The sequence below is a fragment of the Coregonus lavaretus genome (genome assembly GCF_964263955.1).
Source record: "Coregonus lavaretus genome assembly, contig: HAP1_SCAFFOLD_570, whole genome shotgun sequence".
Lineage (NCBI taxonomy): Eukaryota > Metazoa > Chordata > Actinopteri > Salmoniformes > Salmonidae > Coregonus > Coregonus lavaretus.
In genome coordinates, this window is record NW_028159672.1 from 14,264 (window position 1) to 86,352 (window position 72,089).

At 43.1% G+C, this 72,089-nt stretch overlaps 1 protein-coding gene across 2 annotated transcripts; it reads left to right on the plus strand.

Moving 5' to 3' along the window:
* The first annotated feature begins 18,352 nt into the window (after positions 1-18,352).
* On the plus strand, positions 18,353-51,298 carry LOC311122576 (uncharacterized protein). Of its 2 annotated transcripts, XM_084196917.1 has the most exons (28): positions 18,353-18,440; positions 18,717-18,810; positions 18,973-19,074; positions 19,156-19,272; positions 20,870-21,143; positions 21,350-21,495; positions 22,210-22,368; positions 24,148-24,421; positions 24,628-24,773; positions 25,655-25,813; positions 27,593-27,866; positions 28,095-28,240; positions 28,946-29,062; positions 36,043-36,316; positions 36,523-36,668; positions 37,557-37,673; positions 39,453-39,726; positions 39,930-40,075; positions 40,969-41,085; positions 42,865-43,138; positions 43,338-43,483; positions 44,225-44,383; positions 46,163-46,436; positions 46,667-46,812; positions 47,540-47,782; positions 48,043-48,185; positions 48,423-48,535; positions 48,627-51,298. In XM_084196917.1, exons 1-28 carry the CDS (start codon positions 18,438-18,440, stop codon positions 48,799-48,801), a joined length of 4,758 nt encoding a protein of 1,585 aa, XP_084053043.1. In that variant the 5' UTR covers positions 18,353-18,437; the 3' UTR covers positions 48,802-51,298. The 2 variants fall into 2 exon arrangements, with proteins under 2 accessions (XP_084053043.1, XP_084053044.1); XM_084196918.1 differs by lacking the exons at positions 46,163-46,436; positions 46,667-46,812; positions 47,540-47,782.
* The last annotated feature ends 20,791 nt before the right edge of the window (positions 51,299-72,089 follow it).

The window sequence follows — 72,089 nt, forward strand, 5'->3', positions numbered from 1 at the left end:
CTGCCCGGCAACCCACACAGCTCCCAGGCGGCCTCTTCAGTCACTCCTCAATCTTTTGAACTGATGCGAAGCCAGGACACTTCACTTGTAACTAACCTCAAGTAGAAACAATAATGTCATGCTATGTTTGAGTTGATCTCATCAGAAGCTCTATTTTCCCCTGCGCCCTGTTATTCATTTATCCATGTTGCACAAACAAATGCGAGTTGCGGTTGCTTTTTAAATTTTAAATTAAAAGGAACAACTAATGCTATTTGTTGAATAATAGGATTACAGCAATAAACTCAAATTCTCCCCTTTCTAGGAAACCACTGTTTGTTACCCCCTTGGCGGTTATTATTGGGAGAAAATCAGAGCTGTAAATAGTTTAAGGAAGTCCGGGTGGTAAGGAGGGGGACAGGGGGAGTAGATAGCTGACTAGTGGTGGCACATGAAGTTAGAGGTAGCCTAATACAGTCATTATTTAATATAAAGAAAATGCTGCCTATTATGTCATTAAAATGGCTGTGACTAAAACTAGACTAAAACTACATTACACATTGGTGGTGGACGCTTTGGGTATCTTGAAAAGTGTTATATACACAGAGTGTCCAAAACATTAAGGATACCTTCCTAATATTAAGTGCCCCCCCCCCCCCCCTTTTTGCCCTCACAACAACCTCAATTCAACGGGGCATGGACTCTACAAAGTTTCAAAAGCATTCCACAGGGATGCTGGCCCATGTTGACTCCAACGCTACCCACAGTTGTGTCAAGTTGGCTGGATGTCCTTTGGGTGGTGGACCATTCTTGATACACACGGGAAACTGGTGAGCATGAAAACCCCTGCAGTGTTGCAGTTCTTGACACAAACTGGTGCACCTACTACCATACCCTGTTCAAAGGCACTTAAATATGTTGTCTTGCCCATTCACCCTCTGAATGGCACACATACACAATCCATGTCTCAATTGTCTCAAGGCTTAAAAATCCTCCTTTAACCCGTCTCCTCCCCTTCATCTACACTGATTGAAGTGGATTTAAAAAAGTGACATCAATAAGGGATCATAGGTTTCACCTGGATTCACCTGGTCAGTCTATTTAAAGAAAAGGGCAGATGTTCTTAATCTCAAAGTAAAGAAGTCGTCGAATGTTTAGTGTTCTTTCAATGTTCAAATCATCCTGAATACACCTGACCTGTGATTTAAAAACCACTCTGGTCATAGGCCTAAAATATGTCAAAATACATAGAATTGCAGGAAAATGTGCTTTAAAACAGTAAAATCTTTCTGGGGGAGGAGGACCCCAATTACGATGGCAAATCCCACTCCAAGCTTTCTTCAAAAGTTGGCAGCCCTGTTTATTTAAGCAATAAGGCCTCAGGAGGTGTGGCCAATGTAACACATTTACTGGATTTGTTAAGGCTATGGTTCAACCCAGCACTCAGAGAAACCAACACGACAAAGGGAGTGGAAGAAACAAAAATGTTTTAATAAAAGTTCAAATTGTCTTAGTCCAAAAACAACTGAAGTAAAGGAACAGAGTGGGCTAGTCGGCTCCGGAGGAAGGAGAGGCTGAGGCAGGCAGGCAGGCAGGCAGGCAGGCAGGCAGACCGACCGGCAGGAAGGCAGGCAGGTTGGGAGGTATGTCCGAACTGAAGACAAAACAAACGACAGGTAAAGGAGAGTGGAGAGCCAGGCTGAAGACAAAGACAAAAAAACTTTACTGGTGAGCCAAGTTACCGCTCTGGTAAGAACAACGATCTGGCGCCGGTGGAGAGCCATGCCCAGGAATAAGTAGTGCAGGTTGATGAGAGAATAGGATGCAGCTGCGTAGGCAGGAATCACTGGAAACAACCCGCAGCTGCACAGGAGAGGCAGATCCTGAGCACGCCCCCTGCTCCACTCCAGACACACCCACATAAAGGGGACAAACACACACACAACAGAAAAAGAGGGGACAAAACAAGGAGGAAGGGAAACAGAAAAGGGAGAGACAAGCTGCCCACATAACAGTACCCCCCCCTCAATGGTCGCCACCTGGCGACCCACCAGGCCTGTCAGGGTTGTCGTGATGGAAGTCCGTGATCAGCTGAGGATCCAACACAAAACGCTTAGGGACCCAAGACCTCTCCTCTGGTCCATAACCTTCCCAATCGACTAGGTATTGGAGACCCCTACCCCGCCTCCGAGAGTCCAGGAGCCTACTGACGGTGTAGGCCGGATGGTCGTCCATGAGGCGAACAGGTGGAGGTGGATCAGCCGGCGGACACAAAAGGCTGGAGGACACAGGTTTCAGTTGGGAGACGTGGAAGGTAGGGTGTATCTTCATGGCTGAAGGCAACTTCAAACGAACCGCAGCGGGGTTAATGATGGATTCCACCACAAACGGACCCAGGTACCGAGGAGACAGCTTGCGTGATTTGGTACGAAGAGGTACGTTCTTAGATGACAGCCAAACCTCTTGACCAGGATGAAACACAGGTGCGGGAGTCCTGCTCCTATCCGCTGTTGTCTTGTTCCTGTCGGTGGTCCGAAGCAATGCTTCCCGAGCGTCGCTCCACACTCTCTGGCAGCGGCGGAGGTTCTCCTGAACCGAAGGAACAGCCAATTCCTTCTCCTGAGCAGGAAACAGAGGGGGTTGATAACCCATGGTAACCTCGAAGGGTGAAAGACCGGTGGCAGAGGCGGTGAGGGAGTTGTGGGCGTACTCTATCCAGGGCAGATGTTTAGCCCAGGATGATGGATGTTGAGCAGCCACACAACGAAGGGTTGCTTCGAGGTTTTGATTGGCTCTTTCTGTTTGACCGTTGGTCTGGGGATGAAACCCTGAGGACAGACTAACGGAAGCACCCAAAGCAGAACAGAAACCCTTCCAAACACGGGAAGTAAACTGTGGGCCTCTATCAGATACGATGTCCACAGGTATTCCATGGGGACGGAATACATGTTGGACTAGGAGGTCCGCTGTCTCACTGGCAGACGGTAATTTTGGTAATGCTATATAGTGGACAGATTTAGAGAATCTGTCCACAATGGTAAGTATAGTATCATTACCTTCAGACTTGGGTAGGCCGGTGACAAAATCCATGGCAATGTGGGACCAGGGACGGCTGGGAACTGGGAGGGGTAGCAGCAGCCCCGAAGGGGACTGATGGGAGGCTTTGCCCCGAGCACAGGTTGAACAGGCTGCCACAAAAGCCCGAACGTCAGTTTCCATTGAAGGCCACCAAAAATGTCTCCTAAGCAGCGTCAACGTGCGTCTCATCCCAGGGTGACCAGCAAAACGGGAGGTGTGAATCCACTGCAACACCTGAGACCGGACCGTCTCGGGAACAAAGAGTAGGTTGGGAGGACCATCACCCGGTCCCGGGTCCGTGGCAAGTGCAGTCTTCACAAGAGACTCGATCTCCCACTGAACAGCCGCCACGACGCATGAGGAAGGCAGGACTGCCTCAGGCTCGCTGGTCTCCGAAGGGTCAGCAAACTGGCGGGACAAAGCATCTGGTTTAACATTTCTTGACCCCGGTCTGTATGTAAGAATAAAGTTAAACCTACTAAAAAACAGGGCCCATCTGGCTTGGCGTGAGTTGAGTCTCTTAGTGGCTTGGATGTAAGCCAAGTTTTTGTGGTCAGTCCAGACCACAAACGGCAATTCAGCTCCATCCAGCCAGTGCCGCCATTCTTCCAGTGCAAGCTTGACCGCCAGCAGTTCCCGGTTTCCAACGTCGTAATTCCGTTCTGTGGGTGACAATTTCTTGGAGAAAAAAGCACAGGGGTGAAGCCTTTGGTCAGTGGGGGAGCGCTGGGAGAGGACTGCTCCCACACCTGAGTCCGACGCGTCCACCTCCACAACAAACTGCAGAGAGGTATTGGGGTGTATCAACACGGGGGAGGTGGAAAACAGTTCCTTCAAAACCCCTACCGCCTGCTCCGCCTCAGGGGACCACCGAAAAGGGACTTTAGGAGATGTGAGTCTTGTAAGGGGTGCCACCACTCTACTAAAACCCTTAATGAATCTACGGTAGAAGTTAGCAAAGCCCAAAAATCGTTGAAGTTGCTTACGGGTGGTGGGTGTGGGCCATTCCGTCACTGCCCGGATCTTCTCGGGGTCCGCCTTCACCTGCCCGCTCTCAATTATGAATCCAAGGAACGATGTAGACTGTTTGTGGAACTCACACTTCTCTGCCTTGACGTACAGCTTGTTCTCCAAGAGCCGTTGAAGGACTTGACGGACGTGTGACTCATGCTCCTCGGGTGACTTGGAAAAAACAAGAATATCATCCAGGTATACAAAGACAAAACGGTTCAAAAAATCCCTAAGAACATCGTTCACCATGGCTTGGAAAACCGCAGGGGCATTTGAAAGCCCAAAGGGCATGACCAAATACTCAAAATGTCCCAGTGGAGTGTTGAAAGCGGTTTTCCACTCATCTCCCTTTCGGATTCGGACAAGGTGATAAGCATTCCTGAGGTCGAGCTTGGAAAACACTGTGGCGCCATGCAGAGGTTCAAAAGCTGAGTTGATGAGTGGAAGGGGATACTTGTTTTTAACAGTTATGTTGTTTAAACCCCTGAAATCGATACAGGGGCGTAACGACTTGTCCTTCTTTTCCACGAAAAAGAAACCTGCACCCAAAGGAGACGACGAGGGACGGATTATGCCCGAGACCAGAGAATCACCAATGTACTGCTCCATTGCCTCTCTTTCCGGTCGGGACAGATTGTATAACCGACTAGAGGGCAAGGGAGCACCAGGGAGCAGTTCAATAGGGCAATCATAAGGCCTATGTGGTGGTAGAGACAGAGCCTTGTCCTTACTGAAAACCTCCGCTAAGTCATGGTATTCTTTGGGGACAGATGACAGATCAAGAGGAGCTGAGGGAGGAGTTGGGTTACACTTAGTGGGGGGAACCGCTGACCTCAGGCACTCGGAATGGCAGTTAGTGCTCCAACTGAGAATGGTGTGACGTGTCCAATCAATTTGTGGGTTGTGAAGAGCCAACCAGGGGAAGCCAAGGATTAGGGAGGTAGCTGAGCCAGACATAACTCTTAGCTGAATGCTTTCACAATGATTGCCAGAAATCACTAGGGAAACGGGGGTGGTTTGATGAGTTATCTCCGCGAGGAGGCGCCCATCAAGGGCTGTGACCCGGATGGGGGTAGGTAGTGGCTCCATGGGGATACGAGCTTGTGTAACGAACTGGTGGCTAATAAAGTTATCTTCTGCACCTGAGTCTATGAGAGCTGAGAGTGGCAGGGAATGACTCTGGAAACGTAAGGTTACAGGTACTTGTAATCGGGGAATGATGGGTTCAGGATCTAACTCTGGGCTCGCAAGTAGACCCACCGTTACGAGCGAGCCTTGTCTTTTGGCCGCTTAGGGCATGTAGCCAGAATGTGTGTGGCGTCTCCACAGCACAGGCACTCACCCGCCTGGAGGCGCCGTTGCCGCTCAGCTGGAGGTAGTCGAGCTCGACCCACTTGCATAGGTTCCTCCTCTGTGCTCGGGATGGAATCAGGAACAAGAAGCTGCCGACTCCGGAGAGGCGAGACTCGAGTGGTTGAAGGCTGGGGAACTCGTCCTCCTAGATGTGGCCGATCGCCTCTCTCCCGACGCCTCTCCCGCAACCGATTGTCTAGCTTGATGGACAGGGAAACGAGAGAATGTAAATCATGTGGCTCATCACGAGCAGCCAGTTCATCCTTAATGGCTTCATTCAAACCGTTTAGAAATGCTCCTTGAAGTGCCACATTGTTCCACTTGGAGTCCGCTGCCAACGTCCAGAACTCAATAGAGTACTCTGCCACACTGTTAGAACCCTGCCTCAAATTAAAAAGTATCTTGGAGGAATTACCCACATGGTCAGGATGGTCAAAAACAGTCTTCAATTTAGCAGAGAAATCAGCAAAAGTCAATCCAGTCAAAGTTTGATCTGAGCACACAGCCTCAGCCCAAACCAGAGCTTTCCCTCTTAACAGCCCCAGAACATAATGTACCTTAGATGAATCAGTAGAAAACGACAGTGGTCTCTGCCGAAAAATCAAGTCACACTGAAGCAAAAATCCCCGGCACTTGTCCAATTCTCCATTGAACGGTTCAGGCGACGTGACAGGGGGTTCCCGACGGAACGAAGCCTGCCTAGTGTCCGAGGAAACAACTTGGGGTGCATCAAACTGGGGGTCAGAGAGAGATGGAGAACTGATAACAGACAATTTAGAGACGTGTGTAGTTAACTGAGTCACCTGGTTCAGCAGTTGATGATTATCTTCCACAAGAGTCCGAATCAACTGGTCATGCTGTCCTAGCAACGTTCCTTGAGCCTGGATAGCTTGTTGGAAGCTGTCTTTGTTTGCCCCGTGCTGTTTCTCTGTTGGGTCCATGGCCAGATCGTTCTGTTAAGGCTATGGTTCAACCCAGCACTCAGAGAAACCAACACGACAAAGGGAGTGGAAGAAACAAAAATGTTTTAATAAAAGTTCAAATTGTCTTAGTCCAAAAACAACTGAAGTAAAGGAACAGAGTGGGCTAGTCGGCTCCGGAGGAAGGAGAGGCTGAGGCAGGCAGGCAGGCAGGCAGGCAGGCAGGCAGGCAGACCGACCGGCAGGAAGGCAGGCAGGTTGGGAGGTATGTCCGAACTGAAGACAAAACAAACGACAGGTAAAGGAGAGTGGAGAGCCAGGCTGAAGACAAAGACAAAAAAACTTTACTGGTGAGCCAAGTTACCGCTCTGGTAAGAACAACGATCTGGCGCCGGTGGAGAGCCATGCCCAGGAATAAGTAGTGCAGGTTGATGAGAGAATAGGATGCAGCTGCGTAGGCAGGAATCACTGGAAACAACCCGCAGCTGCACAGGAGAGGCAGATCCTGAGCACGCCCCCTGCTCCACTCCAGACACACCCACATAAAGGGGACAAACACACACACAACAGAAAAAGAGGGGACAAAACAAGGAGGAAGGGAAACAGAAAAGGGAGAGACAAGCTGCCCACATAACAGGATTGGTTGAACAGTGCAGAAGAGAACCTCCCCCAACAGTTTTTTTTTCTCTTGTCAAGACCAGTATGTAGGGGATCTAGTTTCAGACGTTTCTTTTACACCTGCTGTGTTAGGTTACATCCCAGCAAAACCTTCAGAGGACAGTTGACTACTCACAAAAAGTGTGTTTCTTAAAAATATATATATATATTTGTGACCATATTTTTCTCCCCAATTTCATGATATCCAATTGGTAGTTACAATCTTGTCTCATCCCTGCAACTCCCCAATGGGCTCGGGAGAGGCCAAGGTCCGAAACATGACCCGACATGCCGCGCTGCTTCTTAAGACACTGCTCGTTTAACCCGGAAGTCAGCTGCACCAATGTGTCGGAGGAAACACTGTTCGACTGACGACCGAAGTCAGCTTGCAGGCGCCCGGCCTGCCACAAAGGAGTCACTAGAGCACGATGAGCCAAGGGAAGCCCCCCGGCCAAACCCTCCTCTAACCCGGACGACGCTAGGCCAATTGTGCACTGCCCTATGGGGCTCCCGTTCAGGTCCGGCTGTGACACAGCCTGGGTCAAACCCCAGGCTATAGTGGTGTCTCAGCAATGTAATGCAGTCCTTAGAGTTACACAAGTAAGTAATAAAAAATAAATAGATGTATTTGACTGAATGATAATTTCGTCAAACTTGTGAGGCTCTCCTCATTAGTTGGTCATTCAACATATTTGCTGCTAATTTTTTCAATTCCGTTTTAAAAGTCTCGCTTCCTAACTGTTCCACATTCCCTGAGACCAACCAGAAAAGATTTTCATAAAACAGCAGGAGGCAAAAGAGAAGTGAAGGGTTCAGCAAAATGAGAAGACTGCATAGCCACGGGAAGTAGGGGTGCTGAGGGCACCCCCTGAAAAATCAGAATAAAAAACATTTATATATATATTTTTTAATGAACAGAAAATGTACTTTTTTGTTCTTTACTAGTCCTGTATTAGCAGACAGATACACGCTACCGGTCAAAAGTTTTAGAACACCTACTCATTCAAGGGTTTTTCTTTATTTTGACTATTTTCTACATTGTAGAATAATAGTGAAGATATCAAAACGATGAAATAACACATATGGAATCATGTAGTAACCAAAAAAGTGTTAAATAAATCAAAATATATTTTATATTTGAGATTGGAACGCTTTTCCAACAGTCTTGAAGGAGTTCCCACATATGCTGAGCACTTGTTGGCTGCTTTTCCTTCACTCTGTGGTCCGACTCATCCCAAACCATCTCAATTTGGTTAAGGTCGGGGGATTGTGGAGGCCAGGTCATCTGATGCAGCACTCCATCACTCTCCTTCTTGGTAAAATATCCCTTACACAGCCTGGAGGTGTGTTGGGTCATTGTCCTGTTGAAAAACAAATGATAGTCCCACTAAGCCCAAACCAGATGGGATGGCGTATCGCTGCAGAATGCTGTGGTAGCCATGCTGGTTAAGTGTGCCTTGAATTCGAAATAAATCACAGACAGTGTCACCAGCAAAGCACCCCCACACCATAACACCTCCTCCTCCATGCTTTACGGTGGGAAATACACATGCAGAGATCATACGTTCACCCACACCGCATCTCACAAAGACATGGCGGTTGGAACCAAAACTCTCAAATTTGGACTCCAGACCAAAGGACATATTTCCACCGGTCTAATGACCATTGCTCATGTTTCTTGGCCCAAGCGAGTCTCTTCTTCTTATTGGTGTCCTTTAGTAGGGGTTTCTTTGAAGCAATTCGATCATGAAGGCCTGATTCACAAAGTCTCCTCTGAAATGTTGATGCTGTTACTTGAACTCTGTGAAGCATTTATTTGGGTTGCAATTTCTGAGGCTGGTAACTCTAATGAACTTATCCTCTGCAGCAGAGATAACTTTGGGTCTTCCATTCCTGTGGCGGTCCTCATGAGAACCAGTTTCATTATAGGCTTGATGGTTTTTGCGACTGCACTTGAAGAAACTTTCAAAGTTCTTGAAATGTTCCATATTGACTGACCTTCATGTCTTGTAATGATGGACTGTCGTTTCTCTTTGCTTATTTGAGCTGTTCTTGCCATAATATGGACTTGGCCTTTTACCAAATAGGGCTATCTTCTGTATACCCCCCTACCCTGTCACAACACAACTGATTGGCTCAAACACATTAAGAAGGAAATAAATTCCACAAATTAACTTTTAAGAAGCCACACCTGTTAATTGAAATGCATTCCAGGTGACTACCTCATGAAGCTGGTTGAGTGAATGCCAAGAGTGTGCAAAGCCGTCATCAAGGCAAAGGGTGGCTATTTGAAGAATCTCAAATATAAAATATATTTGATTTGTTTAACACTTTTTTGGTTACTACATGATTCCATATGTGTTATTTCATAGTTTTGATGTCTTCACTATTATTCTACAATGTAGAAAATAGTCAAAATAAAGAAAAACCCTTGAATGAGTAGGTGTTCTAAAACTGTTGACCGGTAGTGTAGCCTTCTGTAGCTCAGGCCCTAAAAAGTTTACAGCGCCACAATATATCTCATTTTATTGCATAAATCGTGCATGTATTGGATTGCAACGCTGGAGCAATAAAATAATCAAAAATGTTGGCTGTGACACAATGTTAAATGGAGGAGAAGGCTAAAACGTGGTCAGAAGCAGATCAAAATAGCAGGTGAAAGGAGTTGGACTGCTGTCATTCAAGGTCCTTTATTTACCCTGTTCATAATGAGCACGGGACGGTTGCATTTTAGCCTCTGCTCAGATGGATGAAGCCAGCGGTGAACACATGCAACATACAGACACCACGGATCTTACTTGCAGTGGTGTAATGTAATTTTTTTTTAGGTGAGGGAGTGAAAAAAAAAAAAATGTAAATGATGTCATAATTTCATCAGTCAAAGTTTGTACCGACAGATGTAGCCTACTGAATAGCCTATCATTACAGGGCTCATTACAACGCATCCTCCAATTGCAACATCTGCCTATACCCACTCATAGGCCTATTCTCTCAAGAAACATTTTCTATTTTTATATGTGGTTCTGTTATGTAAAATAATAATTAATCATTATGTGAGACATTGATTCAGTTCTGATCTTCACTTTACTAAACAAGCACCATTGTGAGAAGTGATAATCTTCTATTTGTAATAATCATAATAAATGATTACATTTACATTACATTTTAGTCATTTAGCAGACGCTCTTATCCAGAGCGACTTACAGGAGCAATTAGGGTTAAGTGCCTTGCTCAAGGGCACATCGACAGATTTTTCACCTAGTTGGCTCGGGGATTAGAACCAGCAACCTTTCGGTTACTGGCACAACGCTCTTACCCACTAAGCCACCTGCCGCCCCGATGACGAGTAGGACTATTAGGCGTAGGCAACGGATCTTGATGAGCGTTGTTTTAAATGATTGGAGCGCCCTTCATGGTTCTAAAATGACAGTGCTAAATAAACTTTGATTTGATTAGCTTGAACACATGGTTACAATATACCCTATTTACAAAATATAAGAAAACAGAGGGGCGAACTATCAATTCATATAACTTATTTGCATAGATTTAATCATCAAATCAATGGACCAAGTAGTGAACATAAATCATTACTACATATAATTGCAGGACATTCAAGCTTTTGGTGTGGTGTATTCATGCATCTCCTAAATGCACCTAAATGCATTATTACCTCCAACTTGGTCCAATTCACATTTCCAATTTCCCACCCTGACAAAGCCTAGCAAGCTAGAATGGGCCCTGCGTCTCAACCACTAGCCAATATAAGCTAAATATCCTAAGCAGGGCTACTGCAACTTACAGAGAGGCTCAGGCTCTTGGGCTTTGCTGTGGCCACATGTCGTTCTGTGTTCCACTGCACAAGAGCAGGTCGGTGGAGTTTTATGAACATCAAGTCAGACACGGCGAATTTAGATTTTTCAATGTTCTGAAGTTGCCAAGCCTCCAACAGGTCTCCGCAGTGCACACATGTACAGTTCTTCATCATTCGCCAGAGAGAAGACAGGGAAGAAAGCACCATTCACCTACCTCCAGGCTGCCGTAGCCTACATATTTATTTCGTTTGTCACTCCATTGTTCTTCGTGGAATTTTTTGTGGTAATTAAACATCATTGATTTAGAATTGACCAGAATTAATTTTCTGTGTATTCTCAAATTCAAAAAAGTGCTGGAGTGCTGCTCCCTCGTGCTCCGCCAGCACTACACACCTGCTTACTTGTGAAGCGAAGGCAGCTGCACTGCACTATTTTATCAATAAAAAATGTTATTTGGGGGGGAAATGTTTTTGTCACAAAAGTAGTGCATTGGTCCTTTAATAGTCCTGTATTAGCAGACCAATATAGCCTTCTTTAGTGCTGCCAACCCCCCCCCCCCCCCCCCCCCCCCCGCAGCACCCCCACCCCCAAACTACTTCCGGCAGCTATGGAAGACTGTAAAGAGTATAGGTCTCTACTAGAAGCTGTACATGTCATAATCATATTACCCATAGAATGCAGTTACAGTAACGTGTCGATAGCGACAAATGATAACTTTTCAGACACAAAAAAAAAAAGTGCCACATCAGAAGCCTCTGCACCTTTTCAGTAGAATTCTGCTCTGGTATAGAAGGTATAGAATGTTCTGTATTGTTTCCATGGCAACAATAAACGTTGCTGATTGAAGTACTGCAATGTTGTTTTTATGCTGTTTTTTTTTTTTATGGTAGGGTAGCTAGATGTGTTTTCTTTAATATACTTTTTTTTAGGAGAGAGTGGTCTGCAAGCAGCCAGCTCAAGATTATTTGATTGACAGTTCTGGTCGCCATAATAATGGACTTTCTTCCCACTTCAGAAGTGGCATTCCTTTACAGACAAATACAATGCCATTCAGTGGCGCTTCTAAACTTTCTCCAGAGTAGGTTTCGTGTCGGCATTTAAAAAGCCATAGTGTTCCCTTACAGACAAACAAGCCATAGCTGTGGGCTTTCAAAGCACCACATCATCACTGTCAGAAGAAAACCTGGTAACTCCAAATGTGGTGTTTCAAAGGTTTTGATATGAATCAATATTATTGGTTGCCCTTTACTTCTGTATGAACGTTTTACGGCCCCTTGACCAATTAAATGTATTCAAAATAGCTTTTCATCAAAACTCTTAAGCCTGTTGGCTCTCAAAGCAGTCCGTCAAACCCCATATCTCCACCAAGGCTCACATCTTCACTTTTCTGAGGAGATTTTGGTTCATGTTTGTGGGGCAGTTGCCAGATGTGATCAGAGGTAAATTGCACTTTAATTACTTTCTGCCGTAGTAATATTATATCTTTCTGGAGTAAGACAAATATTTCTCAGATATAAAACTACTGTTGATATTGTGTTTTGAGGGAGAGTGCAAATGAAATGGCTAGGTAGCTACTAAATACATTTGGCTAACCCAATCCATTGTCATTGAATCTTGGATATGAAAGAGCATACCTTTTACCTATAGTGCTAGCTAAATGTAAATTGTTGTTATGAAAATGGCAATGCTGAAGTACTGAAATCGATGAACATTCTACACTGCCACTGAATGATTTAGCAAATGCATTTTCAATTGTTGTATTGATATTGTTTCTCTTATTTGAAATGTTTAAGACAACAGGCATCAAATAGCAGAGCAGACAACAGCAGAGCAGAGAACTACCAAACAGGGGTCAGCAGAGCAGTGCACTACAGGAGGGTGAACAACAGAGCAGGGAGCTACAGGAGGGTCAACAGCAGAGCAGGGAGCTACAGGAAGGTCAACAACAGAGCAGGGAGCTACAGGAAGGTCAACAGCAGAGCAGGGAGCATGCTAGAGTGGCTAATGCTACTTCCCGATGTTGCTGTACGCAACATCCGGGACTAGCAATCCTAGGTATTAGCCACTCTAGCATGGTGATGGAAAATGGTGTTTCATAAAGAAAGTACGCATATTTCCCCCGTTTCTTCCCACCTTCTCGCTATTAAATCGAGTTAAGGAGGAAATTGACGCCTTTGCAGCCTGAATGAAGAATTGTTAATGTACGAACCGGTCCACGGGGACAGGAGTGTATAGCCGGCTGCATATAATGCCTTTGGACGATAAGATGAAAGGACTCAATATCGCCATCTGCTGACCCTTTGGGCTAGCTACAGCCCCGAGTGTGCGCCTGGACTTTTGGGAATAAACAAAGTGAGTTATTCAACTGCAATTGCAACGATTGATTGTGTAAAGTACATAAAATTGTGTCTTAGTTAATCATTAGTATGCGTACACACTTTATATAAATGATTCAAATGATTAACCTTTCATGCTTATCAGTTAATGGAGAATTAATGCAGAAATGTCAATGTGTTCAATGATGCAGACTCGGACCGTTCTAATCAATGATTAAACAAACCTATAATGTGTGCAAAACTCTATTATAACTGTATTTTGTTGTTGTTGTTGTAAATAGCAATTATTTGGTGACGTGTGAATATCTGACCTAAAATGTAGTCCGGTTGTTGGCCATGAGTTCTTTTCACTTCCTGAAAAGTTGCCTTTTTTTGGGTTGTCTAGGTCTCAATTGAAAGGAAAAATCAAAAACCAGCAAACACTAGGCCCTTCATGGACTGTGTTTGACACCCCTGGTCTAAGATAAAAGAGGAATTAGCTGACAAGGCCATATGAGCGGGCCCTAAAGCTCAGAATAGGGTAATGAAAGGACAAGTTAAGACAGAGGGAAAGAAAGGAACAGATTGTGAACCAAAAGTTCGACCTAAGCACAATTTAGAAGGAGTAAGTCTAAGAAAAGAGATTTTTGATGATCTTGACTTCCAAACTGACGAAATAGCCCAACTGCAAGAAGGGTAGGCAGGATGCACATTGACCAAGCTGTTGAGAAAAAACAGAAGGGGAAGTATCTTGTTTTTGTATAACCTGTGACCGCACACACACACATACACAAACACACACACACACATACACAAACACACGCGCACATGCGTTGCATTACAACACTCACAATATTTGCATACGGCCCATCCACTGTACAGTGCATCAATAACCTGTCAGCATTATATCCTCCAATCAAATAACAATACTGGTATGACGGCCAAGGGAGAAGTCTTTTAGGGCCTCCCCTGTTTCAAAGTTGATAAAAATGGTGTGATAGCTTACTGAGGAATTAGAAGGAATGCGTTTCCATACGCTGAAGAAAGCTGTACTGATGTCAAGCTGCTAATAAAAGTATTGCTGTCCTAAAGAAGTTCAGTTCAAAATGTACATACATAGAGAACCCAGATTGAAAGATACCACCCCTAATGCCTAGCCTGGAATGCAAATTGACAATTGCTCAGTTTCACTATTATTGAAGTGAAACAAGTAAAACGGTACTATATTCAGAGTGGATCCCAGGCTGCCTAATGATGTATAGTATAGTATTAGCCAGAACTTATTTTCACAATTTCACTAATATTGTCAAAATCAATAAATCATAGCACATTTTATGGGCTCATTCAATATATTTTACCTGATTAAGTAGAATCCTGTATTAGAAAAATTATGTTAAAAGTACCATTTATATTCCTAGAACATAGGTTGAAAATGATACTGTTGCTGCTTCCTGTTGTCATAGATTTTGGATTTATAGCCAAATGTCAAAATACCCGTTTTAAATGTCCAAATTCATAATCAATATTCTGAAATAAGTCTTGATATTTTGAAGACCAAGACATAAAAATGTGTTATACACACGTGTCTCACTTGTGTTCAGATAACTTGCATTTTGCTAAATTAGCACCTTAGAAACTGCTCACTCATCAACATTTACCAAGCGGCCACTCCAGACTGAAATGGATTAGCTTGTTCTACTGTATCCAATAGCGTGCGCAGATTAATCACTCACATCGATATTGTATGGAAATCAATAGAATTTGACAATTCGCTGCCGCTACAGGTGCCAGTTGTGCACTTCTAAGAGACAAACCACAACGAACTTGGGTAAACTACATATGCCTGTCGATACATGAGAACCTGTAGTAGCCATTTATCAACGAGTGGTTAAGAGCGTTGGGCCAGCAACAAAAAAGTCGCTGGTTCAAATCCCTGAGCCGACTATGTGAAACACCTTGAGCAAGGCACTTAACCCTAATTGCTCCTGTAAGTTGATCTGTATAAGAGCGTCTGCTAAATTACTCAAATGCAAATTATGTGTAGGCCTAACAACGTGCGCAATGATGTGCCAAATATTACATTTAGTGCATAGCCTAAGCATTAGAAGAAGCCGCCTCAATATTTGCAGCCATGGGTGATCATTTCTCTCTAGGAGCTTATATGTCGTCAGTATCTAATGTTAAGGTAAGATTATAATTGAGAAAGCTGATCCGAGAGCAGCGCTGCCTTTCTTTCAATCTTAATCAGTATCACCACATGCTCTAACGATGTGCACTTATTGAAAGTTCTCCCGACGTGGTGTTTTTGGGGGAAAAGCATTCGAAGTTCTTCGGCTGTTATTAGAAACGATGCATCGTAAGCTTAAGTTCCATCGCTATGGGAAACCGGGCCCTGGCTATTACTTCATAGACATGGCTATTTGCATTTATGCAAAACGTATGGATTCTCCCTTTAAAGAGGGGAGGGGGGGTGAATATCAACAGCTGCTTCACATTAAACACATACCAGTTCCTGGAAGTGACTCTCAAAGTATGGAATAAGAGTGAGCATTTGGAAAGAAAATCCCCCCAAAATCCGGGGGAGTACCCCCAGACCCCCCTCCAGTTTTTTGCTTGTTGATGGCTACTTCCCACTAAGGGAAGTAGCCATCAACCAGCCTTATTTTTTTGGTGCGGTCCAGACTGGCCTTGATTTCATCGTCCATGGGACGGGACTCTAAAAACACTGCAACGAAAAAGTCGCAGTTGTATCAAAGTGGCGTGTTTTTTTTAGGGAATCTCATCCCCAGATGTAGATTTTTGGTTCGGTCCGGACCAAATCTGAACCAATCGTAGACGTCTATGTTTCGGTTTAGATTTGGTCCGGTCCCCGTTCCATGTAATCGATCTATTCCAGAGCTAGCACAACTGATTCAACTGGTCAACTCATCCTCGAGCTCCCGAATCTCACCTAGCTGTTGTAAGATGAATGAACTGACTGTAAGAGCATCTGCTAAATGACTAAAATGTTAAAATAGAGCAAAGCAGTGTGCAGTACATAACAGTACAATAAATTAAAAGTAGAGAAAGTATTTTCTACATTCATTCAGAACAGAAAATTAACCTGATTCCAACGTCCGAAAAGATGTACTTTCAATATCCGGAAAATGCGTATTTTCAACATCCGGAAAATACGTATTTTAAACTACCTGAAAATACGTATTTTCACCATTCATTCAGAATCTAAAATGAACCTAACTTCAACATCTGGAAAATACGTAATTTTGCTTACTGGGTTCAGACTTTTGGGATCACACTGAAAAGTAACTTGACATTGTTGATCAGTCAGTGCAAATTTGGATAAAAATGGCACAAAGAACATTGCATTGACAGAGGAGGGAGTGTACTGAATTAATGCATCATAAGGTAAGGGATGGAATTTCTTCTGGATACTCGAACAGCAATGTGTCTGTCTTGTGTGTTGATCTAGCTAATTAGCTAGCTAGGTAGCATGTGTACACTCATTGCAATGCACAGACGATATTTAATATTTAAATCCATGTATTTGTTTGTGGCCAGTGGCTTTTATAACGAGAGCGCCCCAATTTTCCCTTGCCATAAGAGTTTGAAAATGACAACTGCTTTCTAAGTCTTGCGACCGATATGCGTATATGATAAAATCAACGGTAGCAAACTGTGGGAAATTATTCTCTTATATTTTAGATGTGCTGTTAGCTTAATAAGAAAGCATTAATGATTAAACATAATAGGTTTGTGCTGTACTGATATAGACTGTTTAACATAACAAGCTGTGATTCATGTGAGGAGCTGTTAGGGAGTAGGGGGAGATAAGACTTGTGTCTCACACAGACACAAACACTGCCTCTTTGTTAGAACGCCCAAGGACATGTGTTCTGCTACAAACTGTGTCTATGGGTGCTGACTCGGGACAAGCTGCAGATAACAACTTATGCCTGGCAACAGTGAAGCGCCAAAGGGCTGTTACAAGCCTGTGCGCCAACGATAGGCTGAGTAAGTCTAAACCACGCTCAGTCTCTACTCTGATAGGCCAGCAGGGAGCAGGAACTATCTCTGTCAGAGTATTTTAAAGAAGAACTTATAACAATGAACCAGTTCTCTGTATGCCCTGCGTGGTATTTCAGTGGACCCGTATATACGAACATCATATCCATATTACCATTGAAGTGTTTTGCATTAATTAAAATCCTAGTCTATTTTAGAAGACGTGTATTGACCTCTTTTTGTTCCAATACCAGATTTGAATTGACGCAAATTAACAAAATCAAAGACATTAATCTGTTTAAAGCAATCGATTTAGTGTCATCTTGAGTATAAACTTTTATATTAACATCACCAATCTGAGGAATAATGATGAGTACTGTAACTTCACTCAATTGATTGAGGTGAAAATGGGAGCTTGTGTGTCCACATTAGGGAAATTGGCGGATTTTAAAATAATTTAATAAGGCAAAAATAATTCCATTTTGGATGATAGTTTATGTTCCCACTCACATTTAAACATTCAAACATTCAAACATTTAGAGAGTTTATAAAACGCTCTCAGGCATCATTTAACTGGTAACTCCAGAGTAGAGCTTCCATAGTCTGCCTGAACGTTTGACGTCCCTAATAGTATAGTTATCTTTACAATTCAAATGGTAAAAGGGACCCATGCCTGTCACTGTTATATGAGAGACTCACTGTCTCCTAATCTAAATGCTGCAACAGTGACAAGGCATTCAACGTGAGAGAGAAGGACTGAGGCAAAATAAAGCCTAATTGCTCAACTGACTGGGTTTCTAATGAGAACATGACATGAGACCTAGGGGGGGGGGGGGGGATGGAAATGTTCTATAGCAACAATATAAACAATGTGCTGCATGTCCTAAAAAATTAGACAATTTAATACTGTTAGTGTTTCGCAGTTTGGTGAAAGTCTTTCTATTCTAAATACATGAGTAATGTACTATAGAGCAAGTGTGGATAATCCCAGCAGAATCTTAGAAATACCTTTTCTCCTACGTGGGTTTACAAGTTTATCAACTTTCAAAGCAGCATAATGTTCCCATTTTTTGAACTTTATTAATAAACTGTAAAAAAAAAAAATATATATATATATATATTTTTTTTTTGGGGGAGGGATTTTTGACGTGTTGAGTCACGTGTTGTAATCAGACTTTAGCCTAGTCAAATATTGTAACATGGCAAATAAGCCATTGAGTCATTGTCACCAGCTCAAACCACCGCTCCATTTTACTTACATGCACACCAGTGCAACATATTTGGATTAATCCATTTAACTGTGACGGACCATGGTAAGAATGTTTTTTCATTACCTTTGTTATTTTGTATTCATATTCTAATGTGACACTGGGGATCTGAGAAATGTACTGTTTATGTGTGCTTATTTGGCATACTATTATACAGTATTTGACAATTTTTTTGTCTCAAGTGTTTTTAAATGACAAGCTTTAGTACATAGTGAACATGTACAACCATCATATTTTCTGAATGTAGACCTAAAGCAGTGCAAGGTACATACACAGTACTTGAGCATATATGTAAAGATAACTGAGGAAATCTATACACAGAGAGAGGAAAATGCCTCCAGCACAATGAATATCTTGGATATTGATGACGACATGTACGTCAAGTCCAGAACAAGAGATGGCTTTCAATATTCAGGTATCAACGCACACAAACACACACACACACACACAGTGTCAGTGTTTGAGTCTCATGGGGGTGGGGTTGTGTTGAAAGCTAATAATGCATTTCTGTGATATAAAATTAAATTAAACAATAAATGTTGGTGCAAAGATTGTATGAAAATATCTTGTGATTCAGTATATTTTCAGTGGTGGAAGAGAACATTCGGAGTTGCTGCATTGTGTCTTGGATTGTTGTGTATTCTCCTACTGGCTGGGATCATAGGCCTGTGTGTACACTGTAAGTTTAGTGTGTTTTTACTGAAGCATTCTTAATAATCAGTGACATAATCATTGATTAATATTTTAACTGTTCCCTTAGTCACTGGTCAGCATTACTGTGACGAAAGAGACCAGTTACAGACCAGCTACAACAACCTGACTAAAGAGAGAGACCAGCTACAGAGGGAGACAGAAATGCTGAACAACAAGATCAAAGGTACAATTTAACCCACACTTCAATAGAATTCATGCTTTGTTTTTGATGTAACTTCACTAGAAAGTAATTTTCAATGAAGAACAATTGTGTGACTTCCTTCCGCTCTTTAAAAGTATGTTTGTGGTAGTTGAAGTTTAAAACATTTTACTTAAGTGAAGCAGTGAAATATAGTCAAAGTTAAATATATTAAAATATCTGGTCTTATTACTTTGATAGACTATTATATCAACCTTATTACTTTGGAGTGTGGGGCAGTTAGATTACATCTTTCATCACAAATAACTACATTCCAAATAATACACTTTTACTTATAAAGAATTATAAATATTTTTGGCTATTATTTGGGGAGAGAAATATGATGTTGCTTAGTGGAAGTAGTTTAAACGTTTGTTAGTGGAAGAATTGAGGCCGGTGTAGTGGAGGGAGTGACTGCTCGTTAAATAGTTGATAGTAGCCTTTTGCGGGAGACTAGGTAGTAGTAGTAAGTAGCCCAGAAGAACTAGTAGCAGTACATTGCAAAAGTAACAGTGAATGTTTTAGATAGGTAGGCCATGGGTCGCTATTGTAGTTTGGTTAGTGAGTGTAGGTTTTGTTATAGTGGGTTAGTTTAGTGGGTAGGGGTTAGTTGTGTGACATAATCAGTCTTATGTGCTCCCGCAGTGCTATAACTTGATTGGTAGACTATATTTCTGTTCTGATTTCAGATTTCATATGCTCTAAGTTTTTGTCCAAGTTGTTGGGAAAGTGGTCAACATTTCAAATGTTTGTAAAAGTTAAGAGAAAGCAGTTGATGTGGTTACTAAAACAGCAGTATCTCAAGATACAGGTACGCTACCATTTGCTACAGTACCTGTAGACTTACAGTCATTTGACTAACGCTAGTTAGCATTGGCTCGCGAAACTACCTCCAACTTCCTTCTGGACGCAGAGACATAAAACTGGTTTCCATGAGTTCATCTGACTCTGGGGAAGTAGAAAAAGGGCTTCATTCCCTTAAACAGTGTCAGAGGAGTAGCTTTCTAAAGAATAATGAGTCAGACATATTTAAAGTGAAACTATTGCTGTCGCAAGCCACAATATTTAGGGTAACATCTTAAGGACTCAATGCCAACGATTCACCATTTCCAAATCGTTATAAATTATAACTATTAAAAGTAGCATAAATTAGCATAAAATCACCCCCAACGGTAGTAGTAACTCTTGAACCCTTCAAGCTACAGACACCAAATCAATGATCACGTGTTCAGGATATAAATCAATCAATCACTCAATGAATCAACCTACTTTTTCAATAATAACCAGTCACTACCATTACTACTGCAGTCACTATCACTACTATAACTTATTTCACAACCATAAATACAAGCTAGCAAGCAAACACATTTAAATTAGGAAATGTACTTTTTCAAGTTTCTGTGTTCTCAGTTTGTCCTGAGGTAGCCTCCTCTACCTCCTTGGTGTCAGCTGGTGAAGTATTCAGAGGGCCCTCAGTCAATAGGGCCCTAGTCTTCAAAAAGTCCTGTCAACCACAGGCTACGCTTACAACAATCAAACAGGTACTTTCTGTATTCAAACATTCTTCTCTATGTCCGTGTAGTAAATTTGGCGTTGAATGGCGTGGCCGCTCAGTCATCACTGTATGGGAATCGCGAAGCTTACGATGCCATTGATGGGAAAAAAAGCACACACTATGGATCCTGCACTCACACTCAGAAAGACAGCAACCCGTGGTGGAGAGTGGACCTGCTGGATGTGTACAGAGTAACAGCGGTCACCCTCACCAACAGAGGAGACTGCTGTCCTGAGAGGCTTGATGGTGCTGAGATCCGCATCGGTAACTCACTGGAGGACAACGGCATCAACAACCCCAGGTGACACATATAGACGTCTGTACATTTTTATGTCCTGTCTTGAAGGTATTCCGATACATTGGTCTTCATCCATGCTTCTGTAGCTATTCTGTGGCTATATATATTTAACAGAGTCAGAATCTGTATGGTACATTGTAGAGCGTCTTAATTCACTCTCATTACATCATCTCTTTCTCTCTCCATCTTTCTGACTCTCTCTCTCTCAGATGTGTCGTCATCTCCCACATCCCAGCAGGAGAGGCCCATACCTTCCAGTGTAATGAGATGGAGGGTCGATACGTCGTTGTGGTCATCCCCGGCAGGTCGGAATGGCTCACTCTGTGTGAGTTGGAAGTATATGGTACTCCTGCAGGTAATCATCTGTAACTGTCTTCACTGTTCGCATTCATCATCAAGTCAGGTTTACATTACTTTTATACACTGAGTGTACAGAACATTAAGAACACCTGCTCTTTCCATGACATAGACTGACCAGGTGAATCCAGGTGAAAGCCATGATCCCTTATTTGATGTCACGTGTTAAATCCACTTCAATCAGTGTAGTTGAAAGGGAAGAGACAGGTTACAGAAGGATTGTTAAGCCTTCAGACAATTGAGACATGGATTGTGTATGTGTGACATTCAGAGGGTGAATGGGCAAGACAAAATATGTAAGTGCCTTTGAAAGGGGTATGGTATTAGGTGCCAGGCACACCGATTTGTTTCAAGAACTGCAACGCTGCTGGGTTTATCACGCTCAATAGTTTCCCGTGTGTATCAAGAATGGTCCACCATCCAAAGGACATCCAGCCAACTTGACACAACAGTGGGAAACATTGTAGTCAACATGGGCCAGCATCCCTGTGGGACCTTGTAGAGTCCATGCTCCGAGGAATTGAAGCTGTCCAGAGGGGAGAAGGGAGTTGGGGGGGGGGGGGGGGGTTGTGGGTTCGATTCCCACGGGGGGGCCAGTATGAAAAAATAAAAAATAATGTATGCACTCACTAACTGTAAGTCGCTCTGGATAAGAGCGTCTGCTAAATGACTAAAATGTAATCTTTGATTAACTGTTTTACTGTTCCATTAGTCACTGGTCAGCATTCCTGTGCAGAGAGAGACCAGCTACAGACCAGCTACAACAACCTGACTAAAGAGAGAGACCAGCTACAGACCAGCTACAACAACCTGTCTAAAGAGAGAGACCAGCTACAGAGGGAGACAGAAAGGCTGAACAACAAAATCAAAGGTAACATTTCAATTCACTGTACTATTGGAAAGGACTGTCTGTATCACATAATATGCATGTGACAATTCTATATTATTTTAAGTAAATGTCATAACTTTTTTGTTCATTAGTTAATTTGAATCTTTCAATAGAATTTCAATTTTTGTTCCCTTACATGTTGTATTTCTACTGACTCTGTAACTAGAAAGTAATTTTCCATGCTAAAAAATTGTGTGACTTGCTTCCGCTCTTTAAAAGTATGTTTGTGGTAGTTGAAGTTTAAAACATTTTACTTAAGTGAAGCAGTGAAATATAGTCAAAGTTAAATATATTAAAATATCTGGTCTTATTACTTTGATAGACTATTATATCAACCTTATTACTTTGGAGTGTGGGGCAGTTAGATTACATCTTTCATCGCTAATAACTACATTCCGAATAATACACTTTTACTTATAAAGAATTATAAATATTTTTGGCTATTATTTGGGGAGAGAAATATGATGTTGCTTAGTGGAAGTAGTTTAAACGTTTGTTAGTGGAAGAATTGAGGCCGGTGTAGTGGAGGGAGTGACTGCTTGATAAATAGTTGATAGTAGCCTTTTGCGGGAGACTAGGTAGTAGTAGTAAGTAGCCCAGAAGAACTAGTAGCAGTACATTGCAAAAGCAATAGTGAATGTTTTAGACAGGTAGGCCATGGGTCGCTATTGTAGTTTGGTTAGTGAGTGTAGGTTTTGTTATAGTGGGTTAGTTTAGTGGGTAGGGGTTAGTTGTGTGACATAATCAGTCTTATGTGCTCCCGCAGTGCTATAACTTGATTGGTAGAATATATTTCTGTTCTGATTTCAGATTTCATATGCTCTAAGTTTTTGTCCAAGTTGTTGGGAAAGTGGTCAACATTTCAAATGTTTGTAAAAGTTAAGAGAAAGCAGTTGATGTGGTTACTAAAACAGCAGTATCTCAAGGTACAGGTACGCTAGCATTTGCTACAGTACCTGTAGACTTACAGTCATTTGACTAACGCTAGTTAGCATTGGCTCGCGAAACTACCTCCAACTTCCTTCTGGACGCAGAGACATAAAACTAGTTTCCATGAGTTCATCTGACTCTGGGGAAGTAGAAAAAGGGCTTCATTCCCTTAAACAGTGTCAGAGGAGTAGCTTTCTAAAGAATAATGAGTCAGACATATTTAAAGTGAAACTATTGCTGTCGCAAGCCACAATAATTAGCATAACATTTTAAGGACTCAATGCCAACGATACACATTTTAAATGCTACTGCACTTTAACCATTCCAGCTACAAATATAAAAACAACTTAAAACATTTCCAAATCTTTATAAATTATAACTATTTAAAGTTGCAAACATTTACATGAAAACACCCCCAACAGTATTAGTAACTATTGAACCCTTCAAGCTACAGACACCAAATCAATTACCACGTGTTCAGGATATAAATCAATCAATCACTCAATTAATCAACATACTTTTTCAATTATAACCATTCACTACCATTACTACTGCAGTCACTATCACTACTATAACTTATTTCACAACCATAAATACAAGCTAGCAAGCACACACATTTAAATTAGGAAATGTACTTTTTCTAGTTTCTGTGTTCTCAGTTTGTCCTGAGGTAGCCTCCTCTACCTCCTTGGTGTCAGCTGGTGAAGTATTCAGAGGACCCTCAGTCAATAGGGCCCTAGTCTTCAAGAAGTCCTGTCAACCACAGGCTACGCTTACAACAATCAAACGGGTACTTTCTGTATTCAAACATTCTTCTCTATGTCCGTGTAGTAAATTTGGCGTTGAATGGCGTGGCCGCTCAGTCATCACTGTATGAGAATCACGAAGCTTACGAAGCCATTGATGGGAAAAAAAGCACACACCATGGATCCTGCACTCACACTCAGAAAGACAGCAACCCGTGGTGGAGAGTGGACCTGCTGGATGTGTACAGAGTAACAGCGGTCACCCTCACCAACAGAGGAGACTGCTGTCCTGAGAGGCTTGATGGTGCTGAGATCCGCATCGGTAACTCACTGGAGGACAACGGCATCAACAACCCCAGGTGACACATATAGACGTCTGTACATTTTTATGTCCTGTCTTGAAGGTATTCCGATACATTGGTCTTCATCCATGCTTCTGTAGCTATTCTGTGGCTATATATATTTAACAGAGTCAGAATCTGTATGGTACATTGTAGAGCGTCTTAATTCACTCTCATTACATCATCTCTTTCTCTCTCCATCTTTCTGACTCTCTCTCTCTCAGATGTGTCGTCATCTCCCACATCCCAGCAGGAGAGGCCCATACCTTCCAGTGTAATGAGATGGAGGGTCGATACGTCGTTGTGGTCATCCCCGGCAGGTCGGAATGGCTCACTCTGTGTGAGTTGGAAGTATATGGTACTCCTGCAGGTAATCATCTGTAACTGTCTTCACTGTTCGCATTCATCATCAAGTCAGGTTTACATTACTTTTATACACTGAGTGTACAGAACATTAAGAACACCTGCTCTTTCCATGACATAGACTGACCAGGTGAATCCAGGTGAAAGCCATGATCCCTTATTTGATGTCACGTGTTAAATCCACTTCAATCAGTGTAGTTGAAAGGGAAGAGACAGGTTACAGAAGGATTGTTAAGCCTTCAGACAATTGAGACATGGATTGTGTATGTGTGACATTCAGAGTGTGAATGGGCAAGACAAAATATGTAAGTGCCTTTGAAAGGGGTATGGTATTAGGTGCCAGGCACACCGATTTGTTTCAAGAACTGCGACGCTGCTGGGTTTATCACGCTCAATAGTTTCCCGTGTGTATCAAGAATGGTCCACCATCCAAAGGACATCCAGCCAACTTGACACAACAGTGGGAAACATTGTAGTCAACATGGGCCAGCATCCCTGTGGGACCTTGTAGAGTCCATGCTCCGAGGAATTGAAGCTGTCCTGAGGGGAGAAGGGAGTTGGGGGGTGGGGGGGTGCAACTCAGTATTAATGTCCTGATGTTTTGTTCACTCACTGTATATTAGAACATAGATGGTCTGGAGGTATAACTTCTGTTTTACTGTGTTGTTTTTACTGAAGCATTCTAAATCATCGTAGTCCCGTGTAGCTCAGTTGGTAGAGCATGGCGTTTGCAACGCCAGGGTTGTGGGTTCGATTCCCACGGGGGGGCCAGTATGAAAAAAAATAAAAATAATGTATGCACTCACTAACTGTAAGTCGCTCTGGATAAGAGCGTCTGCTAAATGACTAAAATGTAATCTTTGATTAACTTTTTTACTGTTCCATTAGTCACTGGTCAGCATTCCTGTGCAGAGAGAGACCAGCTACAGACCAGCTACAACAACCTGACTAAAGAGAGAGACCAGCTACAGACCAGCTACAACACCCTGTCTAAAGAGAGAGACCAGCTACAGAGGGAGATAGAAAGGCTGAACAACAAAATCAAAGGTAACATTTCAATTCACTGTACTATTGGAAAGGACTGTCTGTATCACATAATATGCATGTGACAATTCTATATTATTTTAAGTAAATGTCATAACTTTTTTGTTCATTAGTTAATTTGAATCTTTCAATAGAATTTCCATTTTTGTTCCCTTACATGTTGTATTTCTACTGACTCTGTAACTAGAAAGTAATTTTCCATGCTAAAAAATTGTGTGACTTGCTTCCGCTCTTTAAAAGTATGTTTGTGGTAGTTGAAGTTTAAAACATTTTACTTAAGTGAAGCAGTGAAATATAGTCAAAGTTAAATATATTAAAATATCTGGTCTTATTACTTTGATAGACTATTATATCAACCTTATTACTTTGGAGTGTGGGGCAGTTAGATTACATCTTTCATCGCTAATAACTACATTCCGAATAATACACTTTTACTTATAAAGAATTATAAATATTTTTGGCTATTATTTGGGGAGAGAAATATGATGTTGCTTAGTGGAAGTAGTTTAAACATTTGTTAGTGGAAGAATTGAGGCCGGTGTAGTGGAGGGAGTGACTGCTCGATAAATAGTTGATAGTAGCCTTTTGCGGGAGACTAGGTAGTAGTAGTAAGTAGCCCAGAAGAACTAGTAGCAGTACATTGCAAAAGTAATATTGAATGTTTTAGATAGGTAGGCCATGGGTCGCTATTGTAGTTTGGTTAGTGAGTGTAGGTTTTGTTATAGTGGGTTAGTTTAGTGGGTAGGGGTTAGTTGTGTGACATAATCAGTCTTATGTGCTCCCGCAGTGCTATAACTTGATTGGTCAAATATATTTCTGTTCTGATTTCAGATTTCATATGCTCTAAGTTTTTGTCCAAGTTGTTGGGAAAGTGGTCAACATTTCAAATGTTTGTAAAAGTTAAGAGAAAGCAGTTAATGTTGTTACTAAAACAGCAGTATCTCACGGTACAGGTACGCTAGCATTTGCTACAGTACCTGTAGACTTACAGTCATTTGACTAACGCTAGTTAGCATTGGCTCGCGAAACTACCTCCAACTTCCTTCTGGACGCAGAGACATAAAACTGGTTTCCATGAGTTCATCTGACTCTGGGGAAGTAGAAAAAGGGCTTCATTCCCTTAAACAGTGTCAGAGGAGTAGCGTTCTAAAGAATAATGAGTCAGACATATTTAAAGTGAAACTATTGCTGTCGCAAGCCACAAAAATTAGCATAACATTTTAAGGACTCAATGCCAACGATACACATTTTAAATGCTACTGCACTTTAACCATTCCAGCTACAAATATAAAAACAAATTAAAACATTTCCAAATCTTTATAAATTATAACTATTTAAAGTTGCAAACATTTACATGAAAACACCCCCAACAGTATTAGTAACTCTTGAACACTTCAAGCTACAGACACCAAATCAATGATCACGTGTTCAGGATATAAATCAATCAATCACTCAATGAATCAACCTACTTTTTCAATAATAACCAGTCACTACCATTACTACTGCAGTCACTATCACTACTATAACTTATTTCACAACCATAAATACAAGCTAGCAAGCACACACATTTAAATTAGGAAATGTACTTTTTCTAGTTTCTGTGTTCTCAGTTTGTCCTGAGGTAGCCTCCTCTACCTCCTTGGTGTCAGCTGGTGAAGTATTCAGAGGGCCCTCAGTCAATAGGGCCCTAGTCTTCAAAAAGTCCTGTCAACCACAGGCTACGCTTACAACAATCAAACGGGTACTTTCTGTATTCAAACATTCTTCTCTATGTCTGTGTAGTAAATTTGGCGTTGAATGGCGTGGCCGCTCAGTCATCACTGTATGAGAATCACGAAGCTTACGAAGCCATTGATGGGAAAAAAAGCACACACCATGGATCCTGCACTCACACTCAGAAAGACAGCAACCCGTGGTGGAGAGTGGACCTGCTGGATGTGTACAGAGTAACAGCGGTCACCCTCACCAACAGAGGAGACTGCTGTCCTGAGAGGCTTGATGGTGCTGAGATCCGCATCGGTAACTCACTGGAGGACAACGGCATCAACAACCCCAGGTGACACATATAGACGTCTGTACATTTTTATGTCCTGTCTTGAAGGTATTCCGATACATTGGTCTTCATCCATGCTTCTGTAGCTATTCTGTGGCTGTATATTTAACAGAGTCAGAATCTGTATGGTACATTGTAGAGCGTCTTAATTCACTCTCATTACATCATCTCTTTCTCTCTCCCTCTTTCTCTCCATATCTCTCTCTCCATCTTTCTGACTCTCTCTCTCAGATGTGTCGTCATCTCCCACATCCCAGCAGGAGAGGCCCATACCTTCCAGTGTAATGAGATGGAGGGTCGATACGTCGTTGTGGTCATCCCCGGCAGGTCGGAATGGCTCACTCTGTGTGAGTTGGAAGTATATGGTACTCCTGCAGGTAATCATCTGTAACTGTCTTCACTGTTCGCATTCATCATCAAGTCAGGTTTACATTACTTTTATACACTGAGTGTACAGAACATTAAGAACACCTGCTCTTTCCATGACAGACTGACCAGGTGAATCCAGGTGAAAGCCATGATCCCTTATCTGATGTCACGTGTTAAATCCACTTCAATCAGTGTAGTTGAAAGGGAAGAGACAGGTTACAGAAGGATTGTTAAGCCTTCAGACAATTGAGACATGGATTGTGTATGTGTGACATTCAGAGGGTGAATGGGCAAGACAAAATATGTAAGTGCCTTTGAAAGGGGTATGGTATTAGGTGCCAGGCACACCGATTTGTTTCAAGAACTGCAACGCTGCTGGGTTTATCACGCTCAATAGTTTCCCGTGTGTATCAAGAATGGTCCACCATCCAAAGGACATCCAGCCAACTTGACACAACAGTGGGAAACATTGGAGTCAACATGGGCCAGCATCCCTGTGGGACCTTGTAGAGTCCATGCTCCGAGGAATTGAAGCTGTCCAGAGGGGAGAAGGGAGTTGGGGGGGGGGTTGTGGGTTCGATTCCCACGGGGGGGCCAGTATGAAAAAAATTAAAATAATGTATGCACTCACTAACTGTAAGTCGCTCTGGATAAGAGCGTCTGCTAAATGACTAAAATGTAATCTTTGATTAACTTTTTTACTGTTCCATTAGTCACTGGTCAGCATTCCTGTGCAGAGAGAGACCACCTACAGACCAGCTACAACAACCTGACTAAAGAGAGAGACCAGCTACAGAGGGAGATAGAAAGGCTGAACAACAAAATCAAAGGTAACATTTCAATTCACTGTACTATTGGAAAGGACTGTCTGTATCACATAATATGCATGTGACAATTCTATATTATTTTAAGTAAATGTCATAACTTTTTTGTTCATTAGTTAATTTGAATCTTTCAATAGAATTTCCATTTTTGTTCCCTTACATGTTGTATTTCTACTGACTCTGTAACTAGAAAGTAATTTTCCATGCTAAAAAATTGTGTGACTTGCTTCCGCTCTTTAAAAGTATGTTTGTGGTAGTTGAAGTTCAAAACATTTTACTTAAGTGAAGCAGTGAAATATAGTCAAAGTTAAATATATTAAAATATCTGGTCTTATTACTTTGATAGACTATTATATCAACCTTATTACTGTCAGAATGGTGTGTGTAGATGAGTGGAAGGAATCAAGCGCAGGAACCAGGATGACTTCAACCGTCTTTTTAGTAACGTTCAAACACGTGAACAAAATAGTCGCCAACCCAACCGGGTGGCGCAAAACAATTACGCACAAACACAGTGCGAAAATACACAAGAAAAGCGCACGCAGTGCGAACTCTCGGGACAAGCAACAACGAGAGAAATGTAACCATACAGAGGCAGTCTGACAATAAACAATCACGCATAACACCTGACCCAAACAAACGAAACTAAATAGGGAACATCATCAAACACAAACAAGGGACAGGTGTTACAAAGAGACAAAACCAAACGAACAAGAAACATAGAACGGTGGCAGCTAGTACTCCGGAGACGACGACCGCCGAAGCCTGCCCGAACAAGGAAGAGGAGCAGCCTCGGCCGAAACCGTGACAGTACCCCCCCCTTGAAGCGCGGCTCCAGCCGTGCGCCGACCCGGGGCTCGGGGACGACCCGGACGACGCGGAGCAGGGCGCGCAGGATGACCCCGATGGAACTCGGTCAGCAGGGACTGGTCCAATATGTCCCTCCTTGGCACCCAGCACCGCTCCTCCGGACCGTACCCCTCCCACTCCACGAGATATTGAAGACCCCCCATCCGGCGTCTCGAATCAAGGATGGACCTCACGGTGTACGCCGGAGCCCCCTCGATGTCCAACGGGGGTGGAGGAGTCTCCTCAATCTCAAAGTCCTGGAGTGGACCAGCTACCACCGGCCTGAGGAGAGACACATGGAACGAGGGGTTAATATTCTTGTAATCAATAGGTAGTTCTAACCTGTAACTCACCTCGTTCAATCTCCTCAGGACTTTAAAGGGCCCCACAAACCGCCGACCCAGCTTCCGGCAGGGCAGGCGGAGGGGCAGGTTTCTGGTTGAGAGCCAGACTCGATCTCCAGGTGCGTACACTGGCCCCTCACTGCGGTGTAGGTCGGCGCTCGTCTTCTGTCGACGTATGGCACGCTGCAGATGGACGTGTGCAGCGTCCCACGTCTCCTCCGAGCGCCGCACCCACTCATCCACAGCGGGGGCCTCGATCTGGCTCTCATGCCATGGTGCCAGAACCGGCTGGTACCCTAATACACACTGAACAGGGGTTAGTTGGGTGGAGGAGTGGCGAAGAGAGTTCTGTGCCATCTCGGCCCAGGGCACATATCTCGCCCACTCCTCCGGCCGGCCCTGACAGTATGACCTCAGAAACCTACCCACATCCTGGTTCACACGTTCAACCTGCCCATTACTCTCCGGGTGGTAACCCGAGGTAAGGCTTACCGAAACCCCCAACCGTTCCATAAATGCTCTCCACACTCTGGAGGTGAACTGGGGGCCTCGGTCAGACACTATATCCTCGGGTACCCCGTAATGCCGGAAGACATGGGTGAACAGAGCCTCTGCGGTCTGTAGGGCAGTGGGTAGACCCGGCATGGGAAGGAGACGACAGGCCTTCGAGAACCGATCCACAACGACCAGGATGGTAGTATTCCCCTGTGAGGGGGGAAGGTCGGTAACAAAATCCACCGAGAGGTGGGACCAGGGTCGTTGTGGAATAGGCAGGGGTTGTAACTTACCCCTGGGCAAATGTCTGGGCGCCTTACACTGGGCACACACCGAACAGGAGGAGACATAAATCCTCACATCCCTAGCTAACGTTGGCCACCAGTACTTCGTGCTAAGGCAGTGCACTGTCCGGCCGATACCCGGATGGCCAGAGGAGGGGGACGTATGAGCCCAACAAATGAGGCGATCGCGTACCTCGAGCGGAACGTACGTCCGACCCACTGGACACTGTGGAGGACTCGGGTCGGTGCGTAACGCCCGCTCGATCTCGCCATCAACCTCCCACACCACCGGTGCAACCAGACAAGACTCTGGTAGTATGGGCGTGGGCTCAACGGACCTCTCCTCCGCGTCATACCGCCGAGACAGAGCATCTGCCTTCCCGTTCTGGGACCCAGGGATGTATGTGATCTTAAACACAAACCGGGCTAGAAACATAGTCCAGCGGGCCTGGCGAGGATTCAGTCTCCTAGCTGCCCGGATGTACTCCAGGTTACGATGGTCAGTTAGAATGAGGAAAGGGTGTTGAGCCCCCTCGAGCCAATGCCGCCACACCTTTAGGGCCTGTACCACGGCTAACAGCTCCCTGTCTCCTACGTCATAATTCCGCTCCGCCGGACTGAGCTTCTTTGAATAAAACGCACAGGGACGGAGTTTAGGTGGAGTGCCAGAACGCTGGGAAAGAACGGCCCCTATCCCGGCCTCTGACGCGTCCACCTCTACCTGGAACGGTAAAGAGGGATCCGGATGCGCCAACACCGGCGCCGAGGTAAACAGGTCCTTCAGTCTCCCAAATGCCCTGTCCGCCTCAGCTGACCACCGCAAGCGCACCGGACCCCCCTTTAACAGAGACGTTATGGGAGCTGCCACCTGTCCAAAACCCCGGATAAACCTCCGGTAATAATTCGCAAAACCCAAGAACCGTTGCACCTCCTTCACAGTGGTTGGGGTCTGCCAATTACGCACAGCTGACACCCGGTCTACCTCCATCTTCACCCCTGACGCAGACAACTGGTAACCCAGAAAGGAGACCGACTTCTGAAAAAACAGACATTTCTCTGCCTTGACATATAGGTCATGCTCCAACAGCCTCCTCAATACTCGGCGCACCAGGGCTACATGCTCTGCACGGGTAGGACTGTACACCAGAATGTCGTCGATGTACACAACTACTCCCTGTCCCTGCATGTCCCGGAAAATCTCATCGACGAAGGATTGGAAGACTGAGGGAGCATTCATTAACCCATATGGCATGACTAGATACTCGTAGTGTCCGGAAGTCATGCTAAACGCTGTCTTCCATTCATCGCCCTCTCTAATGCGCACCAAGTTATATGCGCTCCTGAGATCCAATTTTGTAAAGAACTGCGCACCGTGCAGTGACTCCGTCATAGTCGCAATCAGAGGAAGTGGATAGCTGTACTTCACTGTGATCTGATTGAGACCGCGGTAATCAATACACGGGCGCAGACCTCCATCCTTTTTCTTCACAAAAAAGAAACTCGAGGAAGCGGGTGAAGTGGAGGCCCGTATGTATCCCTGTCTAAGAGACTCAGCGATGTACGTCTCCATTGCCTTTCTCTCCTCTTGAGACAAGGGATACACATGGCTCCGCGGGAGAGCTGCTCCTGACTGGAGATCTATCGCACAATCCCCCCGTCTATGAGGCGGCAGCTGCGCCGCCCTAGTCTTACTAAACGCCAGTTTCAAATCCTCATACTCGGGGGGAATATGCAGTGCTGTCATTAGATTCGGACTTTCCACCGAGGTCGCCCCTATGGAAACACCCAGACACCGCCCCTCACACTGGGCAGACCACCCTTTAAGAGCTTTCTCTCGCCACATAATAGTAGGGTCATGGGTCATCAACCAGGGAAGACCCAGCACTACCGGATACGCAGGAGAGTCAATCAGATAGAGCTGAATTATCTCCTCATGACCCTCCTGCGCCATCATCTGAAGGGGTGCTGTGACCTCCCTAATCAACCCAGACCCTAACGGACGGCTATCTAGGGCATGAACGGGAAAAGGCTTATCAACTGGAAGGAGGGGAATCCCTAACTCTATACAGAACTGGCGATCTACAAAATTCCCAGCTGCGCCTGAATCTACCAGCGCCTTATGCTGGGAACGAGGTGCAACCTGTGGAAAACAAACAGGCAAGGTTAGGTGCACGACAGAAAGCTCTGGGTAAGTAGGGCGCCTACTCACCTGGGGGGACCCCCCAATGCGTGACCTGCCTTCTCCCTCACCGGGGGACCCTCCCCAACACCTAGCCGCGGTGTGCCCTCCACGGCCACAGTTAGTGCAGGGACCGGGCCCCCTCGGGTTCCTACTCCTCCGTTCCCTAGCGCCAGCACCCCCGAGCTCCATAGGGCTCGGCTCGGAGGTGCTGGAGAGTGGAATGGGCGAACCCCCCCCGGGGCGTCCACGGGTGGCGAGCAGGGTATCCAGCCGAATGGCCATGTCGACAAGCTGGTCAAAGGTCAACGAGGTGTCCCTGCACGCCAACTCTCGCTGGACGTCCTCCCGGAGGCTGCAGCGGAAGTGGTCGATATGGGCCCGCTCATTCCACCCTGCATCGGCCGCTAGGGTCCGGAACTCCAATGCAAAGTCCTGGGCGCTCCTCATCCCCTGTCGGAGGTAGAACAGACGCTCCCCCGCCGCCTTCCCCTCTGGTGGATGGTCAAACACAGCACGGAAGCGGCGGGAGAACTCCGCATAGTTAGTGGTAGCGGCGTCCATTCTCCTCCATTCAGCGTTGGCCCACTCCAACGCCTTGCCGGTGAGACAGGAGATGAGGGCTGAGACGCTCTCGTGTCCCGAGGGCGCCGGGTGTACGGTGGCGAGGTAGAGCTCCACTTGCAGCAGGAACCCTTGACACCCGGCAGTGGAGCCGTCGTACGCCCTCGGGAGCGAGAGCCGAATCCCACTGGGTTCCGGAGATGAGGCAGGAGGACTGACCGATGGGGATGGTTCGGTTCGTGGGGGCGTGGGTACCCCGCTGGTCTCCCATCGGTGAAGAGTGTTCATCACCCCCTCCAGGGCATGACAGACCTGGTTAATACGATCCTCCTGTCCACGAAGACGGTCCTCCATCCCGGCTGTTGGCGCGGTCGCTCCTGCTGATTCCATGGATGGATGCGTGATTCTGTCAGAATGGTGTGTGTAGATGAGTGGAAGGAATCAAGCGCAGGAACCAGGATGACTTCAACCGTCTTTTTAGTAACGTTCAAACACGTGAACAAAATAGTCGCCAACCCAACCGGGTGGCGCAAAACAATTACGCACAAACACAGTGCGAAAATACACAAGAAAAGCGCACGCAGTGCGAACTCTCGGGACAAGCAACAACGAGAGAAATGTAACCATACAGAGGCAGTCTGACAATAAACAATCACGCATAACACCTGACCCAAACAAACGAAACTAAATAGGGAACATCATCAAACACAAACAAGGGACAGGTGTTACAAAGAGACAAAACCAAACGAACAAGAAACATAGAACGGTGGCAGCTAGTACTCCGGAGACGACGACCGCCGAAGCCTGCCCGAACAAGGAAGAGGAGCAGCCTCGGCCGAAACCGTGACAATTACTTTGGAGTGTGGGGCAGTTAGATTACATCTTTCATCGCTAATAACTACATTCCGAATAATACACTTTTACTTATAAAGAATTATAAATATTTTTGGCTATTATTTGGGGAGAGAAATATGATGTTGCTTAGTGGAAGTAGTTTAAACGTTTGTTAGTGGAAGAATTGAGGCCGGTGTAGTGGAGGGAGTGACTGCTCGATAAATAGTTGATAGTAGCCTTTTGCGGGAGACTAGGTAGTAGTAGTAAGTAGCCCAGAAGAACTAGTAGCAGTACATTGCAAAAGTAATATTGAATGTTTTAGATAGGTAGGCCATGGGTCGCTATTGTAGTTTGGTTAGTGAGTGTAGGTTTTGTTATAGTGGGTTAGTTTAGTGGGTAGGGGTTAGTTGTGTGACATAATCAGTCTTATGTGCTCCCGCAGTGCTATAACTTGATTGGTCAAATATATTTCTGTTCTGATTTCAGATTTCATATGCTCTAAGTTTTTGTCCAAGTTGTTGGGAAAGTGGTCAACATTTCAAATGTTTGTAAAAGTTAAGAGAAAGCAGTTAATGTTGTTACTAAAACAGCAGTATCTCACGGTACAGGTACGCTAGCATTTGCTACAGTACCTGTAGACTTACAGTCATTTGACTAACGCTAGTTAGCATTGGCTCGCGAAACTACCTCCAACTTCCTTCTGGACGCAGAGACATAAAACTGGTTTCCATGAGTTCATCTGACTCTGGGGAAGTAGAAAAAGGGCTTCATTCCCTTAAACAGTGTCAGAGGAGTAGCGTTCTAAAGAATAATGAGTCAGACATATTTAAAGTGAAACTATTGCTGTCGCAAGCCACAAAAATTAGCATAACATTTTAAGGACTCAATGCCAACGATACACATTTTAAATGCTACTGCACTTTAACCATTCCAGCTACAAATATAAAAACAACTTAAAACATTTCCAAATCTTTATAAATTATAACTATTTAAAGTTGCAAACATTTACATGAAAACACCCCCAACAGTATTAGTAACTCTTGAACACTTCAAGCTACAGACACCAAATCAATGATCACGTGTTCAGGATATAAATCAATCAATCACTCAATGAATCAACCTACTTTTTCAATAATAACCAGTCACTACCATTACTACTGCAGTCACTATCACTACTATAACTTATTTCACAACCATAAATACAAGCTAGCAAGCACACACATTTAAATTAGGAAATGTACTTTTTCTAGTTTCTGTGTTCTCAGTTTGTCCTGAGGTAGCCTCCTCTACCTCCTTGGTGTCAGCTGGTGAAGTATTCAGAGGGCCCTCAGTCAATAGGGCCCTAGTCTTCAAAAAGTCCTGTCAACCACAGGCTACGCTTACAACAATCAAACGGGTACTTTCTGTATTCAAACATTCTTCTCTATGTCCGTGTAGTAAATTTGGCGTTGAATGGCGTGGCCGCTCAGTCATCACTGTATGAGAATCACGAAGCTTACGAAGCCATTGATGGGAAAAAAAGCACACACCATGGATCCTGCACTCACACTCAGAAAGACAGCAACCCGTGGTGGAGAGTGGACCTGCTGGATGTGTACAGAGTAACAGCGGTCACCCTCACCAACAGAGGAGACTGCTGTCCTGAGAGGCTTGATGGTGCTGAGATCCGCATCGGTAACTCACTGGAGGACAACGGCATCAACAACCCCAGGTGACACATATAGACGTCTGTACATTTTTATGTCCTGTCTTGAAGGTATTCCGATACATTGGTCTTCATCCATGCTTCTGTAGCTATTCTGTGGCTATATATATTTAACAGAGTCAGAATCTGTATGGTACATTGTAGAGCGTCTTAATTCACTCTCATTACATCATCTCTTTCTCTCTCCATCTTTCTGACTCTCTCTCTCTCAGATGTGTCGTCATCTCCCACATCCCAGCAGGAGAGGCCCATACCTTCCAGTGTAATGAGATGGAGGGTCGATACGTCGTTGTGGTCATCCCCGGCAGGTCGGAATGGCTCACTCTGTGTGAGTTGGAAGTATATGGTACTCCTGCAGGTAATCATCTGTAACTGTCTTCACTGTTCGCATTCATCATCAAGTCAGGTTTACATTACTTTTATACACTGAGTGTACAGAACATTAAGAACACCTGCTCTTTCCATGACATAGACTGACCAGGTGAATCCAGGTGAAAGCCATGGTCCTTTATTTGATGGCACGTGTTAAATCCACTTCAATCAGTGTAGTTGAAAGGGAAGAGACAGGTTACAGAAGGATTGTTAAGCCTTCAGACAATTGAGACATGGATTGTGTATGTGTGACATTCAGAGTGTGAATGGGCAAGACAAAATATGTAAGTGCCTTTGAAAGGGGTATGGTATTAGGTGCCAGGCACACCGATTTGTTTCAAGAACTGCGACGCTGCTGGGTTTATCACGCTCAATAGTTTCCCGTGTGTATCAAGAATGGTCCACCATCCAAAGGACATCCAGCCAACTTGACACAACAGTGGGAAACATTGTAGTCAACATGGGCCAGCATCCCTGTGGGACCTTGTAGAGTCCATGCTCCGAGGAATTGAAGCTGTCCTGAGGGGAGAAGGGAGTTGGGGGGTGGGGGGGTGCAACTCAGTATTAAGAAGGTGTTCCTGATGTTTTGTTCACTCACTGTATATTAGAACATAGATGGTCTGGAGGTATAACTTCTGTTTTACTGTGTTGTTTTTACTGAAGCATTCTAAATCATCGTAGTCCCGTGTAGCTCAGTTGGTAGAGCATGGCGTTTGCAACGCCAGGGTTGTGGGTTCGATTCCCACACGGGGGGGCCAGTATGAAAAAAATTAAAATAATGTATGCACTCACTAACTGTAAGTCGCTCTGGATAAGAGCGTCTGCTAAATGACTAAAATGTAATCTTTTATTAACTGTTTTACTGTTCCATTAGTCACTGGTCAGCATTCCTGTGCAGAGAGAGACCACCTACAGACCAGCTACAACAACCTGACTAAAGAGAGAGACCAGCTACAGAGGGAGATAGAAAGGCTGAACAACAAAATCAAAGGTAACATTTCAATTCACTGTACTATTGGAAAGGACTGTCTGTATCACATAATATGCATGTGACAATTCTATATTATTTTAAGTAAATGTCATAACTTTTTTGTTCATTAGTTAATTTGAATCTTTCAATAGAATTTCCATTTTTGTTCCCTTACATGTTGTATTTCTACTGACTCTGTAACTAGAAAGTAATTTTCCATGCTAAAAAATTGTGTGACTTGCTTCCGCTCTTTAAAAGTATGTTTGTGGTAGTTGAAGTTTAAAACATTTTACTTAAGTGAAGCAGTGAAATATAGTCAAAGTTAAATATATTAAAATATCTGGTCTTATTACTTTGATAGACTATTATATCAACCTTAATACTTTGGAGTGTGGGGCAGTTAGATTACATCTTTCATCGCTAATAACTACATTCCGAATAATACACTTTTACTTATAAAGAATTATAAATATTTTTGGCTATTATTTGGGGAGAGAAATATGATGTTGCTTAGTGGAAGTAGTTTAAACGTTTGTTAGTGGAAGAATTGAGGCCGGTGTAGTGGAGGGAGTGACTGCTCGATAAATAGTTGATAGTAGCCTTTTGCGGGAGACTAGGTAGTAGTAGTAAGTAGCCCAGAAGAACTAGTAGCAGTACATTGCAAAAGTAATATTGAATGTTTTAGATAGGTAGGCCATGGGTCGCTATTGTAGTTTGGTTAGTGAGTGTAGGTTTTGTTATAGTGGGTTAGTTTAGTGGGTAGGGGTTAGTTGTGTGACATAATCAGTCTTATGTGCTCCCGCAGTGCTATAACTTGATTGGTCAAATATATTTCTGTTCTGATTTCAGATTTCATATGCTCTAAGTTTTTGTCCAAGTTGTTGGGAAAGTGGTCAACATTTCAAATGTTTGTAAAAGTTAAGAGAAAGCAGTTAATGTTGTTACTAAAACAGCAGTATCTCACGGTACAGGTACGCTAGCATTTGCTACAGTACCTGTAGACTTACAGTCATTTGACTAACGCTAGTTAGCATTGGCTCGCGAAACTACCTCCAACTTCCTTCTGGACGCAGAGACATAAAACTGGTTTCCATGAGTTCATCTGACTCTGGGGAAGTAGAAAAAGGGCTTCATTCCCTTAAACAGTGTCAGAGGAGTAGCGTTCTAAAGAATAATGAGTCAGACATATTTAAAGTGAAACTATTGCTGTCGCAAGCCACAAAAATTAGCATAACATTTTAAGGACTCAATGCCAACGATACACATTTTAAATGCTACTGCACTTTAACCATTCCAGCTACAAATATAAAAACAACTTAAAACATTTCCAAATCTTTATAAATTATAACTATTTAAAGTTGCAAACATTTACATGAAAACACCCCCAACAGTATTAGTAACTCTTGAACACTTCAAGCTACAGACACCAAATCAATGATCACGTGTTCAGGATATAAATCAATCAATCACTCAATGAATCAACCTACTTTTTCAATAATAACCAGTCACTACCATTACTACTGCAGTCACTATCACTACTATAACTTATTTCACAACCATAAATACAAGCTAGCAAGCACACACATTTAAATTAGGAAATGTACTTTTTCTAGTTTCTGTGTTCTCAGTTTGTCCTGAGGTAGCCTCCTCTACCTCCTTGGTGTCAGCTGGTGAAGTATTCAGAGGGCCCTCAGTCAATAGGGCCCTAGTCTTCAAAAAGTCCTGTCAACCACAGGCTACGCTTACAACAATCAAACGGGTACTTTCTGTATTCAAACATTCTTCTCTATGTCTGTGTAGTAAATTTGGCGTTGAATGGCGTGGCCGCTCAGTCATCACTGTATGAGAATCACGAAGCTTACGAAGCCATTGATGGGAAAAAAAGCACACACCATGGATCCTGCACTCACACTCAGAAAGACAGCAACCCGTGGTGGAGAGTGGACCTGCTGGATGTGTACAGAGTAACAGCGGTCACCCTCACCAACAGAGGAGACTGCTGTCCTGAGAGGCTTGATGGTGCTGAGATCCGCATCGGTAACTCACTGGAGGACAACGGCATCAACAACCCCAGGTGACACATATAGACGTCTGTACATTTTTATGTCCTGTCTTGAAGGTATTCCGATACATTGGTCTTCATCCATGCTTCTGTAGCTATTCTGTGGCTATATATATTTAACAGAGTCAGAATCTGTATGGTACATTGTAGAGCGTCTTAATTCACTCTCATTACATCTCTTTCTCTCTCCATCTTTCTGACTCTCTCTCTCTCAGATGTGTCGTCATCTCCCACATCCCAGCAGGAGAGGCCCATACCTTCCAGTGTAATGAGATGGAGGGTCGATACGTCGTTGTGGTCATCCCCGGCAGGTCGGAATGGCTCACTCTGTGTGAGTTGGAAGTATATGGTACTCCTGCAGGTAATCATCTGTAACTGTCTTCACTGTTCGCATTCATCATCAAGTCAGGTTTACATTACTTTTATACACTGAGTGTACAGAACATTAAGAACACCTGCTCTTTCCATGACATAGACTGACCAGGTGAATCCAGGTGAAAGCCATGGTCCTTTATTTGATGGCACGTGTTAAATCCACTTCAATCAGTGTAGTTGAAAGGGAAGAGACAGGTTACAGAAGGATTGTTAAGCCTTCAGACAATTGAGACATGGATTGTGTATGTGTGACATTCAGAGTGTGAATGGGCAAGACAAAATATGTAAGTGCCTTTGAAAGGGGTATGGTATTAGGTGCCAGGCACACCGATTTGTTTCAAGAACTGCGACGCTGCTGGGTTTATCACGCTCAATAGTTTCCCGTGTGTATCAAGAATGGTCCACCATCCAAAGGACATCCAGCCAACTTGACACAACAGTGGGAAACATTGTAGTCAACATGGGCCAGCATCCCTGTGGGACCTTGTAGAGTCCATGCTCCGAGGAATTGAAGCTGTCCTGTCCTGAGGGGAGAAGGGAGTTGGGGGGTGGGGGGGTGCAACTCAGTATTAAGAAGGTGTTCCTGATGTTTTGTTCACTCACTGTATATTAGAACATAGATGGTCTGGAGGTATAACTTCTGTTTTACTGTGTTGTTTTTACTGAAGCATTCTAAATCATCGTAGTCCCGTGTAGCTCAGTTGGTAGAGCATGGCGTTTGCAACGCCAGGGTTGTGGGTTCGATTCCCCCACGGGGGGGCCAGTATGAAAAAAATAAAAATAATGTATGCACTCACTAACTGTAAGTCGCTCTGGATAAGAGCGTCTGCTAAATGACTAAAATGTAATCTTTGATTAACTGTTTTACTGTTCCATTAGTCACTGGTCAGCATTCCTGTGCAGAGAGAGACCAGCTACAGACCAGCTACAACAACCTGACTAAAGTGAGAGACCAGCTACAGAGGGAGATAGAAAGGCTGAACAACAAAATCAAAGGTAACATTTCAATTCACTGTACTATTGGAAAGGACTGTCTGTATCACATAATATGCATGAGACAATTCTATATTATTTTAAGTAAATGTCATAACTTTTTTGTTCATTAGTTAATTTGAATCTTTCAATAGAATTTCCATTTTTGTTCCCTTACATGTTGTATTTCTACTGACTCTGTAACTAGAAAGTAATTTTCCATGCTAAAAAATTGTGTGACTTGCTTCCGCTCTTTAAAAGTATGTTTGTGGTAGTTGAAGTTTAAAACATTTTACTTAAGTGAAGCAGTGAAATATAGTCAAAGTTAAATATATTAAAATATCTGGTCTTATTACTTTGATAGACTATTATATCAACCTTATTACTTTGGAGTGTGGGGCAGTTAGATTACATCTTTCATCGCTAATAACTACATTCCGAATAATACACTTTTACTTATAAAGAATTATAAATATTTTTGGCTATTATTTGGGGAGAGAAATATGATGTTGCTTAGTGGAAGTAGTTTAAACGTTTGTTAGTGGAAGAATTGAGGCCGGTGTAGTGGAGGGAGTGACTGCTTGATAAATAGTTGATAGTAGCCTTTTGCGGGAGACTAGGTAGTAGTAGTAAGTAGCCCAGAAGAACTAGTAGCAGTACATTGCAAAAGCAATAGTGAATGTTTTAGACAGGTAGGCCATGGGTCGCTATTGTAGTTTGGTTAGTGAGTGTAGGTTTTGTTATAGTGGGTTAGTTTAGTGGGTAGGGGTTAGTTGTGTGACATAATCAGTCTTATGTGCTCCCGCAGTGCTATAACTTGATTGGTAGAATATATTTCTGTTCTGATTTCAGATTTCATATGCTCTAAGTTTTTGTCCAAGTTGTTGGGAAAGTGGTCAACATTTCAAATGTTTGTAAAAGTTAAGAGAAAGCAGTTGATGTGGTTACTAAAACAGCAGTATCTCAAGGTACAGGTACGCTAGCATTTGCTACAGTACCTGTAGACTTACAGTCATTTGACTAACGCTAGTTAGCATTGGCTCGCGAAACTACCTCCAACTTCCTTCTGGACGCAGAGACATAAAACTAGTTTCCATGAGTTCATCTGACTCTGGGGAAGTAGAAAAAGGGCTTCATTCCCTTAAACAGTGTCAGAGGAGTAGCTTTCTAAAGAATAATGAGTCAGACATATTTAAAGTGAAACTATTGCTGTCGCAAGCCACAATAATTAGCATAACATTTTAAGGACTCAATGCCAACGATACACATTTTAAATGCTACTGCACTTTAACCATTCCAGCTACAAATATAAAAACAACTTAAAACATTTCCAAATCTTTATAAATTATAACTATTTAAAGTTGCAAACATTTACATGAAAACACCCCCAACAGTATTAGTAACTATTGAACCCTTCAAGCTACAGACACCAAATCAATTACCACGTGTTCAGGATATAAATCAATCAATCACTCAATTAATCAACATACTTTTTCAATTATAACCATTCACTACCATTACTACTGCAGTCACTATCACTACTATAACTTATTTCACAACCATAAATACAAGCTAGCAAGCACACACATTTAAATTAGGAAATGTACTTTTTCTAGTTTCTGTGTTCTCAGTTTGTCCTGAGGTAGCCTCCTCTACCTCCTTGGTGTCAGCTGGTGAAGTATTCAGAGGGCCCTCAGTCAATAGGGCCCTAGTCTTCAAGAAGTCCTGTCAACCACAGGCTACGCTTACAACAATCAAACGGGTACTTTCTGTATTCAAACATTCTTCTCTATGTCCGTGTAGTAAATTTGGCGTTGAATGGCGTGGCCGCTCAGTCATCACTGTATGAGAATCACGAAGCTTACGAAGCCATTGATGGGAAAAAAAGCACACACCATGGATCCTGCACTCACACTCAGAAAGACAGCAACCCGTGGTGGAGAGTGGACCTGCTGGATGTGTACAGAGTAACAGCGGTCACCCTCACCAACAGAGGAGACTGCTGTCCTGAGAGGCTTGATGGTGCTGAGATCCGCATCGGTAACTCACTGGAGGACAACGGCATCAACAACCCCAGGTGACACATATAGACGTCTGTACATTTTTATGTCCTGTCTTGAAGGTATTCCGATACATTGGTCTTCATCCATGCTTCTGTAGCTATTCTGTGGCTGTATATTTAACAGAGTCAGAATCTGTATGGTACATTGTAGAGCGTCTTAATTCACTCTCATTACATCTCTTTCTCTCTCCATCTTTCTGACTCTCTCTCTCAGATGTGTCGTCATCTCCCACATCCCAGCAGGAGAGGCCCATACCTTCCAGTGTAATGAGATGGAGGGTCGATACGTCGTTGTGGTCATCCCCGGCAGGTCGGAATGGCTCACTCTGTGTGAGTTGGAAGTATATGGTACTCCTGCAGGTAATCATCTGTAACTGTCTTCACTGTTCGCATTCATCATCAAGTCAGGTTTACATTACTTTTATACACTGAGTGTACAGAACATTAAGAACACCTGCTCTTTCCATGACAGACTGACCAGGTGAATCCAGGTGAAAGCCATGATCCCTTATCTGATGTCACGTGTTAAATCCACTTCAATCAGTGTAGTTGAAAGGGAAGAGACAGGTTACAGAAGGATTGTTAAGCCTTCAGACAATTGAGACATGGATTGTGTATGTGTGACATTCAGAGGGTGAATGGGCAAGACAAAATATGTAAGTGCCTTTGAAAGGGGTATGGTATTAGGTGCCAGGCACACCGATTTGTTTCAAGAACTGCAACGCTGCTGGGTTTATCACGCTCAATAGTTTCCCGTGTGTATCAAGAATGGTCCACCATCCAAAGGACATCCAGCCAACTTGACACAACAGTGGGAAACATTGGAGTCAACATGGGCCAGCATCCCTGTGGTACCTTGTAGAGTCCATGCTCCGAGGAATTGAAGCTGTCCAGAGGGGAGAAGGGAGTTGGGGGGGGGGGGTTGGGGGGGGTTCGTATGAGTTGGGGGGGGGGGGTTGTGGGTTCGATTCCCACGGGGGGGCCAGTATGAAAAAAATAAAAACAATGTATGCACTCACTAACTGTAAGTCGCTCTGGATAAGAGCGTCTGCTAAATGACTAAAATGTAATCTTTGATTAACTTTTTTACTGTTCCATTAGTCACTGGTCAGCATTCCTGTGCAGAGAGAGACCAGCTACAGACCAGCTACAACAACCTGACTAAAGAGAGAGACCAGCTACAGACCAGCTACAACAACCTGTCTAAAGAGAGAGACCAGCTACAGAGGGAGACAGAAAGGCTGAACAACAAAATCAAAGGTAACATTTCAATTCACTGTACTATTGGAAAGGACTGTCTGTATCACATAATATGCATGTGACAATTCTATATTATTTTAAGTAAATGTCATAACTTTTTTGTTCATTAGTTAATTTGAATCTTTCAATAGAATTTCCATTTTTGTTCCCTTACATGTTGTATTTCTACTGACTCTGTAACTAGAAAGTAATTTTCCATGCTAAAAAATTGTGTGACTTGCTTCCGCTCTTTAAAAGTATGTTTGTGGTAGTTGAAGTTTAAAACATTTTACTTAAGTGAAGCAGTGAAATATAGTCAAAGTTAAATATATTAAAATATCTGGTCTTATTACTTTGATAGACTATTATATCAACCTTATTACTTTGGAGTGTGAGGCAGTTAGATTACATCTTTCATCGCTAATAACTACATTCCGAATAATACACTTTTACTTATAAAGAATTATAAATATTTTTGGCTATTATTTGGGGAGAGAAATATGATGTTGCTTAGTGGAAGTAGTTTAAACGTTTGTTAGTGGAAGAATTGAGGCCGGTGTAGTGGCGGGAGTGACTGCTTGATAAATAGTTGATAGTAGCCTTTTGCGGGAGACTAGGTAGTAGTAGTAAGTAGCCCAGAAGAACTAGTAGCAGTACATTGCAAAAGCAATAGTGAATGTTTTAGACAGGTAGGCCATGGGTCGCTATTGTAGTTTGGTTAGTGAGTGTAGGTTTTGTTATAGTGGGTTAGTTTAGTGGGTAGGGGTTAGTTGTGTGACATAATCAGTCTTATGTGCTCCCGCAGTGCTATAACTTGATTGGTAGAATATATTTCTGTTCTGATTTCAGATTTCATATGCTCTAAGTTTTTGTCCAAGTTGTTGGGAAAGTGGTCAACATTTCAAATGTTTGTAAAAGTTAAGAGAAAGCAGTTGATGTGGTTACTAAAACAGCAGTATCTCAAGGTACAGGTACGCTAGCATTTGCTACAGTACCTGTAGACTTACAGTCATTTGACTAACGCTAGTTAGCATTGGCTCGCGAAACTACCTCCAACTTCCTTCTGGACGCAGAGACATAAAACTAGTTTCCATGAGTTCATCTGACTCTGGGGAAGTAGAAAAAGGGCTTCATTCCCTTAAACAGTGTCAGAGGAGTAGCTTTCTAAAGAATAATGAGTCAGACATATTTAAAGTGAAACTATTGCTGTCGCAAGCCACAATAATTAGCATAACATTTTAAGGACTCAATGCCAACGATACACATTTTAAATGCTACTGCACTTTAACCATTCCAGCTACAAATATAAAAACAACTTAAAACATTTCCAAATCTTTATAAATTATAACTATTTAAAGTTGCAAACATTTACATGAAAACACCCCCAACAGTATTAGTAACTATTGAACCCTTCAAGCTACAGACACCAAATCAATTACCACGTGTTCAGGATATAAATCAATCAATCACTCAATTAATCAACATACTTTTTCAATTATAACCATTCACTACCATTACTACTGCAGTCACTATCACTACTATAACTTATTTCACAACCATAAATACAAGCTAGCAAGCACACACATTTAAATTAGGAAATGTACTTTTTCTAGTTTCTGTGTTCTCAGTTTGTCCTGAGGTAGCCTCCTCTACCTCCTTGGTGTCAGCTGGTGAAGTATTCAGAGGGCCCTCAGTCAATAGGGCCCTAGTCTTCAAAAAGTCCTGTCAACCACAGGCTACGCTTACAACAATCAAACGGGTACTTTCTGTATTCAAACATTCTTCTCTATGTCCGTGTAGTAAATTTGGCGTTGAATGGCGTGGCCGCTCAGTCATCACTGTATGAGAATCACGAAGCTTACGAAGCCATTGATGGGAAAAAAAGCACACACCATGGATCCTGCACTCACACTCAGAAAGACAGCAACCCGTGGTGGAGAGTGGACCTGCTGGATGTGTACAGAGTAACAGCGGTCACCCTCACCAACAGAGGAGACTGCTGTCCTGAGAGGCTTGATGGTGCTGAGATCCGCATCGGTAACTCACTGGAGGACAACGGCATCAACAACCCCAGGTGACACATATAGACGTCTGTACATTTTTATGTCCTGTCTTGAAGGTATTCCGATACATTGGTCTTCATCCATGCTTCTGTAGCTATTCTGTGGCTATATATATTTAACAGAGTCAGAATCTGTATGGTACATTGTAGAGCGTCTTAATTCACTCTCATTACATCATCTCTTTCTCTCTCCCTCTTTCTCTCCATATCTCTCTCTCCATCTTTCTGACTCTCTCTCTCAGATGTGTCGTCATCTCCCACATCCCAGCAGGAGAGGCCCATACCTTCCAGTGTAATGAGATAGAGGGTCGATACGTCGTTGTGGTCATCCCCGGCAGGTCGGAATGGCTCACTCTGTGTGAGTTGGAAGTATATGGTACTCCTGCAGGTAATCATCTGTAACTGTCTTCACTGTTCGCATTCATCATCAAGTCAGGTTTACATTACTTTTATACACTGAGTGTACAGAACATTAAGAACACCTGCTCTTTCCATGACATAGACTGACCAGGTGAATCCAGGTGAAAGCCATGATCCTTTATTTGATGTCACGTGTTAAATCCACTTCAATCAGTGTAGTTGAAAGGGAAGAGACAGGTTACAGAAGGATTGTTAAGCCTTCAGACAATTGAGACATGGATTGTGTATGTGTGACATTCAGAGGGTGAATGGGCAAGACAAAATATGTAAGTGCCTTTGAAAGGGGTATGGTATTAGGTGCCAGGCACACCGATTTGTTTCAAGAACTGCAACGCTGCTGGGTTTATCACGCTCAATAGTTTCCCGTGTGTATCAAGAATGGTCCACCATCCAAAGGACATCCAGCCAACTTGACACAACAGTGGGAAACATTGTAGTCAACATGGGCCAGCATCCCTGTGGTACCTTGTAGAGTCCATGCCCTGAGGAATTGAAGCTGTCCTGTCCTGAGGGGAGAAGGGAGTGGGGGTGCAACTCAGTATTAAGAAGGTCTTCCTAATGTTTTGTTCACTCACTGTATATTAGAACATAGATGGTCTGGAGGTATAACTTCTGTATTACTGTGTTGTTTTTACTGAAGCATTCTAAATCATCAGTGATGTAATCATTGTTTAACTTTTTTACTGTTCCATTAGTCACTGGTCAGCATTCCTGTGCAGAGAGAGACCACCTACAGACCAGCTACAACAACCTGACTAAAGAGAGAGACCAGCTACAGACCAGCTACAACAACCTGACTAAAGAGAGAGACCAGCTACAGACCAGCTACAACAACCTGACTAAAGAGAGTGACCAGCTACAGACCAGCTACAACAACCTGTCTAAAGAGAGAGACCAGCTACAGAGGGAGATAGAAAGGCTGAACAACAAAATCAAAGGTAACATTTCAATTCACTGGACTATTGGAAAGGACTGTCTGTATCACATAATATGCATGTGACAATTCTATATTATTTTAAGTAAATGTCATAACTTTTTTCATTATTTGTTTATTTGGAAAAACATTTTGTTCCAGTTTTTGTTTCCTTACATGTTGCATTTTTCTATTGAATGGGACGTTTTTACCCGTGTAATAAATTAGATATTTCAAGTAAAAAGAAGAAAAGAAAAGTCCTGAACCTTTTCTTGATATTTCCAGGGAGACCCTGTCCTGAAGGATGGAAGAAATTTGGTTCCAGCTACTACTACACCTCCACCGTGATTAAAACCTGGGAGGAGAGCAGACAGGATTGCAACGAGAGAGGAGCAGACCTGGTGATCATAAACAGCAGAGAGGAACAGGTGTGTGTTTGTGTGTGTTTGTGTGTGTGTGTGTGTGTGTGTGTGTGTGTGTGTGTGTGTGTGTGTGTGTGTGTGTGTGTGTGTGTGTGTGTGTGTGTGTGTGTGTGTGTGTGTGTGTGTGTGTGTGTGTGTGTGTGCGTGTGTGCGTGCGTGTGTGTGTGTGTTTGTGCGTGCACGTGTGTTTGTGTGCAGTGGAGACTTTGTATTAACAATATTGTCTTTCTGCCGTAATAACAGACATTTATCAATGGGTTATACGGACCGGGGAATGAGACCTGGATCGGTCTGACTGACTTTGATACTGAGGGGACCTCCTGGAAATGGGTGGACGGCACACCGCTGACCACAGCGTAAGATATAGTTCTGTGTCAATTTGAATTGAGTGACTGGAGTAGGTTCTGAGAGAGTGGCCAGTCTGATTCTCTGTTGTTTATTCTGTAGGTATTGGAAGATTGGAAAGCCTAACAGCTATTTAGGGAAAGATCAGGACTGTGTGGAGTTTTTCCACCGTTCATCAGACCCAGGGGAGTGGAACGACGAGGAATGTCACAAGTCAAACAACTGGATCTGTGAGATATTGGATTCTCATACTCTCTGCACTGCTAACTACATGTAACTGCCAAAATAAAGGAAACATTTCAGTAAATGAGGGTTCTGGTGGCTCTGTTATGGTGTGGGGTGCATTTTCCGGCCATGGTTTAGGTCCACTCAACCCCTTAGAGGGCAAGGTAAACACCAATAGATACACAGCCATTCTGAGCGATCACCTTCAACCCATGGGGAATCATTTCTATCCTGATGGGAGTGATCTCTTCCAGGATGACAACGACCCCATCCACAGGGAACTAGTGGTCACTGAATGGTTTGATGAGCGTGAAAACAATGTAAACCATATGTCATGGCCGTCTCAGTCACCAGATCTCAACCCAATTGAACACTTATGGGAGATTCTACCTCTTTATATTAGTTTATATATCTGGTCTAGAAGGACAAGACACCTCTCTACCTCTTTATCTTAGTTTATCTATCATGGAGTCTAGAAGGACAAGACACCTCTCTACCCAAGTCCAGCTCATTTAATCCCTACCATTGTGTCACTGAGATGTCATAATGCTTCAGCAAATGTACATTATCCCAGGGGCATTGGAATACACAGTGTAAGTAACCCAATTTATGTCCCTCTTACTGCCCTTAATGCCTCTGCTGATCCTACAGCTATTGTATTCAGTAATCATATGCCTATGAACCAGTGTTCTACTGTTAGCACTGAGGTGGTGTGCCCTAGCAGGAAGTCCACTGTGTGCAGCTCACCCTGCACTAACATAAATAACTTGAGCATGTCTAACTCTGCTAAGCTTCCCAGTAAAGCAAGAAAAACAATCAAGCATCCTAGAAAAGTGTTACAAATAGCCCACATTAACATATGTAGCTTACGAAACAAGGTTCATGAAGTCAATCATTTGCTAAAAACAGATGGCATTCATTAAGTTTGCTGACGACACAACGGTGGTAGGCCTGATCACCGGCAACGATGTGACAGCCTATAGGGAGGAGGTCAGAGACATGGCAGTGTGGTTCCAAGACAACAACCATTCCCTCAACGTGAACAAGACAAAGGAGATGATCGTGGACTACAAGACAAGGAAGGCAGAACACGCCCCCATTCACATCAACAGGGCTGTCGTTGAGCGGGTCAAGAGTTTCAAGTTCCTTGGTGTCCACATCACCAACAAACTATCATGGTCCAAACACACCAAGAAAGTTGTGACGAGGGCACAACAACACCTTTTCCCCCCCAGGAGACTGAAAAGATTTGTCATGGGTCGCCAGATCCTCAAAAAGTTCTACAGCTGCACCATTGAGAGCATCCTGACCGGTTGCATCACTGCCAACTAATCGGCATCCGACCTTAAGACGCTACAGAGGGTAGTGCGTACGACCCAGTACATCACTGGGGCCAAGCTTCCTGCCATCCAGGACCTATATACTAGGCGGTGTCAGAAGAAGACCCAAAAAATGGTCAAAGACTCCAGTCACCCAAATCATACACTGTTCTCTCTGCTACCGCACGGCAAGTGGTACCCGAGCGCAAAGTCTAGGTCCAAAAGGCTCCTTAACAGCTTCTATCCCCAAGCCATAAGACTGCTGAACAATTAATAAAATTAACCATGGTTACCTGCAAGGGAACACGTGCCGTCATCATTGCTTTGCACAAAAAGGGCTTCACAGGCAAGGATATTGCTGCTAGTAAGATTGCACCTAAATCAACCATTTATCGGATCATCAAGAACTTCAAGCGGAGAGGTTCAATTGTTGTGAAGAAGGCATCAGGGCACCCAAGAAAGTCTGGAAAACACCTTGTCCAGAGAAGACAAGGTGAGCGCTACCATCAGTCCTGTGTCATGCCAACAGTAAAGCATCCTGAGACCATTCATGTGTGGGGTTGCTTCTCAGCCATGGGAGTGGGCTCACTCACAATTTTGCCTAAGAACACAGCCATGAATAAAGAATGGTACCATCACATCCTCCGAGAGCAACTTCTCCCAACCATCCAAGAACAGTTTGGTGACGACCAATGCCTTTTCCAGCATGATGGAGCACCTTGCCATAAGGCAAAAGTGATAACTAAGTGGCTCGGGGAACAAAACATTGACATTTTAGGTCCATGGCCAGGAAACTCCCCTTAATCCCATTGAGAACTTGTGGTCGATCCTCAAGAGGCGGGTGGAAAAACAAAATCCCTCAAATTCTGACAAACTCCAAGCATTGATTATGCAAGAATGGGCTGCCATCAGTCAGGATGTGACCCAGAAGTTAATTGACAGCATGCCAGGGCGGATTGCAGAGGTCTTGAAAAAGAAGTGTCAACACTGCAAATATTGATTATTTGCATAAACTTAATGTAATTGTCAATAAAAGCCTTTGACACTTATGGAATGCTTGTAATTATACTTCAGTATACCATAGTAACATCTGACAAAAATATCTCATAACACAAAAGCAGCGAACTTTGTGAAGACCAATACTTGTGTCATTCTCAAAACTTTTGACCACGACTGTACACCTGTTGTATTCGGTGCATGTGACAAATAAAATTTGAGTTGATGATTTGATTTGATTCATATTCTGACTATCTGAAACTCACTTAGATAATACCTTTGATGATGCAGTGGTAGCAATACAAGGTTATAACATTTACAGAAAAGACAGAAATGACAATGGTGGCGATGTTGCTGTTTATATTCAGAATCACATTCCTGTAAAGCTTAGAGAGGATCTCATGTTAAATACTGTTGAAGTAATATGGCTACAGGTTCATCTGCCTCACCTAAAGCCCATTCTGGTGGGAAGCTGCTATAGACCACCAAGTGCTAACAGTCAGTATCTGGATAACATGTGTGAAATGCTTGATAATGTATGTGATATCAATCGCGAGGAATATTTTCTGGGTGATTTAAATATTGACTGGCTTTCATCAGGCTGCCCACTCAAGAGAAAGCTTCAAACTGTAACTAGTGCCTGCAACCTGGTTCAGGTTATCAATCAACCTACCAGGGTAGTTACAAACAGCACAGGAATTAAATAATCAACATGTATTGATCACATCTTTACTAACGCTGCAGAAATTTGTTTGAAAGCAGTATCCAAATCCATCGGATGTAGTGATCAAAATATAGTAGCCATATCTAGGAAAACCAAAGTTCCAAAGGCTGGGCCTAATATTGTGTATAAGAGGTCATACAAGAAGTTCTGTAGTGATTCTTATATTGTTGAATAATATTTGTTGGTCTGTTGTGTGTAATGAGGAGCAACCAGACGCTGCACTTGACACATTTATGAAATTGCTTATCCCATTTACTAATAAGCATGCACCCACTAAGAAAATAACTGCAAAAACTGTTAAATCCCAGTGAATTGATGTGGAATTGAACAATTGTATGGTTGAGAGGGATGAGGCAAAATAAATGGCAAATAGGTCTGGCTGTACTACCGATTGGCAAACATACTGCAAATTGAGAAATCATGTGACTAAACTGAATAAAAAGAAGAAGAAACTCCACTATGAAACAAAGATAAATGACATAAAGAATGATAGGAAAAAGCTTTGGGGCACCTTAAATTACATTTTGGGCAAAAACGCAAACTCCGATTTATTGAATCATGACAAAACCCACTGATATTGCCAACTACTTTAATGTTTTTTTCATTGGGAAGATTAGCAAATGTAGGCATGACATACCAGCAACAAACGCTGACACTACACATCCAAGTATATCTGATCAAATTATGAAAGGCAAGCATTGTAATTTAGAATTTTGTAAAGTAAGTGTGGAAGAGGTGAAAAACGTATTATTGTCGATCAGCAATGACAAGCCACCGGGGTCTGACAACTGGGATGGAAAATTACTGAGGATAATAGCGGACGATATTGCCACTCCTATTCGCCATATCTTCAATCTAAGCCCACTAGAAAATATGTGCCCACAGGCCTGGAGGGAAGCAAAAATTATTCCCCTACCTAAGAATAGTAAAGCCCCCTTTACTGGCTCAAATAGCCGACCAATCAGCCTGTTACCAACCCTTAGAAAACTTTTGGAAAAAATGGTGTTTGACCAGATACAATACTATTTCACAGTAAACAAATTGACAACAGACTTTCAGCACGCTTTTGGGAAGGACATTCATCAAGTACAGCACTTACACAAATGACTGATGATTGGCTGAGAGAAATTGATGATAAAAAGATTGTGGGGGCTGTTTTGTTAGACTTCAGTGCGGCTTTTGACATTATCGATCATAGTCTGCTGCTGGAAAAACGTATGCGTTATGGCTTTACACCCCCTGCTATATTGTGGATAAAGAGTTACCAGTCTAACAGAACACAGAGGGTGTTCTTTAATGGAAGCCTTTCCAACAAAATCCAGGTAGAATCAGGAATTCCCCAGGGCAGCTGTTTTCAATCTTTACTAACTACATGGCTTTGAGTAAAGCCAGTGTGTCTATGTATGCGGATGACTCAACACTATACACGTCAGCTACCACAGCGACTGAAATAACAAAGAGCTGCAGTCAGTTTCAGAATGGGTGGCAAGGAATAAGTTACTCCTAAATATTTCAAAAACTAAAAGCATTATATTTGGGACAAATCCTTCACTAAACCCTAAACCTCAACTAAATCTTGTAATGAATAATGTGGAAATTTAGCAAGTTGAGGAGACTAAACTGCTTGGAGTAACCCTGGATTGTAAACTGTCATGGTCAAAACATATTGATAGAACAGTAGCAAGGATGGGGAGAAGTCTGTCCATAATAAAGCGATGCTCTGAATTTTTAACAACACTATCAAAAAGGCAGGTCCTACAGGCCCTAGTTTTGTCGCACCTGGACTACTGTTCAGTCGTGTGGTCAGGTGCCACAAAGAGGGACTTAGGAAAATTGCAATTGGCTCAGAACAGGGCAGAACAGCTGGCCCTTGGATGTACACAGAGAGCTAACATTAATAATATGCATTTCAATCTCTCCTGGCTCAAAGTGGAGGAGAGATTGACTTCATCACTACTTGTATTTGTGAGAGGTATTGACATGTTGAATGCACCGAGTTGTCTGTTTGAACTACTGGCACACAGCTCGGACACCCATGCATACCCCACAAGACATGCCACCAAAGGTCTCTTCACAATCCCCAAGTCCAGAACAGACTATGGGAGGCACACAGTACTACATAGAGCCATGACTACATGGAACTCTATTCCACATCAGGTAAGTCATGCAAGTAGTAAAATTAGATTTAAAAAACAGATAAAAATACACCTTATGAAACAGCGGGAACTGTGAAGAAACAAAAACACTGGCACAGACACACATACACATGATAAGACACACACTCTACACACACGTATACATGGATGTTGTATTGTAAATATGTGATAGTGGAGTAGTGGCCTGAGGGAACACACTAAATGTTTTCGGTAAAGTGTTATGAACTGTAATGTCATGTAATATTTTAAATTGTATATAACTGCCTTAATGTTGCTGGATCCCAGGAAGAGTAGCTGCTTCCTTGGCTACAGCTAATGGGGTTCCTTAATAAATACAAATACAAATACAGTGCCTTGCAAAAGTATTCATCCCCCTTGGCGTTTTTCCTATTTTGTTGCATTACAACCTGTAATTTAAATTGATTTTTATTTGGATTTCATGTAATGGACAAACACAAAATAGTCCAAATTGGTGAAGTGAAATGAAAAAAAATTGCTTGTTTCAAAAAATTCAAAAAAAATAATAACGGAAAGGTGGTTGTTGCATATGTATTCACCCCCTTTGCTATGAATCCCCTAAATAAGATCTGGTGCAACCAACCAGAAGTCATGTAATTAGTTAAATAAAGTCCACCTGTGTGTAATCTAAGTGTCACATGATCTCAGTATATATGCACCTGTTCTGAAAGGCCCCAGAGTCTGCAACACCATTTAAGCAAGGGGCACCACCAAGCAAGCGGCACCATGAAGACCAAGGAGCTCTCCAAACAGGTCAGGGACAAAGTTGTGGAGAAGTACAGATCAGGGTTGGGTTATAAAAAAAAATATCAGAAACTTTGAACATCCCATGGAGCACCATTAAATCCATTATTAAAAAATTGAAAGAATATGGCACAACAACAAACCTGCCAAGAGAGGGCTGCCCACCAAAACTCACAGACCAGGCAAGTAGGGCATTAATCAGAGAGGCAACAAAGAGACAAAAAATAACCCTGAAGGAGCTGCAAAGCTCCACAGCGGAGATTGGAGTATCTGTCCATAGGACCACTTTAAGGCGTACACTCCACAGAGCTGGGCTTTACGGAAGAGTGGCCAGAAAAAAGCCATTTCTTAAAGAAAAAAATAAGCAAACACGTTTGGTGTTCGCCAAAAGGCATGTGGGAGACTACCAAAATATATGGAAGAAGGTACTCTGGTCAGATGAGACTAAAATTGAGCTTTTTGGCGATCAAGGAAAACGCTGTCTGGCACAAACCCAACACCTCTCATCACCCCGAGAACACCATCCCCACAGTGAAGCATGGTGGTGGCAGCATCATGCTATGGGGTTGTTTTTCATCGGCTGGGTCTGGGAAACTGGTCAGAATTGAAAGAATGATGGATGGCACTAAATACAGGGAAATTCTTGAGGGAATCCTGTTTCAGTCTTCCAGAGATTTGAGACTGGGACGGAGGTTCACCTTCCAGCAGGACAATGACCCTAAGCATACTGCTAAAGCAACACTCACGTGGTTTAAGGGGAAACGTTTAAATGCCTTGGAATGGCCTAGTCAAAGCCCAGACCTCAATTTAATTGAGAATCTGTGGTATGACTTAAAGATTGCTATACACCAGCGGAACCCATCCAACTTGAAGGAGCTGGAGCAGTTTTGCCTTGAAGAATGGGCAAAAATCCCAGTGGCTAGATGTGCCAAGCTTATAGAGACATACCCCAAGAGACTTGCAGCTGTAATTGCTGCAAAAGTTGGCTCTGTGAATAGTTACGCACGCACAAGTTTTCTGTTTTTTTGTCTTATTTCTTGTTTGTTTCACCCCAAAAAATATTTTGCATCTTCAAAGTGGTAGGCACGTTGTGTAAATCAAATGATACAAACCCCCCAAAAATCCATTTTAATTCCAGGTTGTAAGGCAACAAAATAGGAAAAATGCCAAGGGGGGTGAACACTTTCGCAAGCCACCGTACCTCATTATCTTAGTTTTTCTATCTGGTCTAGAAGGATAAGACACCTCTCTACCTCCTTATCATTGGTTTATCTAACATGGAGTCTAGAAGGACAAGACACCTCTCTACCTTTTTAAGACAGAGAGTCTGAATGTTACTTTGTACCTTTTTAAAGGCCCACTCCTACATTTTTACATCTTTCAAAATATCTGTAAATATCACAGATTGGGCATTTAACACATTCAGTAGCTATCGCTAACAGACGCCAAGAAAGGCAATAAACAAAACATACACAACCAGATTGAAAGATACGACCCTTAATTAATGCCTAGCCTGGAATTAACAATGATAATTACCTCCATGTCACTATTGTTGAAGTGAAACAATAGTAAACCAACAGTGATAGTCAGTGGATTCCAGGCTACCTAATGTCTAGGTATATAAACAGTAGACCCATCTTTAGAGTACAGATGGTAAACGGGACCCATGCCTTTTTCTGCTTCTATGAGATACTGACTGTCTATCTAATCTAAATGCTGCAACAGTGACAAGGCATGCAATGCGACAGAGAAGGACTGAGGCAAAATGAAGCCTAATCGCTCAACTAGCTGTGTTCTAATGAGAACACAACATGACATGAGACCGAGGGGGAGAAATGGAAATAAGGAAATGTTCTATAGCAATACTAGAAACAATGTCCTGCATGGAAAACAACTCCAGGAAACCAAATGACCTACTGTGAATGTTCAGAACTTAATTGTGTTTTTGTTGACAATGCCTGAAGACTGTACTTATAGTCATTTTGTTGAGGAGAAAACAGGTGAATTCAAACTGATGGAAACAACAAATCCCTCTCTAAGAAAGATAGACTGAGAAACAGTCCTTTCAAACTGAGAGGAACATAAACTCATTTCACCAGTATCACTTCCTTATATTATCTGTGTCAGTCACTTGTAACTGATCTCTGATCTCTCTACCATAACAGTCCGGAATGAAAACTGGTTTTCAAGTTTCCAATAACTGTTAGATAAGGTGCTTTGGGGAGCAGTTGAACCCTGACTATACATCCCTGCTGTACATTTCTGAAATGGAGGTGCATCCTTTTCTTGTTCCACATGATTATCCCTTTGAGTCCCCCACCATCTTTCCTATGAGGTGGAGACAATACAACATCAGTCTATGTATCAACCTCAAAACAACATCAGATTATCAACCTCAATACAACATCAGTGTAACAACCTCAATACAACATCAGCATATTAACCTCAATTCAACATCAGCATATTAACCTCAATACAACATCAGCATATTAACCTCAATACAACATCAGCATATTAACCTCAATACAACATCAGCATATTAACCTCAATACAACATCAGCATATTAACCTCAATAGAACATCAGTGTAACAACCTCAATACAACATCAGTGTGGCAAACTTAATAAAACCTCAATACAACCTCACTGTTTCAACTTCAATAATCCTTAGAGTATCTGCCCCAATACAACATCAGCGTATCAACCTCAATACAACATCACCTGATCAACCTCTACAACATCAGCGTATCAACCTTAATACAACATCAGTGTAACAACCTTAATACAACCTCAATACAACCTCACTGTATCAACCTCAATAAACCTTAGCGTATCTACCTCAATATAACTTCAATACAACCTCACTGTATCAACCTCAATACAACCTTAGCGTATCAACCTCATAACCTCACACCTCAATACAACCTCACTGTATCAACCTCAATACAACTTCAATACAACCTTGGAGTATCAAAAATCAAAACACCCAGGGAAGAAGAGGACAGTGCCTTCAGAAAGTATTCACACCCCATGACTTTTCCAAATGTTGTTGTGTTACAGCCTGAATTTAAAATGGATAACATTTCGATTTTTACTACCGTAATTAATAAAAAGATGAAAAGTTGAAATGGTTTGAGTCAATAAGTATTCAACCCCTTTGTTACGGCAAGTCTAAATAAGTTCAGGAGAAAAAAGTTGCTTAACAAGTCACATTATAAGTTGCATGCTTTTTTAATGACTACCTCAATTCTGTGCCCCACACATACAAGTATCTTTAAGGTCCCTCAGTCGAGAAGTGAATTTCAAGCACAGATTCAACCACAAAGACCAGGGAGGTTTTCCAATGCCTCTCAAAGAAGGGCACCTATTGGTAGATGGGTAGAATTTTTAAAAAGCAGACACTGAATTTCCCTTTGAGCATGCTGAAGTTATTAATTACACTTTGGATGGTGTATCAATACACCCAGTCACTACAAAGATACAGGCGTCCTTCCTAACTCAGTTGCCGGAGAGGAAGTCAACCGCTAAGGGATTTCACCATGGGGCCAATGGTGACTTTAAAACAGTTACAGAGTGTAATGGCTGTGATAGGAGAAAACTAATGATGGATCAACAACATTGTAGTTACTCCACAATACTAACCTAATTGACAGAGTGAAAAGAATGAAGCCTGTACAGAATAAAAGTCTTCCAAAACATGCATTCTGTTTGCAACAAGACACTAAAGTAATACTGCAAAAAAATGTGTCAAAGCAATTAACTTTTTGTTCTGAATACAAAGTGTTATGTTTGGGACAAATCCAATACAACAAATTACTGAGCACCACTCTCCATATTTTCAATTATGGTGGTGGCTGCATCATGTTATGGGTATGCTTGTAATCATTAAGGACTGGGGAGTTTTTCAGGATAAAAAAGAAACGGAATGGAGCTAAGCACTGGCAAAATCCTAGAGGAAAACCTGGTTCAGTCTGCTTTCCACCAGACACTGGGAGATGAATTCACCTTTCAGCAGGACAACCTAAAACACAAGGCCAAATCTACACTGAACTTGCTTACCAAGAAGACAGTGAATGTTCCTGAGTGGCTGAGTTACAGTTTTGACTTAAATCTGCTTGAGAATCTCTGGCAAGACCTGAAAATGGTTGTCTAGCAATGATCAACAACCAATTTGACAGAGCTTGAAGAATTGTGAAAATAATAATGAGCAAATGTTGCTCAATCCAGGTGTGTAAAGCTCTTAGTGACTTACCCAGAAAGACTCTGTAATCGCTGCCAAAGGTGATTCTAACATGTATTGACTCAGGGATTTGAATACGTATCTAATCAAATATACATAAGTGTTTTATTTTTCATAAATGTTTTACAAATGTTATAATTTTTCTTCCACTTTGACATTACCGAGTATATTGTGTAGATCGTTGACAAAAAATGACAATTAAATCAATTTTAATCCCACTTTGTAACACAACAAAATGTGGAAAAAGTCAAGGGGTGTGAATACTTTCTGAAGACACTGTATCTATCTGATGGAACTATATTGCACTTTACCTGTACCATTCACCTTTAAATATAGCACCAAATGTATCAGTTATTGCCTGCAGCAATGATAATTGAAGACAGACTGACCCCGATACATGCTGCATTTTACAGGAGTCAACAGTGCAATCCAGCAGATTAAATATAATATATATATTTCTAAAAGGTACACATTTCCCAGTGTGGATTAGTCTAATTTTAACAGTATCATCTCGTTGTTTAGTCACACTTGGTGTTAGACTGTGAAAGGAGCTATGTTCTGCATCGTGTTTAAACATACAGTTATCACCACACTATAATTATCCCGCTTCACATTTAGCCTCAGGATACAGGCTGAACTTAAAGCACAGTGAAATGTTGAATTTGAGATGGAATACTGTGTTGAAATAGAAGCTGGTTACAGTCTAGGGCCCTCAAAACTCAACTCTGGACCTCCAAGACAGTTCCACTGCATTTTTTCATTGTTCCCCTCTAATCAGGGACTGATTTAGACCTGGGACACCAGGTGTGTGCAATTAATTATCAGGTAGAACAGAAAACCAGCAGGCTATGAACCTCGTAGGGTAAGAGTTTCAATATTAAATATTATGACATTCAGCACAGTAAGTAAGTAACACGGTTCTCTTTGATCATAATGAGGGATGCAGTATTTCTGTACAGTCCTGAATCTGGAAGAACAAAATACTGTATTTCTCATACAATTCTTTATGTTTGATGTTACCCACCACTGTACATAACGCATAGTACACATCCCATTAAGAGGTGAAGCAGCCAGAACAGCCAGGCACTGTGAGCAGCAGAACACAAATTCCCCATCACAATCTCTGTGCTTTAGTTTACACCCATCCAGGTTCAACCAGCAGGGGACTGGAGGAAGCCTGACAGACAGCCAATATCACACCCATCCAGGCCCAACCAGCAGGGGACTGGAGGAAGCCTGACAGACAGCCAATATCACACCCATCCAGGCCCAACCAGCAGGGGACTGGAGGAAGCCTGACAGACAGCCAATATCACACCCATCCAGGCCCAACCAGCAGGGGACTGGAGAAAGCCTGACAGAGAGCCAATATAACACCCATCCAGGCCCAACCAGCAGGGGACTGGAGAAAGCCTGACAGAGAGCCAATATCACACCCATCCAGGCATGTACTCTTCGGGGCAGAAGCCATCCCTACTAGGAGAGAGTGGGGACAGAGAGAGAGAGAGCTGTGAGGTGTGGAGAACCGGAGAGAAATAAACTAGCGAGAGCAGTTGAGAAGAGCAGAGGAGGCCGAAGAGAAAGAGACCTGAGAGAGAGAGAGCTGCGAGCTGTGAGGTACAGAGCCAGAGAGAAAGAGACCTGAGAGAGAGAGAGAGAGCTGCGAGCTGTGAGGTACAGAGCCAGAGAGAAAGAGACCTGAGTGAGAGAGAGCTGCGAGCTGTGAGGTACAGAGCCAGAGAGAAAGAGAACAGAGAGAGAGTTGCGAGCTGTGAGGTACAAAGCCAGTGAGAAAGAGACCTGAGCGAGAGAAAGAGAGAGCTGCGAGCTGTGAGGTACAGAGCCAGAGAGAAAGAGAACAGAGAGAGAGAGAGAGTTGCGAGCTGTGAGGTACAGACAGATAGAGAGAAAGAGACCAGAGAGAGAGAGAGAGCGCTGAGAGCTGTGAGGTACAGACAGATGGAGAGAAATAAACCAGAGAGAGCGGGTTGTGAAGTGCAAAGCCAGAGAACCAGAGAGTCCAGAGAGATAGCTCATAGAGACCAGGAAATAAACTCAGAGAGCGAGCTGTGAGCTTTGTACATGCGAGGAGAGAGAGACCAGAGAAGGGCAGAGAGCCCAGATAGAGACCCAAGAGAGACCAGAGAGACGAGAGAGAGAGAGAGAGAGCTGAGATGAGCAGCCGAAGAGTAAAGAAACTCAGTAGTGTACCTGGGATACTCTGTCTCCTGGCGGTCAGGGAATTGTCTGTCCCTTGTGAATCCTTGTTCCCTTTAGAGTAAGGACCGTCATCTGGAAGGAAGGGGGAGAAAACAGGGCTATTATAGGGATGTGTCTCAAATCACACCCTATTCCCTATGTAGTGCACATATTTTAACCAGAGCACAATGTAGCTGTAGCTCTGGCCAAAAGTAGTGCACAGCACTGCAGAGAGGGGGATAAGGTGTAGTTTGAGACGCATCCATACAGTGGGTCATCTACTGGCGTCCTGATTATATGCAGATGCAAACGTGATCAACAACTGTAATGCATGCAGCTGTGAGTTCCTAACGGTAAACATAAAAATGATAGATTTCTCTCTTTTTCTCATTTGGATGCATTTTGCGACACTATTAAGCCTACTTAAGCCTGGGTTTACTGTCTGTGTTACTTAAGCCTGGGTTTACTGTCTGTGTTACTTAAGCCTGGGTTTACTGTCTGTGTTACTTAAGCCTGGGTTTACTGTCTGTGTTACTTAAGCCTGGGTTTACTGTTTGTGTTACTTAAGCCTGGGTTTACTGTTTGTGTTACTTAAGCCTGGGTTTACTGTCTGTGTTACTTAAGCCTGGGTTTACTGTCTGTGTTACTTAAGCCTGGGTTTACTGTCTGTGTTACTTAAGCCTGGGTTTACTGTCTGTGTTACTTAAGCTTCGGTTTGTCTCATTCGGTCACAGCTGTCTGTATCTCTGTTGGGAAGTGAAGTGATACATTAGGACACATTATTTTGAGTGTCGAGAAGAGGATTCATTATTCATGTAAGTCTTCATTTCCTTCAAACTTGATTCATAAATTAATACTTTCACGCTTCGCTGCTATGGGGCCAATCATCAATAATTGTCCCTGGAGTTCTGCTCCGTATGCTATTAGATAGAACACTTCCGCTATCTATTCCCTCTACGCCTGTAGAAACACACACGCATGGATGCACACACACCAGCACGTGCACACTTAATATATTCCAACAGCCCTGTCATCACACCATAAATTAGGCAGCACAATGCTCTGTCTTTGTCACTGTCATTCTCAGGAGGAGGCGTTCCTCTCTCTCTGCTCCCAGCTTTACATTCAGCAGTGTTGTTAATCTACAGCCTTCAGATAGAAAGAGATTCAGCGGTGTTGTTAATCTACATTTTAGTCTTTTAGCAGACGCTCTTATCCAGAGCGATTTACACGAGCAATTAGGGTTACGTGCCTTGCTTAAGGGCACATCGACAGCTTTTTCACCTAGTCGGCTCTGGGATTAGAACCAGCGACCTTTCGGTTACTGGCACAACGCTCTTACCCACTAAGCTACCTGCCGCCCTACAGCCTTCAGAGAGAAAGAGAGAGTGAGATTCAGCAGTGTTGTTAACCTACAGCCTTCAGAGAGAAAGAGAGAGTGAGATTCAGCAGTGTTGTTAACCTACAGCCTTCCTTTCATACTTCCTTTGTTTCACACAGACAGACGACTCGAATCACTCCCATTGTTTTAGGAGCGTCACCTGTTTGCGCAATGTCTGTCGGTGTGTGTGTGTGTGTGTGTGTGTGTGTGCGTGTGTGCGTGCGTGCGTGCGTGCGTGTGCGTGCGTGTGTGTGTGTGTGTGTGTGCGTGCGTGTGTGCGTGTGTGTGTGTGTGTGCTGGGAGCGTCACCTGTTTGAGCAGTTTGTTCCTATTAACCCTCCAGCACAAGAGGACCTGCCTGTGCATAGGTATCGGTTGCGTCTCAAATGCCACCCTATTCCCTATTTAGAGCACTATTTTGACCAGGGCCTATAGAGCTCTGGGTAAAAGTAGTGCACTACATAGGGAATAGGGTGCCATTTGGCATGTATACGTTATGGTTTGGGTAGGAAGTAGGAATTAAAAACAGACGTGAGTCGGGAGACGTGCAGAGAATATGATTCAGTGATGTCTGATCTAATCTGTGTAACCTCAGGGCCTTAGTCTTTGTTAAGAGATCAACCCATCTACAGTCATGGTCAAAAGTTTTGAGAATGACACAAGTATTGGTCTTCACAAAGTTTGCTGCTTCAGTGTTTTGAGATATTTTTGTCAGATGTTACTATGGTATACTGAAGTATAATTACAAGCATTCCATAAGTGTCAAAGGCTTTTATTGACAATTACATTAAGTTTATGCAAAGAGTCAATATTTGCAGTGTTGACCCTTCTTTTTCAAGACCTCTGCAATCCGCCCTGGCATGCTGTCAATTAACTTCTGAGCCACATCCTGACTGATGGCAGCCCATTCTTGCATAATCAGTGCTTGGAGTTTGTGGGTTTTTGTTTGTCCACTTGCCTCTTGAGGATCGACCACAAGTTCTCAAAGGTCTGGGAGTTTCCTGGCCATGGACCCAAAATGTCGATGTTTTGTTCCCCGAGCCACTTAGTTATCACTTTTGCCTTATGGCAAGGTGCTCCATCATGCTGGAAAAGGCATTGGTCATCACCAAACTGTTCTTGGATGGTTGGGAGAAGTTGCTCTCGGAGGATGTGTTGGAACCATTCTTTATTCATGGCTGTGTTCTTAGGCAAAATTGTGAGTGAGCCCACTCCCTTGGCTGAGAAGCAACCCCACACATGAATGGTCTCAGGATGCTTTACTGTTGGCATGACACAGGACTGATGGTAGCGCTCACCTTGTCTTCTCCGGACAAGGTGCTTTCCGGATGCCCCAAACAATAGGAAAGGGGATTCATCAGAGAAAATGACTTTACCCCAGTCCTCAGCAGTCCAATCCCTGTACCTTTTGCAGAATATCAGTCCGTCCCTGATGTGGCTTCTTTGCTGCCCTTCTTGATACCAGGCCATCCTCCAAAAGTCTTCACCTCACTGTGCGTGCAGATGCACTCACACCTGCCTGCTGCCATTCCTGAGCAAGCTCTGCACTGGTGGTGCCCCGATCCCGCAGCTGAATCAACCAGGAGGCGGTCCTGGCACTTGCTGGACTTCTTCACAACAATTGAACCTCTCTCCTTGAAGTTCTTGATGATCCGATAAATGGTTGATTTAGGTGCAATCTTACTAGCAGCAATATCCTTGCCTGTGAAGCCCTTTTTGTGCAAAGCAATGATGACGGCACGTGTTTCCTTGCAGGTAACCATGGTTAACAGAGGAAGAACAATGATTTCAAGCACCACCCTCCTTTTAAAGCTTCCAGTCTGTTATTCTAACTCAATCAGCATGACAGAGTGATCTCCAGCCTTGTCCTCATCAACACTCTCACCTGTGTTAACGAGAGAATCACTGACATGATGGCAGCTCGTCCTTTTGTGGCAGGGCTGAAATGCAGTGGAAATGTTCATTTTCATGGCACAGAGGGAGTTTGCAATTAATTGCAATTCATCTGATCACTCTTCATGACATTCTGGAGTATATGCAAATTGCCATCATCAAAACTGAGGCAGCAGACTTTGTGAAAATTAGTATTTGTGTAATTCTCAAAACCTTTGACCACGACCATATATTAACATGCTACACACCACCACTCTGTCCGTGCATCTGTCTGCTCTCTGCTGCTGCAAACAATGGGGGGAAATATTTTAATAGTAAATCACCAGCTGAGAGTTATTTAGTTTTACCTCAAGTAAGACGACTGAGAACACAAGAGCCAACTGGAAGAGTTGGAGTCAAATCAAATCAAACTTTATTTGTCACATGCGGCGAATACAACCTTACCATGAAATGCTTACTTACAAGCCCAATGCAGTTCAAGAAAGAGTAAAGAAAATATTTACCAAATAAACTAAAGTAAAAAATTATAAAAGGTAACACAATAAAATAACAATAACGAGGCTATATACAGGGGGTACCGGTACCGAGTCAATGTGCGGGGGTACAGGTTAGTTGAGGTAATCTGTACATGTAGGTAGGGGTAAAGTTACTAATATAGTTAATTAACAGTAGGTAGCAGCAGTGTAAAAACAAATGGGGGGGGGGGGGGGGGGGGGGGTTGTCAATGTAAATAGTCTGGGTGGCCATTTGATTAATTGTTCAGCAGTCTTATGGCTTGGGGGTAGAAGCTGTTAAGGAGCCTTTTGGTCCTAGACTTGGCGCTCCGGTACTGACTTGGGTGACTGGAGTCTTTGACAATTTTTTGGCCTTTCCTCTGACACCTTCTAGTATATAGTTCCTGGATGGCAGGAAGCTTGGCCCCAGTGATGTACTGGGCCGTACGCACTACCCTCTGTAGCGCCTTACGGTCAGATGCCGAGCTGTTGCCATACCAAGCGGTGATGCAACCGGTCAGGATGCTCTCGATGGTGCAGCTGTAGAACTGAAGTCAACTGAAAAAGCTCATCTTCTCTCCTCTTCCTATTCTCCCTCCCTCCCCTCCTCTCCCCTCCCCTGCCCTCCCCTCCATCTCCCTCCAAGCCTTTCAGCCATATCAGCCTCTGCATGCAGTAATGAAACACTTGACTTTGCACAGCTTTAATCCCGACGCCAGAGGGCTTATAAATCTTCCTAGTCACCTATCAAAGGAGACTATTTAACCGTGACGCTAGGCAACCTAACTTTGCAACCTCAGTCATCATTTTTTTTTTCATCTTAACTTCATCGTTCCCCAAAAATCAGCTCAGCATCAACGTGGGTTACCCATGGCAGGAGATGGAGCGCTGGCATACTGCACTATGGAATAGTAAAACTGTAATCATTGACTGTTCCCAAACCTTTCGAGATTAAGGTAAAATGTTGTCTTATTTTTTCAAGTGGGAAAGAACTTTGCTAATGCAGAATCAAACTAGTAAAAACCCATATGTTGTTGAAAATTATAATTGCTTGAATTAGATTTTTTGTTACTTTCCTAACTAAATGTTGCCAACATCAATTTGAAAAAAAATTATACACAAGCAAAGTAGCAAAGCAACAATCCAAGCAGAATGTTACCATCCAATCTGTTTAAGAACAGCTGAAAGAGAAAATAGGTTGTCAATGTTGAGCACCCAACTATAAAATAAACTGTGAACAATACAAAGCAGTGGTTACGTCAAACATTCCACCCTACTCCCTAGTACACCATCATATGGGCCCTGGTCAAAAATAGTACACTATGAAGGGAACAGAGTTCCATTTGGGCCGCAATAATATTTCATGTGCGATTCCCCCTGTTTCTCTACTTCCCTCACCATTACCAGTCCAGCTGAAAGGCCCGTAATTACCGTTGAGATGAATGGCACAGGCCTTATCTGATCAAATCTAATTGTATTTGTCACATGCTTCATAAACAACAGGTGTAGACCAACAGTGAAATCCTTACTTACGGGCCCTTCCCAAAAATGCAGAGAGAAAGAAAATAGAGAAATAATAGAAAAGTAAAACACTTAATAATAAAAGTAATAATAAATACAAAATGAGTAACGATAACTTGGCTATATACACGGGGCTACCAGTACCTAGTCGATTGCAGGGGTACGAGGTAATGGAGGTAGATATGTACACTACCGTTCAAAAGTTTGGGGTCACTTAGAAATGGCCTTGTTTTTGAAAGAAAATCATTTTTTTTGTCCATTAAAATAACATCAAATTGATCAGAAATACAGTGTAGACATTGTTAATGTTGTAAATGGCTGTTGTAGCTGGAAACTGCTGATTCTACATAGGCGTACAGAGGCCCATTATCAGCAACCATCAGTCCTGTGTTCCAATGGCACGTTGTGTTTGCTAATCCAAGTTTATCATTTAAAAAGGCTAATTGATCATTAGAAAACCCTTTTGCAATTATGTTAGCACAGCTGAAAACTGTTGGGCTGATTAAAGAAGCAATAGAACTGGCCTCAACTGGCAGCTTCATTAAATAGTACCCGCAAAACACCAGTCTCAACGTCAACAGTGAAGAGGCGACTCCGGGATGCTGACCTTCTAGGCGGAGTTGCAAAGAAAATGCCATATCTCAGACTGCCCATCTTAATCTTTTCATTTTATTGGCCAGTCTAAAATATGACTCTTTTTTTTGCCAATTGCATGCTCCCTCAAAACTTGAGAAATCTGTGGCATTGTGATGTGTGACAAAACTGTGTAATGATCATGCTGTTTGATCAGCTTCTTGATATGCCACACCTGTCAGGTGGATGGATTATCTTGGCAAAGGAGAAATGCTCACTAACAGGGATGTAAACAAATTTGTGCACAACATTTTGAAGGTTTTTTGTGTATGGAACATTTTTGGGATTTTTTATTTCAGCTCATGAAACATGGGAACAACACTTTAAATGTTGCATTGATATTTTTGTTCAGTGTAGATTCAAACTCTTTGTAAATAGTATTGTCTACAGCTTATCATGAGGTATTCTTACTCAGGCGAGCAGAACCTGGAGACATCCTTAATATTAGAGATGGTGCACCAGCTGTTGTTAACAAAGAGACACACACCTCTCCCCTTGAGCTTACCCGACGCTAACGTTCTGTCCTGCCGATGCAGAGAAAAACCAGCTAGATCTACAGTGCATTCGGAAATTATTCAGGCCACTTGACTTTTTCCACATTTTGTTACGTTACAGCCTTATTCTACAACTGATGAAATAATCTACACACAATACTCCATAATGACAAAGCAAAAACAGGTTTTTAAAAATGTTTGCAAATTATTAAAATAGTATTAAAAATAAAAGTATTAAAAATAAAAAAACTGAAATATAACATTTGCATAAGTATTCAGACCCTTTACTCAGTACTTTGTTGAAGCACCTTTGGCAGCGATTACAGCCTTGAGTCTTCTTTGGTATGACGCTGCAAGCTTGGCACACCTGTATTTGGGGAGTTTCTCCCATTCTTCTCTGCAGATCCACTCAAGCTCTGTCAGGTTGGATAGGGAGCGTCGCTGCACAGCTATTTTCAGGTCTCTCCAGAGATGTACGATCGGGTTCAAGTCCGGGTTCTGGCTGGGCCACTCAAGGACATTCAGAGACTTGTCCCGAAGCAACTCCTGCGTTGTCTTGGCTGTGTGCTTAGGGTCGTTGTACTGTTGGAAGGTGAACCTTCGTCCCAGTCTAAGGTCCTGAGCACTCTGAAGCAGGTTTAAATCAAGGATCTCTCTGTACTAGGCTCTGTTCATCTTTGCCTCGATCCTGACTAGTCTCCCAGTCCCTGCCGCTGAAAAACATACCCACAGCATGATGCGGCCACCACCATGCTTAACCGTTGGGATGGTGCCAGGTTTCCTCCAGATGTGATGCTTGGCATTCAGGCCAAAGAGTTCAATCTTGGTTTCATCAGACCAGAGAATCTTGTTTATCGTGGTCTATTAGTCCTTTAGGTGACTTTTGGCAAACTCGAAGCGGCCTGTCATGTGCCTTTTACTGAGGAGTGGCTTCTATCTGGCCACTCTACCATAAAGGTCTGATTGGTGGTGTGCTGCAGAGATGGTTGTCCTTCTGGAAGGTTCTCCCATCTCCACAGAGGAACTCTGGATCTCTGTCAGAGTGACCATCAGGTTCTTGGTCATCTCTCTAACCAAGGCCCTTCTCCCCCGATTGCTCAGTTTGGCCGGGCGGCCAAACTTCTTCCATTTAAGAATGATGGAGGCCATTGTGTTCTTCAAGGCAAAACTGCTCCAGCTCCTTCAAGTTGGATGGGTTCCGCTGGTGTACAGCAATCTTTAAGTCATACCACAGATTTTCAATTGGTGCCCCTTGTTTAGTGGTGTTGCAGACTCTGGGGCCTGTTCTGAAAGGCCCCAGAGTCTGCAACACCACTAAACAAGGGGCACCAATTGAAAATCTGTGGTATGACTTAAAGATTGCTGTACACCAGCGGAACCCATATACTGAGATCATGTGACACTTATATTGCACACAGGTGGACTTTATTTAACTAATTATGTGAATTCTGAAGGTAATTTGTTGCACCGGATCTTATTTAGGGGCTTCATAGCAAAGTGGGTGAATACATATGCACGCACCACTTTTCAGTTATTAATTTTTTAGATTTTTTTTTAACAAGTTATTTTTTTCATTTCACTTAACCAATTTGGACTATTTTGTGTGTGTCCATTTTATTTATTTCACCTTTATTTAACCAGGTAGGCCAGTTGAGAACAAGTTCTCATTTACAACTGCGACCTGGCCAAGATAAAGCAAAGCAGTGCGATAAAAACAACAACACAGAGTTACATATGGGGTAAACAATAACGTACAGTCAATAACACAATAGAAACATGGAAAATCTATATACAGTGTGTGCAAATGTAGTAAGTTATGGAGGTAAGGCAATAAATAGGCCATAGTGCAAAATAATTACATTACATGAAATCGATATAAAAATTCATTTAAATTACAGGTTGTAATGCAACAAAATAGGAAAAACGCCAAGAGGGATGAATACTTTTGCAAGGCACTGTATAGACAGCTGTGTGCCTTTCCAAATCATGTCCAATCAATTGAATTTACCACAGGTGGACTCCAATCAAGTTGTAGAAACATCTCAAGGATGATCAATGGAAACAGGATGCACCTGAGCTCAATTTCGAGTGTCATAGCAAACTGTCTGAATACATATGTAAATAAGGTATTTCAGTTTTTTTTTATCAATTTGGGGTATTGTGTCTAGATTGATGAGGAAATGTTTTTATTAAATCAATTTTAGAATACGTTTGTTACGTAACAAAATGTGGAAAAGGTCAAGGGGTCTGAACACTTTCCGAATGCACTGCTGTATTGTCCTTGTTCAGCCATAACTCAGAGAAACATATGAAATTACAGTTCTTCCGGTCCCGTTGATAGGATAGTCTGGAACGGAGCTCATCCAGAATCTTCCGAGTCTCAGGGATTAGGGCATGGTCCGGGGTAAGTAGTATGTCCTGCACCGCCGACTCACTGAAGTACAAATCTTCATCCAAATCAAGGTTAGTGATCACTTTTCTGATGTCCAGGAGCTCTTTTCAGTCATAGGAAACGATGGCGGAAACATTATGTACCAAAAGGTTAATCTCAGTGTGTGTGTGTGTGTGTGTGTGTGTGTTTGTGTGATTCAGGGAGCCCATTCAGGTTTTAATTAACTGTCATTATAAGAACCAGGGGGAAAAGGAGACAATGGACTAGGAGGCAGGGAGCATGACTGCAGGTCTAACACACACACACACACACACACACACACACACACACAGACACACACACACACACACACACACACACACAGACACACACACACAGACACACACACACACACACACACAGAGACGGGCAGGGATGGCAGGGTACACAGCTCTCTACCTCTACACACGGGCAGGGATGGCACACACACACACACACACACACACACACGCACACGCACACGCACACGCACACGCACACACAGACACACACACACACACACACACACACACACACAGACACAGACACACAGACACACACACACACACACACACAGACACAGACACACAGACACAGACACACACACACACACACACACACACACACAGACACAGACACACACACACAGAGAGAGACGGGCAGGGATGGCAGGGTACACGGCTCTCTACCTCTACACACGGGCAGGTATGGCACACACACACACACACACACACACACACACACACACACTACCATACGTAACACTATCGCACGTCCACTACGAAGCCTATGGGTATGTAACTCACAACAGGAGGGAAACATACAAATTGAGCTCCGTTCAAATGATGTAATTCGTGTGTCTCTAGTATTATTTAGCTGGAAGTTAAAAGAGTAGCTGGAAGTTAAAAGAGTAGCTGGAAGTTAAAGAGTAGCTGGAAGTTAAAGAGTAGCTGGAAGTTAAAGAGTAGCTGGAAGTTAAAAAGTAGCTGGAAGTTAAAGAGTAGCTGGAAGTTAAAAGAGTAGCTGGAAGTTACGAGCGTTTTGTCTTCCTCTGCTAGCAACCATCACAGATTGACAGCTGATTGAGTTAGCCCGCCAAGCTAAAGACAGACAGACTGTGTTTGGGGCGTGCTTGTTCCACAGCATCACGGCTAGGCTAGTTTGCACAGCTAAAGACAGATAGGTTTTTGTTGTTTGGGGCGACTGGGTTAGCTGGCTGAGCATAAGACTGACTGTGTTGTTTAAGGCGCGCTTGTTGCCTCCACATCACGACTCAGGCTCTGCTCTCCACACGGTTTCTTTCTAACTTGGATGCACTCCTCTGGTGAGATTGGTTTGGATTGAGGGATGAGGCAGAGGGAGGGAAGGCGGAGAGAGAGATGAGAGAGACGGAGGGATATGAGACGGAGGGGTGTGAGTGGGTGTGCACTCCTGCATTTTTGATCAAAGCAGCACTCGGCACGGTATGTTGGAAGTGACAAACGGTCGGCAGGATGTTTTTCCCTCTACAGCTGTGTCACCATGGATTACTGTCTGCATCATAGCCGTGTGTGTGTGTGTGTGTGTGTGTGTGTGTGTGTGTGTGTGTGTGTGTGTGTGTGTGTGTGTGTGTGTGAGATAAGGTGCAGCTTCATTAGAGAATCTCCTGAGGTGTTTATACAACAGCTATCCTAGCAATTTCTTATCTTACTCTTTTTCAGCTCAGCACACTATGTTCAGCCTCTCTCTTGGGGACATAATGGCCATAGGAGGATTGTAGAGGTAAATGTGTGTTTAATGTATGTGACAACTGCCTTTGATCGCTCAGACTAGACTTATAGCAAGAGCACCAAACTTGATTATATCAGGCTAACCCCTGGTCTGTCTGTCTGTCTTCCTCCGGCGTTGGGAGGAGTAATGTGCTAGGTGCCTGGGGCTCCTGGAGTAATGTGCTAGGTGCCTGGGACTCCTGGAGTAATGTGCTAGGTGCCTGGGGCTCCTGGAGTAATGTGCTAGGTGCCTGGGGCTCCTGGAGTAATGTGCTAGGTGCCTGGGCGGTGCCACCATGTCTTATGGTTTGTTACACAGCAGCCGTCATAACCTGCCAACAAGACGTAACACAGGGGGAGGATGACCCCAC

What these genes read in the sequence shown, in the direction of transcription:
- LOC311122576 (XM_084196917.1), top strand. An exon ending in GCTGAACAACAAAATCAAAG is followed by an intron (nt 47,783 to 48,042) that starts GTAACATTTCAA and finishes TGATATTTCCAG; the next exon opens with GGAGACCCTGTCCTGAAGGA. An exon ending in GGCACACCGCTGACCACAGC is followed by an intron (nt 48,536 to 48,626) that starts GTAAGATATAGT and finishes TTTATTCTGTAG; the next exon opens with GTATTGGAAGATTGGAAAGC.